A 72,089-nucleotide genomic window follows, 5' to 3' on the forward strand; every position below is an offset into this window, starting at 1 on the left:
GTCATTTAGAAATAGAAACGTCTAGAAGCTCGCACATTTATCGAGGATAAACAAACAAATGAATGCAATACTAAAACAGTGCGCATGGACATTGCGCTTCTGAAAACAGATTACAGCAGTCTAGCAAGTAATGCCACCACCGTCATTTAGCAATAGCAAAGTCGAAAAGCTCGTGCATTTATCGAGGATAAACAAACAAATGAATAAAAAACTAAAACAGTGCGCACGGACATTGCGCTTCTGAAAACAGATTACAGCAGTCTAGCAAGTAATGCCACCATCGTCATTTAGCAATAGCAACGTCGAGAAGCTCGCGCATTTATCGAGGATAAACAAACAAATGAATGAAATACTAAAACAGTGCGCACGGACTTTGCGCTTTTGAAAACAGATTACAGCAGTCTAGCAAGTAATGCCACCACAGTCATTTAGCAATAGCAATAGCAACGTCAAGAAGCTCGCGCATTTATCGAGGATAAACAAACAAATGAATTAGTAAAACAGTGCGCAAACACAGTGGGCGAGCACATTGCATTTTGGCTACAGCTGTATCGACGAAACTATTACTATAAACACATTTGGGTAAGGTAAATGTGGAAAATGTACTTACTTATCCAGTGCAGGGTCTTCTCCCTCAATGAAAGCGTCCTCGGCGACCGAGTCAACGCTATCGTTACTATCCACATCAGAGAGACGATCTAACTCCTCAAGCACAGCTTCAACTTCAACAAATACAGTTTTCTTTGGTTGTTTTCCCTTGCCTTTTCCTTTTGATGCCATCGTTTTTATGAAAAGTCAACACGGGATGCCCAAAAACTTCGTCAACACAGTGTTTGTTTAGGTACTCCACTAACTTGCTCTGTGTTTTCCAACCATCCCCCTTTGTGCGCACGGCGATTTCTCGGCTTCTGATTAGTCAATCTGGTCCAATCAGGTATCTCTGTAAAGGTCAGCGTCTCAGCTTTCAGCAGATCTGTATATTATGTGGCTAAATTGAGGTTTACGTGTTCTGCGGAATGTTTTACTATCCATACCTTTTATATTCTGTGCAAGTTTGATAACGCAAACAAGATACATAACTGTGGATTATTGACACAAACAAGCACATAGAGAGGTAGACATGGGCTCATTTTGAAGAAAATAACCTAACGAAAAAGAAGCTATATCATTTGTGGCAATTTGCGATGGCATGATGCAGATATGAGATCGGAAATGCGAGGTTTGTGTTTTTTCTTCAAACATATTATGTTCATACATTGTTGCTTTTTCGACGATTGTTCAGTCTGTGGCAATGTTTTACTAAAATAAATGGTGGGACCTTATTCTGGAGTATGAGAGTTTCATTTGACATATAACTTGCACATATTGTGTATACTTGAGCGTTATGGATAATAATTTTTTGGTGAACATGCGTGATCATAGCACAAATATAATTTTTTCATATGATTAATGACAGCCTAATTAAATGATTTTATGTAAAATAAATGCCAAAGTGGTGCACTTCTCCTGAAAGTAGACATTCTAAGCTTGCAAACGATACCACATATGACTTTATAGAGTGATGTGGACATTTAATAATTACACGAACATTTCGATGACGTCAATTTGGACCCGGTACCGGGTCCGCAGAGTTAAAGAAGCAGTGGGTGTCAAATACCTAAAATAACATTTACAGTAATACATTTGTAACGACTCGAGGTGGGATCCATATGCAACAATTATTCAGCACAAACACAGGAGGATTCAGTAAACAAGCAGTAAAAAGGGTAAAGCAGCACAAACTCACAAACCAGGTACGGGCAGTTGGTCGGGGCATGCAGATATCGTTTGTAAACGGTAAACAGTGCAGGGTCGAGGCAATCCAGTAAAAAGGCGATGGTCAAAAGGCAGGTGGCAATCGAACTCAATAAAACAATAAACAGGCAAAGGAACAACAAGAAAACAAACTCTGGTATACAGGGAAAATGCTCAGTAATGTGGCACTAGTCAAACAAGACTTCGGAAGGAAAGTGTGCATGAGTCCCAGGTTAAGTAGGCTAGCTGATGAGGAACAGGTCAAGCGTAATCAGCGGGTGAAATGCATTATGGGAAATAAAGTTTGTGTTAGAATTAGGTTGACTGAGTTAACTGAACACACGGGGTCTTTAGCGCTGACATCCGTAACAATATTTTATAGAGCAAAAAAATATTTCCTGTGATTACTATAGCAATACTATGGAGCTTCTGAGAGGACATTTGCAAAAAAATTAATTAATAAGACTTTTGCGTGCTCACAAGAAATCTTTTTTTTATCAATAATGTAAAATCAGGTGCTAGGTCCATTTAAATGTACAAACTTTCCACAAATTAATCCCAAGTCTAATATATTGTGCCTACAGTAATATATGTTACACTGCCACTAGATGAAACCAAATAGAGCAAGACACCAGGATGTCAATTATACAATTCTTTATATCAATATTTTAAAACACAGCATTATAGGCCATAAAAAATTATATATTATAAGGTTATCCCCATTTTTTTCATTTGGGCAAACCGCAGGTATAATAAGGGAGACGCTCAGTCAATGCCCAGTCCAGGAGCAAAGTCGGTCGTAATCACATTCCACAGTCAGCTCTATACAGCCGGAATAATAAATGCCAGCGAGATGCGCAGTTCCAGCCATGAAAAAGGATTGCGAGACAGGTCCTTGGCGGCTAAAATCTCAATGGTTTATTCACAAAGCCGCCGAGTCTTTCCATTCCTCACTCGATTAATATCGCGGTGAAAAGAATCAGGAGCTCTCCTACCAACAAACAATATCCCTCACTAACTAATACATTTTACCGTTAAACAGCTTGACATTTCCATTCATGAAATCAACAAGAAAAATCAAAACTTACCTGTAACTGTACAAATCGCGTTTCTGCCGCTGCGCCAATTACTTGAAGTAAACTTCGGCTATGTTCCTTGTGTTGCTTTAAATGCTCTTATTTATTTATATTCATAAAACGCATCAACAAAACATACTTTAAAATTAAGAAACAAATTGTATGAAACAAAATTCGTTTAAAAGAAGTAAACAAAACGTATTAAGTGGTCAAAGATTATGTCTGACCCTTGATCATATTATCCTTCAATCCATTACAACGCGCCATTTCACATTTAAAATTACTTCCTGTCTTTCTTAATTAGCAAATTTAATTGAAACAAATCATAAAAAACATTACAACAATATTCAAACTCAACAATACTCAAACATAAATATAAAACAAACATAATTTCTTTCAGAATCCATGTTTAAAACAAGCTAGTATAGCGTTTATAATCTGTGACAATAGTTGGTGGCACTTTTTTACTATTTTAAGAAAAACCTCCGTTGCAACCATCCATTTATATGAATGATGATAATAGAGCACACACGCCATATGGAACAACATATGGTAAATAAGATTCACAGTCACACCACTTGGTGTTTATAGAATAATTAGTGGGGGGATGATTTATTATTGTTTGCTAAACCCCAACTCAACCTTTGCACCCTAAATTTGAAGTGGATATTGTAAAGTTACCTAATTGAAATAAGATTGTGCCTTAAAATCCCTTAATGTCTCAAAAGGCAGTCAAAATGTTTATCCTTTATCCTATTTGGCAAAACATCTGTCACAGTCATAGCCTTGTTTTACACAGGCACGCACGAGAAGCGCGCACATATTTGTGCGTTCGTCTTGATGCAGACTGGGGTAAAAGAGAACTTGAAAACCTCCTGATCAAGCCCGGGCGCAGTGCTGGTGGTCTAACTGACTGCGATTAGCGGCACTTAATTATATTAACGCATTTATGGTTAATGAACTCAAACGCGTTAACGTATCAATGCTGACAGCCCTAACTAAAGGTAAAATACATGAATCTAATGCTGGTTATGCGCTCTCAGTGGGTTTATAACCAGAATTTGCTGATTCTTGAGGGTCAAGCACTCTAACCACAAGACCAGTTGCCACTGTTTAAATATGCCCCCCCTTGTAATTTTTATAATATTAGCTTCCATTACACCATCAACCTTTAAATTTGGGTTTCATTAAAGAAATCGTTTCTGTTACAGCATTCGGACATACATAAAATCACTGAGCAATATTTAAAATGCATTTTAAAGTCTAGAAGTCTGTTTTACCAAAGTGACTACTCAAGTAGAGTCTAAAAAGCATGTAACCTCCAAATATAGACAAGAAATGTTGTTTTATCTTTATATTTCCAACTGTAGGCCTATATATCTTGAATTGTATCTACACGCTCAAAGAAAACATTTAACACATTGCCATCTAGAGGCTGTTTTATAAATAGCAGGCAAAATGCACTAACGCGTGCACACGAGAAAGGTTTCTCGTGAGCACGCAAAAATCATATTTTTTTGCAAATGTCCCCTCAGAAGCTCCGTACAATACAAAATAGATAGAGCAGCAGCACAAAATTCTTGTCAGTAATTAAAACTGAGCGAAATATTTCGAACAATTGTACAATATTGTGGTACTAACCCAAAGAATGAAATGACAGCCTTCCTCTGGGTTTCTATGTCCTGTATGTAGTTTCTGTGTAACAACAGTTTTCTTTACATTACATATGTGACCTGTTAAGGAAACCAGAGACACAAGTCGGCAGCACAAGTTTCGAGAAAATGAGAAACTTTTTTTTTTCAAAATTTGTGGTTTTTGTTTTATTGCAGAATCTGTTAGTTGAGATCACGAAGAAGCCTCTCCATGTTTGAGATAGCAGTTTTTGTACTTTTAAAAGCGTACATTTTGCGGTTGAAATTGGCTTGTTTTTCCGGAGATTCTAGCGTGCAGCGGGGGGCGTCATTGTCTGTGTGTATATTTACATACTGAATAAGCCTTACATACTGCGCCGCGCGAGGGTGGTTTTTTGTTGCGCCGAGCAAAGCGCGAGCGCAGCGGAGCTCTGTGACAATTACCCGTGCGGCCAATAGAAACGGGGCATCCAAACAAGCAAAATGGACGAAAGCTTAAACTCGGGATTCTCAGAGCTTTATAATACAGGTTTATGCTCCTACAGAGACATCGGAAGGAAAGCCGTGTCATGGAAACACGTAGCAATTCAAGTTGGCATGTTAGGTGTGGTTTAAGTCAAGCAGCTTGTTGTAGGTATGCTTAAAGTTACGTGAAATGGAGATGAGCAACATCAGTCTCTGTATTCCTCGTCGACTATTCAAATATAAACACTAGCAATTTATTGAAAACCCCACCTACTTTGGTCTGGCCATCAGAGCACAAATCGCTTGGCTGCGCCAAACCCAGCGTCGAGCGCAGCGCACACCGCATTCTATGTGAAAGCCGCTTTTTCCCTTATGTCGTTCTAAACTCCAAAAACCTCAGTTCATCTTCGGAACACAGTTTAAGATGTTTTAATGTTAGATTTAGTCCGAGAGATTTCTGTCCCCTTCATTGAAAATCTATGTACGGTTTCCATGTCCAGAAAGGTAATAAAAACATCATCAAAGTAGTCCATGTGACATCAGTGGGTCAGCTTGAATGTGTTGAAGTTGAATGTGCTGATGATTCACACATCTGAAACAGATTCGACTTGTGATCCCAACAAAGGTGAAAGACCTGTTTATTTTTGCATGTTGTCTTCTTTCACAAAATACTACATATAATGCTAGAACATATGTATCTCAAAACGGCTTTACAGGGGGTATGGCTTAGCTAAATGAGATGTAAATGAGCCCTATTGTCTCTCCAGGCAGGGAAAAGTGTTAACTTTTTTCTTCCTCAAATTTCTCAGTATTCTCTTTCTTGAATGTGTTATATTCAAATGGCCATAACTTCTCCAAATCTTATCAGATTTCCATGTGTTACACATCGTTGGAAAGCTTAGAAACTGCACTTTCAGAATCTGTGAATAACTCAAAATGTCCCAGATCCGACTTGTGTCACTACTTTCCGTGACTGGGCATACAAATGCTTAGACAGGTTAATCATCACGTTGTCAGCAGTTGAAAGACACTTGTCGTGTGGGCATAGTGTGCATTTCACACGAATATTTTTGTCCTTTCGAGCAATAAGCTGAAAGTAATGTAAATATCGCCCCAGTGGCCGAAACCCTCAGTCTTCATTTCCCGCTCCCCTTTGCACCAGCATCTATGTCAAAATCAATCTCTATGGCAACGGCACACGTACAGGCACACGCATGCACGCACCACTTAAACAGCCAGAACTTTACACCCAGGCAAACACTGCTTGGGTAACGCAGGAAAGCGCATTCCTATAGTCTAGTAAAGTAGTGTAGTTACCAATATTATTAGTGTAATGCGTTACTTTACTTCGTTACCCAAAAAAGTAATATAGTTACTGTAATCCGTTACTTTGTAACTCGTTACCCCCAACACTGTTTATGAAACTGAGATGGTGATTGTATACAATAAGTTTATTTTTATTTTATATATACAAAATATACAAAGCGTAAGTAGAACATACAGTATAGTTCTATTGTGAACAACATAGTGTGCAAAAGTATTAGGCCACCATGTCACCATAAGATTTGTTGTTTTATCAATTATATAATGATTGATATAATATAATGATGTATTTGTATGCGGTGTTTTCTAATTTAAAGAGGGCTAACACAAAATACTCACTTTTTTAATAAAGATATGGATAATAAGTAGGGATGTCCCGATCCCACTTTTTCACTTCCGATGCCACAGTTTGGCTATTTGCTGATTCCGATATCAATACGATATTTTTATTTTGTTCTTGATCTAATACTTCTAATTGAACTAATATAACTAAATGGAAACACTTTGCTCAATTAGCCACCTAAAATCATCTCACTCAAATGGAGAACAAATACTTCTCCAGAATATAGCCCTCAACAACAGTTGATTATGAAAGACTGCCACGTTTTATTCCAACACTACAAAAATAAATAAACATAAATAAATAAACTACTTCAGTACTTAAAGTTAAAACAATTTAAACAGCAGCATTCATTATTAAAAACAAAAATAAAAACAAAACTATCCCTCACAGTACAGCTATGTGCTTTCAACTAGTGATGTAGTACTCGAGACCGATTTCTGCTTTCTCGGACTCGCTCCTTCAAAAGACTCGGTCTTGACTCAGTCTTGGACCACCGTGAGAGGAGAAGGACTCGTAATTTCAGACCGAGTCCTTGAGACCAACGTATTTTTTATGTTTATATAAAAAACCACACAACACATAACAATAATAATAATAAAATGCAATGTTGACGGGCATTATTTGAAAATGACATCCCATAGTGCAACGCAAAGATACTGCCATCAGAGCCGATTATTTATCTCTAGAAAAATAGGCAGAAGATGATGCATGTGGTAGGAATTTTTTAATGATAGTAAAAGCATAGTCCATATTAAGACGTTAAGACTGCTCCTTTAAACAATTCCCAATCTAGCTTAGTCTGTAGGGCTAACTGTTGATTATTAACCAGGTTGATATTAAATCATGAAAATGAAAATTGACATGTTTTAATGGTCTTGGTCTTGACTCTGTCTCGACTCCTAAAGGACTCGGTCTCAACTAGGGTTGCCACCCTTGTCTGATAAAAACGATATCGATGACCCGACCAATTGGTTTGCTCACAAGACCCCTACACCCCCCCACCCCCCATAGCATAATATTTCTATAGACCTATGCAATTATTGGCAACACTTTACAATTCTTATTTGTTAACATTAGTTAATGTATAAACTAACATGAACTAACCGTAAGCTGTACATTTGTTACTGTATTTGTCCATCTTTGTTAACATTACTTACCAAAAATACAGCTATTCATGTTTTTTTTTACACACAATTGATTGGTTGATTTACCGAAACAGGCCAATCAGGACGCTCTATGTCTTACATGCGCTTATTGAGGCACACACAGACGCAAGGTCTCCCTCTCTGCCGTGCGCACGCTTAATTACATATTTACATAGCTTTCGAAAACCGGGACATTCTGTGTCCCGGGACAGGTTAGTAAAAAGAAGGACAATCCCTGTAAAACTGGGACAGGTGGCAACCCTAGTCTCGACTTGGACTTGCTTCCTCAAAGACTCGGCCTTGACTCGGACTTAGCAAAGGCAGTCTCGTCCCCATCACTACTATCAACAGATGGCCATAGATATGTATAAAGGCTGGATGTGTTACGGCGGAGTCTCTAATGTCATCACCTGGCAGCCATCTTACCAGCGGGCAGCTCGCTCACTCGTAGTATTGAGTTTAATGGTGCAGGTCCGTTTTTATTTGACTAAAACTGGATGCTCTGCCCCATGGTAAAATCATGGTACTTTTTCGTAAGTGCTCAATTATAAATGATGCTCATTTACAAATCAGAAGTAACGTTAGCGGATCTTGCGGTCAAGTGCACGTTATGAAACGGAGCCCGCGAGACCGTCAACTTCATAGGATAAAGCTAAATCATTATTTCAACTTTTCACATCCAACCCTGGCCAGTTTACCTTAGGGGGTCAGACGTCTGGACTCTCCATTAAAAAAGATGGTCAGAAACTGCGGGTGGAGGACGGAGATCACACAGGATTTTGAGGTTCCATCGATAGCAGACTCTTTTTACTGATAGGCCATACGACTTGTCAATCATCCCACTTTCTATGTGGTGGATGAGCGCTATGATTGGACATATTTTTATTTTTTCTGTTGCTTCTTTTGAGTACTTAGCGGCAAAGGCGTCATCAGGTTTTTGCGTAGTTTAGAGTGACAAATCGTACCACCGTACTTTGAGGTCAATGAGTTCCTGCTACGCAAAATGCGTACAGGTTGGCAGGTCTGAAATCCAATGCTACGAGTGAGCGAGCGCCTTGTGGTAAGATGGCCGCCAAATGTGGACGTTTCACTCAAATGGCCAACCGCGCGAGCGAGCCATCTAGCCTTTATACATATCTATGGCCGTGGCTGCTAGGGGAGGGCAGTCGAGGTTGGTTTACTTTACAGTAAAGCAAGGGATTGTCTGACCGTGGAATATTTGGCTCACCTTAGGTAGGGTCTCCACTTGTGGTTATCCTAGGAACAGGCAATACTTTGCTTTCCTCCAAGATTTCTTTAAAGATGCTGCCAAGGCTGCTGGTACTTGTGCCTAATGCCTCCATCTAGGCCTGGGGCGGTAACCGAATTACCGCCATACCGCGGTCACGTGACCCATGCCGCGGGTCTGAGCTCCTTACCGTCATAACCGCAAAAAAAAAAATACACTTGAAACATTGGCTTGCACTTGTGTGTATATGTGGGGAAGTTATACACGCAGCTTGTTAACAACCGCAGCTTGTTAACTGAACATTAACCTGATATGATTTTTAATATTAATTTGTCATTCAGCCGCAACAGATCAACAACAGAATCAGGTTTCATACATTATTAAATTGTCACGCAACATAGAGCACGCGGTCAGTCCGAGGATTGATATCCAAAGAGGTTAGATTGTCTCTTTTTCATCTAGCCTACCACAGTGGCCATTTCTAAAGCAGGACACATTTCAAAAAGTTTTGCTTTTGCGTCTTTCTCCGTTTGTGGAAAAAAGACAGATGTTTATGGTAGGACAGACGCGGACTGCCCGGGCGCGCGCGCGAGACAGACGCGGACTGCCCGGGCGCGCGCGCGAGACAGACGCGGACTGCCCGGGCGCGCGCGCGAGACAGACCGCGTCATCTTGCGCACACACACGCGTCTCCGTGCAGCTTCAAAGCTATACTCAGGCACGGACACATATGCAGTACAAATGATTTCTCATACAAATGGTTACTTTACCAGACCGTCAGGGCAGCAATAATTTGCGTCATTTACATGCCATTCATAAATTAAGGATAGAAAGGTGGGAAATGTGTTGTTGAATGTTGAAATTGAAGAAATGTGGAAGGAAATAATATTCACTTTACATGTTCCTTATGTAATTTGCACATGTTTTGTATTGAAGATAAATAAATCATGCATGTTATTTAACTATTTGTCTTGCCAATAAACCGCAAAACTGCGGGAATTTGTTGATTACCGACCGCGGTAAGAAAAAATCCAAACCGCCCCAGCCCTACCTCCATCCATGGAGTTTTGTCTGCTGTCTCAGAGGCTGCAGTTTCAGGTGTAGTATTCAACACTTCCTCCATCTCTCCTACCCAGCGGGCACCTTGACGTCAATTTGACATCAACAAATAGTCAAGATTTTGACCACCATGTATAACGTGCATGAATATGCATATTTTCATTATATTTTGTAATTATTTCCTTGTGGTTGTAAAGAGGCCCAACAAAGGTATCGATCTGACATGTTTTTTCTGGTCCCTATATCTCAGGTCAATATCATTGACATTAAATCGATGTTGATTTGATGTCAGGAAATAAGATGTCAAATTGATGTTAAATTTATGTCAAAACAATGTCTGTAAAAGTATATTTATAACTAATTGTAAATCAATGAGACTCATTTTTAACATCTTGAAAGTTGTAGGTCTATGTATTTTGCATGTGTTTTTTTTTTATTTATTTAAATCCTAGCATGTTTACAAGTAGTTCACATTTAAAATGACACTATAATTGCATATACTATAAAAGGTAAATTTAATCTGATATCGAAGCTTGATATTGAATGATCCAAGCCGTCATATGACCGACCTTCAACGTTGAAATTTGGTTGAAAAAGCTTAGTTGTTTGTTCAACGTTGAAACAACAGTTTGGAATGTTTGATCCTGAATAAAAAAGTAGCGAGGTAATCTCGCGAGATTACAGCCTCCCCATAGAGATTACACGAGAGTCCGAGACTGGAGAGTTTAACGGCTGTCTGCGTGATCATCGAGAAAGTGCATCGAGGTAAGGAAATATCAAGTCAATAAGTCAATGTTTAAAACACGTAACATTATTTTATTCACACATAAAATGTTTTATGTTTAATATGCATCGTGCTTTTTCTGTTATTTGTGAACGTATCCGTTATAATGGTTGATTCGCTATTCCACGGCATGTTCCCGCCGAAATTGGACTACGGTTACATTAATATGATTGTAATATGAATATTAATCAATTAATATGATATCTGGTCTTATCAACTTAACCACTTGGTTGTTTATTGCTTCAGAAAAGCACTTAAATGTAAGGGCTTTTTGGACAACTGTTCGGTAGAAAAGCGTTGATATCGTAGTTCAGTCAGTGAATATCTGATAGGTCTTACAGGCGCCACAGACACCTCTGTCAGTCATTTGTAAAGAGGAGCAGCACGGCAATTGGATGAGTGCGGTCAGTTAATTAATGCTGCTTGCTTAATTTCATGTTACTGATTAAGTGTTTATACTTAACGTTAGATGAGATGTTGGTGTTTTATTGCTCGCGAATTTGCAATAACTGCATTTATCAGGCATCACACGTTACGTCACACGCTTATGCTTGTATCTGCGGTCCCTCGCGCTGTATCCATGATTTAAAGCGGAATAAAACTCTTAACTCCTTTGTAAGGAAAAAGTCAAACAGTGTAAGTTGTTGGCATGTGCTATTTGAATTGAAATGAAGTGTAATGGTATTATTTTGCTTACTTCTCTTGATGAATAATTAGCAAGTTTAATGGAACTTGAAAATATTAGTTATCCAGACAAATGTGCTCTTGTTTTCAGTGTATTTTTATAACTCTTTTGTAATGTCTTTGTTATCAGAGCCCTTCAAATTAAAAATAGTGATGGTGATCTTGTCAATGCTGAGATTTTAATGCATCAACAGCCATTACATCTGTCTGGATCAGGTAATGTTGTGACATGTTAACCCTGATATTTCACAGTATATACTTAAATGCATTATGCAAGTGTATGCATTACATTCTGATAAAGGTCATCATTTATAGAATTCTCTTTTACTATTGCACTAATTTTACTTTTTTTATATGTTGTCAGGATTGAAGAAGAATCAGACAGCAAGGGTTGTCAGATCAGAAACGTAATAACACAAACATAAGAAACTTCACAGGTAAGCTTTTTAAAACCACCTACTACTTGTTTCTCAGTACTGGTTTATCATTGTCATTAGGAAAATATAAGAAAATAATTCAGGATGCAATGGTCTCTGTTCAGCACAGCAATTAATTTCTTCTGTATGTCACTATTCCCTCTATATTATATACATGTTTCACACCCTTTGTTTTCAATAGACAGAGCCAGAATTTAATTCATAGTTCAGAGCAGATGTTGATGGAAGTTTTGAAAAGGGTTCATATTGACAGACAAAATAGATCTTTGTGGTTGTGTACATAACAGCTTTCTTTCCTTCTTATCTTTATTAGGGCTGTGACAGTGACAGTATTTTACCACCGCGATGGTAATGCACCAATTCACCACTGTGGTGCGGTGGTTATAGAATGTGTTTGTGTGAGGGGGGAGGAATATATCTTTTATATATATATATATAATGCATACATATATTTTGAAATATAAAAATGTAAACAAAGATCAGATATGATGTTTCTTAACAACTGTGTATGTTCATAGGCGGCAATTTCTTTTTCCGCCGGTGGGTGCTCATCACAACCTCAAGCTTTACTTCGCAACGCCAGGTGCTCTAGAGTCTGGAGCGCTCAAAGGCTTTGAAGAGGTGGAAAGTGGCGCAGTCACGTTTTCGTGTGAATTGTGAAGTTAAAGGTAATGTTTTTCCTGTGTTTTTGATTGTGTTCATGTTTTGTGTGAAAAAACAGTATTTTTCACACAATTTACTGTATAGTGCTGTTTTCACTGTCCTCAAAACGGGCTGATGTCTTCCTTGTTCTATGAAGTCCCTCCTTCAGAAATATGTAACAAGTTCTGATTGTGTAGTTTGTTTAGTGTGTTTTGATTCAACAGCAGCTTAGCTTAGTCAGAGCTAGGGCTGCACGATTAATCAAACACGATTGTCACACACATCTCGTCAGTAAAGCTGGTTCCTTGATAAGTAATAAATCCCCATCAGCTGCTTTCAGATGGAGCACCATTTACTACACAGACCCGACAAAAGGAGAAATCATTGCCGATTGTGAATGCAATATTTTCCCTTTTGTCAGTGAACTACGGCTCTGTGTAGTAAATGGCGCTCCATCTGAAAGCAGCTGATGGTGATTTATTACTAATCAAGGAACCAGCTTTACTGACGAGATGTGCGTGACAATCATGTGTGATTAATTGTGCAGCCAGAGCCATTTGAGCTTAGCTGGCGACTGACGTGTTCCTCTGGGCGGAGGTTAGTCAATGCTCGTCATTCAACCAGAAATTAGAGGGCTATAGTACAAACTGGCCGTTCACTGTATGGTTTGAAAGGGGAATATATCGCTTGGCAGTAGGCTTGTTGCGATAGTCGGTGAAACGGTGATTACCGGTGCTTCAGCCTCTCACCGTTTAGATCACCACAGCGACACCGTATTTCACCGTCGTTTTGATATTTTCTTGTAATTAAATCATTTAGTTTCGTTAGAGAAAGCAAACACTTACAACTGAATGTGTCTGCTGTTTGAATTCAGCGGAGCTGAACGCGCATCATCACAGAGCAGCGGCTGCGGGTGTCAGATTTCATTTATTCCTGTCAGACTGCAGCGAGCAGATGATGGCAGAAGCCGCGTGCTTACTCGTTTTTGTTATAATATACATATATGATGTTTAATATAGGTCAGATTGTTTTGTTGTTGTGTTTTTCATTAAGAAGAATAATAAACCCATCATTCAAGCAGCGCTTTATGGAGGAATAGCCGGTTGCTCTGCTTGGGACTGGCGGGTTCTGTCAGAAGTACCTGCGCACGTTAACTCAAGCACTTAAACCAGCTGTTGTACTCGCATTTGCACGCAAATTCATACGCAATTTAACGCAGCGTGCGCAAGCGCTGGATTTAAACAACAGTTGCATCTAATTCAAAAGTGGAAGTAAAATGCCCCTATATAATGCATTTATAAGCCCCTTCCACCCGGTGAAACCGGTATCACCGGGTTTGTCACGCGCTGATTTACCGGTGGGAAAATTCTGTCACCGCAACAACCCTACTTGGCAGTGAACTTAGAGCATAAATAATACCTTAGCTCAAACAGCAACATTACACACATTACACACGAACTAAATTTGCGATCAGGAAAAACAGTACCTTTAATGTGAATAAACTGAACATATGTGCTTTGCCATTTCGCTGGGTGCTTGAGCCGAGCTTCTGAGCACCCACGATATTGGCGCCTATGTGTGTTTATTGTAGCACTTCAATCCATGAAACAAAAAGTGAGAAACCTTATTGGGGTTATAATGTTTCCAGCAGCACTAAAAACATGTTCTGATGGTGTACGGGTAGCGCAGTTTGATACTTTTTCGCAACCTTGAGTGACCAAGAAAGAATATTTTGCCTCTGTTCTGCTCCCAAGCCACCGTGTCATCACTGATATCAGTTGCAAATAGCGCTCTAACTCTGAATCTGCTGGCTGTTTGCGTTCACACAAACTTGAAGATATCTCGCTGGGGGAGATTGTACTTTATATTTTTTCATAGTTTGTGACGTGCACGCAACCGCAGGCCGCACTTTACCACCACGGTGGTTATGAGAACTGTCACAGCCCTAATCTTTATGTATTATGGCTCTAATCATCACTTTTAAAATGATGGCTATGCCCAAGAGTTATAAAATTCAAGTTATCACCAACCATTGTAATCCACCACCAAGCTACCATGTAGTAATGGAACCTTACAATATATTTTTTACTTGTTAGGGCCCGAGCACACCAGGGTGTGAGGACCCTATTGTTTTTGCTCCGTTTATTATTATTAGGGCCCGAGCACACCAGGGTGTGAGGACCCTATTGTTTTTGCTCCGTTTATTCTTCTTCTTCTTCTTCTTCTTCTTCTTCTTCTTCTCCGAAATGGATCGCATTTTTGAGGGCCTAAACATACCCGAAAACTCATGAAAATTTGCACACGCGTCAGAAGTGGCGAAAATTTACATGTAGTATAGGCGTCAGAAGTGGGCGTGTAAAAATGGCTCGATAGCGCCACCTGCAAAATTTCAAGAGAACAGCCCCCCCACTACGAAAAACTTACAGATACGAAATTTGGTAGGATCATCTATTACTCCAAGACCTACAAAAAAGTCTCTCGGAGCTAAGCTCTAAACCCCACAGGAAGTCAGCCATTTTGAATTTTCTCTGTCATTTTTTGACATTTCCAAGCGTCGTACTTTAACGAACTCCTCCTAGAGATTTAATCCGATCATCATCATATTTGGTCAGTATCATCTAAAGGCCTTTGCGATGCTAAATTGCGGAGCTTTTGACTTTTCATTGGAGGGCGTGTCCGTGGCGGCCTGGCAAAGTGTAATGTTTCGCCATGAAACAGGAAGCTGATGTAATTCAGGCATACATTGTCCGATCTGCCCCTGACTTCACTTGTTTGATAAGGGTCCAGGCCTGAACACATCAACATGGCATAATTCAGTAACAATCATAGCGCCACCTAGAGGCAGCAGGAAATACCATGTTTGACGCTGTGACTTACTGCTCTTAGGTATTTAACCATATCAACATCATATTTCACCAGTGTAATCTCAAGACCTTGTGTGATGATAAAAAGCAACGACCTTGACTTTTCATTAAAGGGCGTGTCCGTGGCGGCCTGGCAAAGTATCGCTAAATCGCATTTTGACAGGCTAAACAAGCTCAAAAAGTCATAAAACGTTGCACACACGTCAGAAGTGGCAAAAATTTACATGTAGCATAGGCGCCAGAAGTGGGCGTGCAGAAATGGCTCGATGGCGCCACCTGCAAAATTTCAAGAGAACAGCCCCGCCGCTACGAAAATCCTACAGAAACGAAATTTGGTAGGGTCATATATCACCCCAAGACCTACAAAAAAGTCTCTTGGAGCGAAGCTCTAAACCTCACAGGAAGTCAGCCATTTTGAATTTTTGCTGTGATTTCTGTGCAAATTTTGTCATTTCCAGGCTTCGTACTTTAACGAACTCCTCCTAGAGATTTTGTCAGATTGTCATCATATTTGGTCAATCTCATCTAAAGGCCTTTGCGATGTTAAATTGCGGAGCTTTTGACTTTTCGTTGGAAGGTGTGTCCGTGGCGGCCTGACAAAGTTCAGCGTTTTCGCCATGAAACCGGAAGTTGTTATAACTAAGGCATACAATGTCCAATCTACCCCACACTTCACATGTTTGATAAGAGTCTTGGCCTGAACACATTTCAATGCCAATATTCAGCTTCAGTCCTAGCGCCACCTAGAGGTAGCAGTAAATGCCTTGTTTTACGCTGTGATTCACTGTTCTCAGAGATTTAATCAAATCATTATCATATCAGGTGAGACTGATCTTAAGCCCTTTGCGATGATAAATTGCGAAGATCTTGACTTTTCGTTGAAGGGTGTGTCCGTGGCGGCCTCGCAAAGAGTGATGTTTCGCCATGAGAAAGCTGTTGTAACTCAGGCATGCAATGTCCGACCTGTCACAGACATCATACGTTTGACAAGGGTCCTGGCCTCAACACATCAATGTTACAACAATCAAATACAATCATAGCGCCACCTGCTGCACAAAGGAGGTGTGGCACTTCAAAGTTCCTTTGAATATCCGCCTATATTTACCCACTGAAATTTCAATCCCCCTGGTTCATTGCTTTACTAAGGCCATAGAGTGGCGGTGCACATGCGTGCGAGGGCCCTTCCATCACTGCTTGCAGTTTTAATTAGGGCCCGAGCACACCAGGGTGTGAGGACCCTATTGTTTTTGCTCCGTTTATTATTATTATTCTTCTTCTTCTTCTTCTTCTCCGAAATGGATCGCATTTTTGAGGGCCTAAACATACCCGAAAACTCATGAAAATTTGCACACGCGTCAGAAGTGGCGAAAATTTACATGTAGTATAGGCGTCAGAAGTGGGCGTGTAGAAATGGCTCAATAGCGCCACCTGCAAAATTTCAAGAGAACAGCCCCCCTACTACGAAAAACGTACAGACACGAAATTTGGTAGGGTCATCTATTACTCCAAGACCTACAAAAAAGTCTCTTGGAGCTAAGCTCTAAACCCCACAGGAAGTCAGCCATTTTGAATTTTCTCTGTCATTTTTTGACATTTCCAAGCGTCGTACTTTAACGAACTCCTCCTAGAGATTTAATCCGATCATCATCATATTTGGTCAGTATCATCTAAAGGCCTTTGCGATGCTAAATTGCGGAGCTTTTGACTTTTCATTGGAGGGCGTGTCCGTGGCGGCCTGGCAAAGTGTAATGTTTCGCCATGAAACAGGAAGCTGATGTAATTCAGGCATACATTGTCCGATCCGCCCCTGACTTCACACGTTTGATAAGGGTCCAGGCCTGAACACATCAACATGGCATAATTCAGTAACACTCATAGCGCCACCTAGAGGCAGCAGGAAATACCATGTTTGATGCTGTGACTTACTGCTCTTAGGTATTTAACCATATCAACATCATATTTCACCAGTGTAATCTCAAGACCTTGTGTGATGATAAAAAGCAACGACCTTGACTTTTCATTAAAGGGCGTGTCCGTGGCGGCCTGGCAAAGTATCGCTAAATGAATCGCATTTTGACAGGCTAAACAAGCTCAAAAAGTCATAAAACGTTGCACACACGTCAGAAGTGGCAAAAATTTACATGTGGCATAGGCGCCAGAAGTGGGCGTGCAGAAATGGCTCGATAGCGCCACCTGCAAAATTTCAAGAGAACAGCCCCGCCGCTACGAAAATCCTACAGATACGAAATTTGGTAGGGTCATATGTCACCCCAAGACCTACAAAAAAGTCTCTTGGAGCGAAGCTCTAAACCTCACAGGAAGTCAGCCATTTTTAATTTTTGCTGTGATTTCTGTGCAAATTTTGTCATTTCCAGGCTTCGTACTTTAACGAACTCCTCCTAGAGATTTTGTTAGATCGTCATCATATTTGGTCAATCTCATCTAAAGGCCTTTGCGATGTTAAATTGCGGAGCTTTTGACTCTTCGTTGGAAGGTGTGTCCGTGGCGGCCTGACAAAGTTCAGCGTTTTCGCCATGAAACAGGAAGTTGTTATAACTAAGGCATACAATGTCCAATCTGCCCCACACTTCACATGTTTGATAAGGGTCTTGGCCTAAACACATTTCAATGCCAATATTCAGCTTCAGTCCTAGCGCCACCTAGAGGTAGCAGGAAATGCCTTGTTTTACGCTGTGATTCACTGTTCTCAGAGATTTAATCAAATCATTATCATATCAAGTGAGACTGATCTTAAGCCCTTTGCGATGATAAATTGCGAAGATCTTGACTTTTCGTTGAAGGGCGTGTCCGTGGCGGCCTCGCAAAGAGTGATGTTTCGCCATGAGAAAGCTGTTGTAACTCAGGCATGCAATGTCCGACCTGTCACAGACATCATACGTTTGACAAGGGTCCTGGCCTTAACACATCAATGTTACAACAATCAATTACAATATAGCGCCACCTGCTGCACAAAGGAGGTGTGGCACATCAAAGTTCCTTTGAATACCCGCCTATATTTACCCACTGAAATTTCAATCCCCCTGGTTCATTGCTTTACTAAGGCCATAGAGTGGCGGTGCACATGCGTGCGAGGGCCCTTCCATCACTGCTTGCAGTTTTAATTATTATTCTTCTTCTTCTTCTTCTTCTTCTTCTTCTTCTTCTCCGAAATGGATCGCATTTTTGAGGGCCTAAACATACCCGAAAACTCATGAAAATTTGCACACGCGTCAGAAGTGGCGAAAATTTACATGTAGTATAGGCGTCAGAAGTGGGCGTGTAGAAATGGCTCAATAGCGCCACCTGCAAAATTTCAAGAGAACAGCCCCCCTACTACGAAAAACGTACAGACACGAAATTTGGTAGGGTCATCTATTACTCCAAGACCTACAAAAAAGTCTCTTGGAGCTAAGCTCTAAACCCCACAGGAAGTCAGCCATTTTGAATTTTCTCTGTCATTTTTTGACATTTCCAAGCGTCGTACTTTAACGAACTCCTCCTAGAGATTTAATCCGATCATCGTCATATTTGGTCAGTATCATCTAAAGGCCTTTGCGATGCTAAATTGCGGAGCTTTTGACTTTTCATTGGAGGGCGTGTCCGTGGCGGCCTGGCAAAGTGTAATGTTTCGCCATGAAACAGGAAGCTGATGTAATTCAGGCATACATTGTCCGATCCGCCCCTGACTTCACACATTTGATAAGGGTCCAGGCCTGAACACATCAACATGGCATAATTCAGTAAGACTCATAGCGCCACCTAGAGGCAGCAGGAAATACCATGTTTGATGCTGTGACTTACTGCTCTTAGGTATTTAACCATATCAACATCATATTTCACCAGTGTAATCTCAAGACCTTGTGTGATGATAAAAAGCAACGACCTTGACTTTTCATTAAAGGGCGTGTCCGTGGCGGCCTGGCAAAGTATCGCTAAATGAATCGCATTTTGACAGGCTAAACAAGCTCAAAAAGTCATAAAACGTTGCACACACGTCAGAAGTGGCAAAAATTTACATGTGGCATAGGCGCCAGAGGTGGGCGTGCAGAAATGGCTCAATAGCGCCACCTGCAAAATTTCAAGAGAACAGCCCCGCCGCTACGAAAATCCTACAGATACGAAATTTGGTAGGGTCATATGTCACCCCAAGACCTACAAATAAGTCTCTTGGAGCGAAGCTCTAAACCTCACAGGAAGTCAGCCATTTTGAATTTTTGCTGTGATTTCTGTGCAAATTTTGTCATTTCCAGGCTTCGTACTTTAACGAACTCCTCCTAGAGATTTTGTTAGATCGTCATCATATTTGGTCAATCTCATCTAAAGGCCTTTGCGATGTTAAATTGCGGAGCTTTTGACTTTTCGTTGGAAGGTGTGTCCGTGGCGGCCTGACAAAGTTCAGCGTTTTCGCCATGAAACAGGAAGTTGTTATAACTAAGGCATACAATGTCCAATCTGCCCCACACTTCACATGTTTGATAAGTGTCTTGGCCTAAACACATTTCAATGCCAATATTCAGCTTCAGTCCTAGCGCCACCTAGAGGTAGCAGGAAATGCCTTGTTTTACGCTGTGATTCACTGTTCTCAGAGATTTAATCAAATCATTATCATATCAAGTGAGACTGATCTTAAGCCCTTTGCGATGATAAATTGCGAAGATCTTGACTTTTCGTTGAAGGGCGTGTCCGTGGCGGCCTCGCAAAGAGTGATGTTTCGCCATGAGAAAGCTGTTGTAACTCAGGCATGCAATGTCCGACCTGTCACAGACATCATACGTTTGACAAGGGTCCTGGCCTCAACACATCAATGTTACAACAATCAATTACAATATAGCGCCACCTGCTGCACAAAGGAGGTGTGGCACATCAAAGTTCCTTTGAATACCCGCCTATATTTACCCACTGAAATTTCAATCCCCCTGGTTCATTGCTTTACTAAGGCCATAGAGTGGCGGTGCACATGCGTGCGAGGGCCCTTCCATCACTGCTTGCAGTTTTAATTATTATTTATTCTTCTTCTTCTCCAAAGTGAATCGCATTTTTGAGGGGCGAAACATGCTCGAAAACTCATGAAATTTTGCACACATGTCAGAAGTGGCGAAAATTTACATGTGGTATAGGCGCCAGAAGTGGGCGTGTAAAAATGGCTCGATAGCGCCACCTGCAAAATTTCAAGAGAACAGCCCCCCCGCTACGAAAAACGTACAGATACGAAATTTGGTAGGATCATCTATCACCCCAAGACCTACAAAAAAGTCTCTTGGAGCGAAGCTCTAAACCCAACAGGAAGTCAGCCATTTTGATTTTTTTGCCTTGATTTTTGTGCAAATTTGGTCATTTCCAGGCTTCATACTTTAACGAACTCCTACTACAGATTTAATCCGATCATCGTCATATTTGGTCAATCTCTTGTAAAGGCCTTTGCGATGTTAAATTGCGGAGATCTTGACTTTTCGTTGGAGGGTGTGTCCGTGGCGGCCTGACAAATTTCTGCATTTTCGCCATGAAACAGGAAGTGGCTCTAACTCAGGCATACAATGTCCAATCTGCCCCACGCTTCACATGTTTGATAAGAGTCTTGGCCTGAACACATTTCAATGCCAATATTCAACTTCACTCATAGCGCCACCTAGAGGTAGGAGGAAATACCATGTTTTACGCTGTGATTTACTGCTCTTAGAGATTTAATCAAATCATCATCATATTCGGTCTGACTGATGTTAAGCCCTTTGCGATGATAAATTGCGAAGATCTTGACTTTTTGTTGAAGGGCGTGTCCGTGGCGGCCTGGCAAAGTGTGATGTTTCACCATGAAACAGGAAGCTGTTGTAATTCAGACATACATAGTCCGATCTGCCCCCAACTTCACACGTTTCATAAGGGTCCCGGCCTGAACACATCAACATGGCATAATTCAGTATCAGTCATAGCGCCACCTAGAGGCAGCAGGAAATACCACCTTTTATGCTGTGACTTACTGCTCTTAGAGATTTAACCATATCAACATCATATTTCATCAGTCTAATCTCAAGACCTTGTGTGATGATAAATAGCAACGACCTTGACTTTTCGTTAAAGGGCGTGTCCGTCGCGGCCTCGCAAAATATCGCTAAATGAATCCCATTTTTGACAGCCTAAACGAGCTCAAAAAGTCATGAAACCTTGCACACGTGTCAAAAGTGGCGAATATTTTCATGTGATATAGGCTTCAGAACTTGGGGTGTTAAAATGGCTCTATAGCGCCACCTACAAAAATTCAATAGAGCAGCCCCCCCCGCTACGTTAATCGCACAGATACGAAATGCGGTAGGATCATGTATCACCCCAAGACCTACAAAAAAGTCTCTTGGAGCAAAGCTCTAAACCCCACAGGAAGTCAGCCATTTTGAATTTTCTCTGTAATTTGAGTGCAAATTTTGCCATTTCTGGCCTTCGTATTTTAACAAACTCCTCCTATAAATTTAATCAGATAATCATCATATTTGGTGAGTGTCATCTAAAGGGCTTTGCAATGCTAAATTGCGGAGATCTTGACATTTCAATTGAGGGTGTGTATGTGGCGGCTTGCCAAATTTCTGTTTCTCAATGAAACAGGAAGTTGTTCTAACTCAGGTTTAAAATGTCCAATCTGACCCACGCTTCACAAGTTTGATAATTGTCCTGTCCTGAACACATCAACATGGCAATATTCAGTAAAAGTTATAGCGCCACCTGCTGGAAGCAGGAAATGACATGTTTTACACTGTGATTTACTGCTCATTGAAATGTATTCAGATCATCATCATATTTGGTCAGTCTGAACTTAGGGACTTCACAATGATAAATTGTGAAGATCTTGACATTTCGTTAAAGGGGCGTGTCCGTTGTGGCCTATCAAAGTTTGATTTTTCGCCATGAGAAAGCTGTTGTAACTCAGACATGCAATGTCCGACCTGTCACAGACATCATACATTTGACAAGGGTCCTGGCCTCAACACATCAATGTTACAACAATCAATTACAATCATAGCGCCACCTGCTGCATAAAGAAGTAGTGGCACTTCAAAGTTCCTTTGAATATCCACCTATATTTATCCACGGAAATTTCAATCCCCCTGGTTTATTGCTTTACTAAGGCCATAGAGTGGCGGTGCACATGAGTGCGAGGGCCCTTCCATCACTGCTTGCAGTTTTAATTTTGGATTGTATTCCGATCAAATTCTAGTAATCCTAATAATTAAGATGCAGTGTTTTGTATTTCACAATTTATGTTTTCTTTTTAAAAGGGGCTATGACTTGTTTTTTTATTTTTTTATGTGTTTTATATTGTAGGCAGATCACCGTGCAACTTGGTGAAGTCATGTGTCTTTCCAGATGGCCAAATATGTACCCCTCTAAAAGTAAGGAAATAATAGTGTCCCATGACAAAAAATGGAAACATTCTTAATTTTTTTAATAGTTGTGCTTGGGCCACAGTTTTTTTTATGTTTTTGTACAAATGAAATATGTTTTTTTTTTCAGAACTTTATTAAATGCCATGATAGACAAGATGAGCCTTAAGAGGAGATTTGGGAAGATGCTGTTTCATAAGTCTTTGCTTTGCCAGATTATCTGTGGTAAGTTTGTAAAATCTATATTAAAAATAGGACAAGAATATCTCCTAATCAAAATTTTTTGATCAGGTTGGGGTGTCTGCCAACGTGATGCCTTGCTGGTCTGGTTTGAGTTTGAAGTCTCTCACAGACAGTCCAGAAGGTCTGGAGTCCATCTTAGCTTTCATTGGTAAGTGACTGCACAAGAGGCTGTTTGACCCACACGTAAGGTAAACAGTCAATGTTTGCTTTGTTTAGCATCTCAATTTGGGGGGGGGGGGATATAGAGTCAATATCACCCAAGTATTCAGACCCTTTACTCTGTATTTAGTTAACGCACCTTTTGAAGCAGCAGTTACAGCCTCAGGTCTTTTTGGGAAGGATGCAGCAAACCTTGCAACACCTGGATTTGTTTTTAAAAAAACAGTTAGAAGCACCATTCACTTCCATTGTATTCTTTTATCCTGCTATGGAAGTCAGTGGTGCTTCTGGTCAGTTTGGTTACAGACATTCCTCAAAATATCTTTGTGATCATCAGAACCCTTTAAGGTGTAGAAACATCAAGACCAATAGGAGACACCTGAGCTAAATTCCAGGTATTGTTGGAAAGGGTCTGAATATGTATAATGTAAAAAATTATACATCAGCAAACGTTTCAAAAAACGTTTGCAAATGTAAAAAAATGTATGAGGAAAAATGTAAACAATTGCAGTATCATGAAAGAACATAACAAAATTGAAAAGTGAAGAGGGTCTTAATACTTTCTGAATGCACTGTAGATTATCTTAATTGAAGCTCATTGTCACATTTGTAAACACAACAGCTTTCTTCCTTCATCAGCTATGCTATGTTTCTAGTCAGACCATTAAAGAACACACATCTTGCCTTCATGTGCAATAACTTTTTTTATACATGGCCTAAAAAACATAGCATTTTTGACAATGAAATAACATGCGGTTTGTTTTTCCTCTTTAGATGCTGTCATCATTTTTTAAGTGCATGAGCCAGAATGGACGGGTGGTGGTGGCCATAAGAAGACTGTCAACTAAACTAGGGTGACCATACGTGCCATTCTTCCCGGACCCGTCCTGTCCAGTCTTTTGGAACTCGTATTTGTCGACCGCATACGTCACAGCCCAGCAAACAGGGGACGTCCTCCGGACGTTGCGAACGTCCTCTTAGGTCCGCATAAGGTCCGCATTGTAACGTTCGCTGGCGGACCTTCCGGGGACGTCCGCATAAGGTCCGCATTGTAACGTTCGCTGGCGGACCTTCCGGGGACGTCCGCATATGGTCCGCTAAATAACGTTCGCTGGCGGACCTTCCGGGGACGTCCGCATATGGTCCGTTAAATAACGTTCGCTGGCGGACCTTCCGAGGACGTGAAACCACTCAGTTTTAATATAAACCCATACTACACATTTAACCATAAGGCAGGGTTACCCTTTCATGCAGACATCAAAGTAAAAATGCTGTTTTTGCTATTACTTTACTAATGAAAATCGTAGTTTATAGTATCTAATATTATTTTATAATTATTATTATTATTTTCTTAATTTTTAAACTAGTATGCTAAAACATGGCCTTTATATCAACCCTTTACTGATTTTATTACATAGATCCCATTAAAGCAACTTACAATTTTACAATAATTTTACATTTAATGTGAATAAAAAGATCTGGCACCATGTCTTTTTTAGTTAATGATTTTCCATACTATTCCTAAGACATAACTATTGTCAATAAATCGAAATCACAATGCACATATTCATGTAATAGTTAAAGAATCCACCATTGTGAAGTTACACATCACCCAATTAAATATAAATGAAGTGCAAGTACTTAATGTTTATTCTGATTAATATGATACGGTGTTGTGTGGTTCAAGTGTTGTCTTTCTCATATATGAAGCACTGCATGATAATTGTCACACAGCAAAAATCTATACAAATACATTATATCAAGGAAAAACAAACTTGAATCTACAACTACAGCTCAAATGTAAAACTTTTATTATTGCAAAGGATTCAAATGCAAGCAAAGCAATGCAAACAGAAATGCAGAATGACATTCACTCAATCTGTTGCAAGCAATGACTTTCAAACAGCAAGTGCTAAAGAGGCCAAACACGCGGAACACAAGTCCAACGCTGAAAATTCTGGAAAAGAACAATTGAAAAAAGATACAGGTAAGACATACATCCTCATATAAACTTGAACTATATCTCAAATTCTACACCCATCATTTAAACTGTCAGAAAGTGTTGATTAGACTGCAAAATAAGGTGTACTTTGTAATTTCATAATTTTCCTTTTTTTCTATTATTTTTCTTTTTTCTATACGGTTTCTTACTAAAATGTCTTTAGTGTTGCCAGCTCTCGTGAGACAAAAAAGCAACCGCAGCTTCAAAAACAAGCCCAATATTATTATATTGTTTACTGTCAACAAATGAGCTCAAAACATTTTAACCTTCAACCCCTCTGAAATTACACATTTTTAAGTTTAGTATTAAATTGCAAAGATAACACTTTACAATAAGCTTGTATTTGTTAGCATTTGCCACCATGAACTAACAATAAACAATACTTCTACAATATTTATTAATCTTAGTTCATGTTAATTTCAGCATTTGGTAAACCATATTTCAAAGTTATATCTGTTACAGGTGTATTATATTTTGTTGTGGCATCTAGCAGTGAAATTGCGAATAGCAATCAACCTAAATTTCGAAGCGCAATGTGATTCTATGGTAGCTGCCACAGGACAAAAGTGTCATTGTCACTCTGAAGCCCATGTTATAGTTGTGCGTAAGGTCTACACCGTAGGTTATCCATAGCCTGAGCGTAGCCTGATTTTTAACAGCGTGTCAGTTCTACGCGGACCACAAGCGCTGTTATTGGTTCACTAGAACCCCTCCCATCAGGTAAAAAACTGCGTCATAGCCATTTCCATTTGCGACGGTGAGAACAAAAATAGGCCAAGTTGAGGAATGACTTAACTCAAACTGCTGCAACGAGTCGCTGTTTATTTACTTCGATCACTGCTGGTCAGTGGCGCTCGTGACTCCTCATTCCAGGGGTGCTAATTCAAAATAAGTGTTCGGAGTATCATGTGTGTGGTCCCCTTTTCCAAAATATGTGTCCTGCGTGTCGAGAGATCCTATGTGCATCACATATTTTGTCAAAATAAGTGCCTGCTGCACATGCGTCAAAACCGTTTATGATAAGAGACGCTCACGTTCACAAAATACACACAAGACACTCCCTTAACACTAAACTCTGATTACACATGGGATTATGCGAGTATCTGGCAAAAGCGAGCGTCTCTTTTATCATAAACCCTTTAGACGCATCTGCAGCAGGCACTTACAGGATCTCTCATAGCGCAGAACACATATTTTGAAAAAAGGAACCACACACATGACAAGCTACATACATGTTGTGATGAACTTTGCATCGAGCGCCCTCAAAAAAAGAAGTCACCGGCCGCCACTGCTGCTGGTCTTCTCAAAACATACGCAACAATCTGCTGTTTCTTCATTTGTGAGTTAAACTGACCAAGCTGCTTCTGTGGTTACATGCGTGGATACTGCCTATCAGCGGTCTACATGTATGTTTGCTATATTGAGCCCTTGAGACAACGTATGGACGAAATACGCTCTGTAGAACAGTTTGTCCATTTAGGGCTACTGTAGAAACATGATGGTGACTTTCATGTATGCTGGCCCGCAGTGTATGGACATAAAAACGGCTCACTTAAATGTATGTCTTCATCTGTAAAAGATAAAAATCTCCATATCTCATTAAATGTGAATAAATATCAAGATCAAAATGCCGTGTTAATACTGCAAGAAAGAATTAAAACGTTTTAGGTTTTGGTGTATCAGATAAATTTGCTTACCTAAATCATTCAAGCCAGGAAGTAGGACACTTTTGGCGCTTTTCCATTGCATAGTATGACCCAGTTCAGCACAGCTCACTTTTGGGGAAGGGGTAATGGGTTTCGGATGCGAAGCCATGTGCAAAGTTACAAAAATGCAGAGCACACCACCGCGCCCATGTCTGGATGGCAGTTTTGTAACTTTGCGCATGGCTCCGCATTCAAAACGCACCAAAAGTATAGGCGTAAATGTTCTGTCAGCGGAGTACAGGTACTGATGACACGGGTGTTTGTATAGAACCTGTCATGTGAGAGAGGTAGTGGAAAATCTACTTGTGGCTGTCAATTTTGATTTTGTGGCTGCATTCCATTAATATGCTCTGTTGCTCCATGTTGTGTGTGTGTGTGTGTGTTTGTATCACATTTACGATGATGTTACGGCAGTAGAGAGGACGCAACTTTAACAATAAGGCTATAATCAGGGGTGCACATAACTTTTTTTGTCCTGGTTCTCAAAGAAGTACCTGGAGATGTTACTTGGTACTCACACTATTCATAGCACAGACATCCTACATGCTGACATCATCACTTTTCTCCTGACTACTCTCTTCGCCATATCGCTTTTGTTTAAACATGGTAGACAATGATGTACATAAAATAACCCTGGTTATTGTTTTTTACTTATCTAATCTTTATAAATAACTACTAGCCTAACTCATATAAATGTATACTTGTACTAGCAAGCTGTCTGAAGCATTGAGATGCGGATCACTGCTAACAACACACATTAATTATCTTACCACTGATGCACAAAGAAATCTCTTATGTCAAAGTAAATTAGCTAACTATGTAACAAAATTCCAGCAACGTTGGTACGCTAGTAATTTTTCTATTTGAGCATACGCAACAGTTATGTGCACCCCTGCCTATAATCTCACCCACTCTGAAGCGACACTAAACTGTACTGGAAAAGCAACGAAAGCGAGCTGAGCTGCATCGTGCCGAGCCAAGTTGTACCCTACACTGGAAAAGCGCCATATCATGACATCGGACCCTGGAACACAGAAAAGCATGAGACAGTAAAAAGCATCAGATGTTAGGTTGTGTTTGAATGCTTTCTATGAACAATTTCCCCCTGAACTATGCATGTAAATGAAATTAAACTACCTATTCTTTCTTTCCCCTTCTTAAACATCCTTTAAAACCATAGCCAAAAAACTCAAGATCTTAGCTTGTTATTAACAATATCCTTATTTGTTCCAACAAATATAACTATATAACTTGCTATACAAGTTAATTATACAAATATAACTCATTAATAATCTTATTAACAAATATTACCAAATTCAATTATTTTAGCCAGGAAAACTTAAATGTCACTACATTGAAATGTCATATATGGTTATAAAAGTATATATTTTGACTCACATCTCAATATGGTGGCCTCCAGGTCTTCATTCTTGATGGGATTCAGAAACTGTGAACTGTCTTCACAGACAAATAATACAAAGTCAGCCTAAGAGTGTGGAGTAAACAGCATCAAGCCTTTCTTTAATAAGGAACTCATCTACAAAAAACAAACAAATACTTTTTATACTTTTATGAATTGTCAAGTGGTACAACACACAGCAATTAAGATTAAGACAAACAAAAAAATCACTGATTTTATTAATTCCATTGTTGTGGCTAATATATAGAAACAACTTGTGTTGTAAAAGGAAAGATGACAGCCAGATGACGTCAAAGTATCGCGAGAGCGAGACGAAATTTGATTTCTTGAATCCTTCTCGCGGTACTCTGACGTCATCCGGCTGTCAGTCTTGCGGCGCCGCATGAAGTCAAAGCCTCCTGACTGCGTGCGAGAACATTTTGAATTATCTGGCACGAGGCATCACACGTCAAACTTCAACTGACACAACGGTCTCGGTGAAGGGAATAAGCAAAAGCTCCTTTAAATTTCGTCATTTTTTATACACATCCCGTTTATTTTGTAGTTAATTGTTAGATAAGTAAGTAATTTCGTCAAGTTTTCGTTACAAAGTAAGATTTCGTTATCATCGTTACCATATACAGTATTTATATTGGTTCAAGAGCGCAGTTTGATAACTCATTCAAGGTTTGTAGCCATATTTAAGTTACTCGCTTACTTTAAGTGTTAGAGTAAATGTATATGGTTTTAAAGTAGTATTAATATAAGTAACTGCGCCTCAATCCGAAGGCTAACCACTGGAAGTAGCATTTGTAGGCTGTATACCTTTTACGTCATCAAGACTGTCATATTTAAGAATATTAACAATTATAAAGTTAACTATTATTCTCAGTTAATCGTAAATTGTTGTAATATGCTTATGACTTGCGAATGTAATGTTTATTTAACTGAAATAAACCAGGCTTGATGACGTATGCAGCCTGCATATTCGACCTCCGGAGGATGTAGCCTTCCGTTTGAGAACAAGTTGAGCGTGCGCGAGATTCTGCCGAATTGATTCTTCAATAATGGCAAAGCAAAAAGTAACTGTCGTGATGATAACCCACATTTTAAGGTTTAAATTAAAACTCCTACCTTACCTTTCCAGGGGGTTCTGTTCCTGCAGTCTTCCAGCAATACTGGCGCGTATGACGATGCGGACACGAACTGCACAGTAGTATACCGCCGCCTACTGTACTGTAGTAAAATAACGTGTAGGATTGAATACTGTGGCAAACGCATTAAAAAAAGCCATTTAATTCATTGTAAAAACAATGGGCATGCCAGTTTAAGTAACTTGTGGGCTAAATCACCAAAATAAGTTTGTAGATGTGGTTCAATTATTTTTTAAATGTGTAGCATAATGGACCAGCCTGAATGTATGTAGCCTATAAATATATTGTTTAGACTTTATTTTTAAACCTTTATTTGGTGGTATATGGTTAAACCTTTTTAATGGTAGCAATAGGCTTTATACCCAGCTGCACTACTTCCTGAACTTCAGCCAGCTCCTTGTTTCCTGTCTGCCATTATTGGACAAACTGATTAATCCAGGTGTGCCTGACCTCAGTAGTCACAACAACAATAATCAGACAGACCTGGATTTATCAGTTTGTGCAATAATGGCAGACAGGAAACAATGGGCTGGCTGAAGTTCAGGAAGTAGTGCAGCTGGGCATAAAGCCTATTAAATAAAAATCTTAAATTGAATCAAAACTCTTATAATAATACATAAAAGCTCTGGGAGGGTTGGGGGTACATCTGGGTAACATTTTAACATTTAATATATTTTGATGTGTGTGTATATATATTAACTTTCTTTATTTTGTTTTCTCAGCCTTTAAACATCTAAACATGTCCTCCAAAAAGGTAAGTTCAGCAGATCAGCTTATCTTATTCTGTAATATTGATACTGGTTTGAGAAAAACTAAGATTAAACAACGTACATGTTTCCAGGAAAAAGGGAAAAACACTGGAAAACAATTTCAGCCTAAGGTTTGAGATGGCTAACTGTGTACATTGCCTTTGTGTACTGCAAGCTGAACTTACAGATTTATATGGACTTTACTTACAGGTTTCCTGTGCTGTTTTGCTTCATTTTACAGAACAAAATAAGGCTGAGGTATCACCATCCTTGTGGTTAGAGTGAAAGAATGTGGTAAGATTTGGTTAATGTTTTATAAAATACAAATGATAAACATGAAGGTCAGCTACATATAAAAAATAATCAAACATGCTTGTTTCCATCTGAAGGGTATTGAGACCAAAATAAATAATGTGCCATTCTGGACAAACAGCTGTGGACAATATAAGCAGTCAGAGTAGCCCATTTTCTCACACAGGTAAAGTATGCAAAGTAATACCAAACTTCTTTTTAACCTTAACAAATACTGGCAATCCAAATATACAATGTTTATGTGAGGTACTGTGCAAATGTCTTAGGCCACCATGCTACCATTAGATTTGTTATTTTTGCAATTGTATAGTGATCATATATAATTATTTCTCAGTCTCTTTATTAGAATACAACCAGAAAATACAGGAAATGTGTATGTAGTATTAAAAACAATATACCGGTAAACGTATAAGCTGAGGTGTCAAGTGTTTAGGGTAAACTCTCCTTCCACTTGAGCAATAGCAGGCAACTGCAGGATCTCTTAAACCTAAATGAAATTAAATCCTAATTTCTAATTCTAATCGAATGACTTCAGGACTTCAGTCTCCTCAAAAAAGCTCAAGATGTGTTTAGTGCCAAGAGAGGTCACACAAAATACTGACTGATGTCTGAAGAAGACATTTAGTTCTGAAAATGGATTTGTTTTTAATTTTGTGTACATTTTTCCTGTATTTACAGTTGGTATCTTAATAAAAAGAGTGAAAAATAAATATGGATGGACATTAAAACTTTGCTAAAACAACAAAGCTGGTGATAGTGTCCCAAGACTTTTGCACAGTAATGTATATTGACCAAGAGTTGTAATGATCAAAACAAATGCATGTCGTCTATTATTTTCTTTAAATGCACATTTATTCACAGTTCAGTAGGACAGAAAATTATCTGAAAGTGAAATCATTATTGAAGGTGATATCATTGTCACTGCATTCATTGTTACATGATTTTAAACAGTGGGAATCATTGTGTAAGTTTCTTAATAATATCAAATACTACTTTTTTGTCTTGTTGTTTCTAGACCTGAGGATAAGATTTCCAGTTTGAAAGTGAAGAAAATGAATCATTATTAACAGCAATTAGTAGTTTTTCAGCTGAGAAGCCAGGTGAAACTATAATGACACTATGATTTACTTTCATATTATCATTCTTTTATAGATGAGGAGCAACCAGTAAGAAAAAGCAAAAAGATGTTTTGATGTTGCCTGAGGCACCTTATTGTGAGTACATTTTAATGCCATGTACAGTATTTGTAGTATAATGATGATTACTTGATTTATATTTATTAATTTAGCATATGCCTTGAGTGACTTACAAATGATAGAGCATTCAACATTTTACAACAGTTACTACAATACTTACATCATTAATTTTTAAATCTAATTAATTGTTTTTTATCACAAATGCAGCACATCAGTCAATTTCTTCCAATAATGAATCAAGGTACAGTATTTTGTTATTTTTTATCTTAAATTATTGATATTGATAGGCATTTTCTTCCACACAGACTTATTGTTCATTTATTTTACTGGTGTAGTTAGTAATGTTATTAATGTTTCAAAACTCATTCTTGAAAGAAATCCTGGAGTGGGGAATCATTCTGAAAGTAGACCAAATACAGGACAACACCACAGCAGTGGTTGGAAAAATGCAGCAGACAATGAGCAAACCAAGCTGACTTTCAAAAGATGGTATGTGCCATAACACATGCAACATTACTAGTCACTGCTGACGTTTTACCCATGTTTATTACGGATTGTTTTTGTTTGTAGATTCGTTATCTGTTTCTTCAAAGGGGAGGCAGTTTGGGAGATGGGAAATAGGAGGATGCTACAGCTACACAGGGCGAATTTCAGCAGCTCAGTTTCACACTTGCAACTAACAATGAATTATAGTGAGTCTGTGTGAATCCCAAACATTTCAAAATTATTTTTGTATATATATTGTATGTAAATTGTAATGTTGTAAATAAGAATGTACATTGTAAATGTTAATAGCACATAAACATTAATAGCAATTAATAGTCTATTTTTAAAACAAAAATAATGTTTGATGCTTTGGATACATATAGTATCATATACTCTACATAGTATACTTCTAGATGCCTTTAACACAAAAACCTACAATAATATCAAAGATCAATGTATAAGACAACTTACATTATTTTATGTCATAGTAAACTATTTTTATACTCTGTGTGACCTATGCTCTCTCTGAGATGTGTATGTTCATTTTGTAGCTGGTCAGGGTAGAAGCATGCTACCATTAGATTAGTTGTTTTTGCAATTGTGTAGTGATCATATATAATTATTTCTCAGTGTCTTTATTAGAATACAACCAGCAAATACAGGAAATGTGTATGTGGTATTAAAAACAGTATAAAGTATAAGCTGAGGTGTCAAGTATTTAGGGTAAACTCCCCTTAAACTTGAGCAATAGCAGGCAACTGCAGGATCTCTTAAACCTAAATAAAATGAAATTCTAATTCTAATCATCAAATGACTTAAGGCTTTTTTGAGGAGAATGAAGTCCTGAAGATGTGTTTCGTGCCAAGAGAGGTCACACTAAATACTGACTGATGCCTGAAAAAGACATTTACTTCTGAAAATTGTTTTGTTTTTAATTGTGTGTAAATTTTTCCTGTATTTTCTGTTTGTATCTTAAAAAAAGAGTGAAAAATAAATATGGATGGACATTAAAACTTTGCTAAAACAACAAAGCTAATGATGGTGGCCTTAGACTTTTGCACAGTAATGTTTGTTACCCATTTTATGTGTAAATGCAAATCAATATGAATATGAATTCTCCCAGTATGGTTTCCGCTGGTCAGGCTGGTGTAGCAGGATTGTTTTAGAGGGACTTTTGCACAGTACTGTATGTCCACATTTACCCACCTTTACTTTGAGTGAACTGTAACAGCAACAATAATGCCATAAGCATAAAATACTAGGTAAAAGTGAGTTGTGCATGCTTTCTAGTTTTAGCACAGAATTCTGTCTCCCTTATCTTTTAAATGTTTGCTACAGATATTTTGCAAGACATTTTAAACCAGGGCTCTGAACCGGTTCAAGGAACGAAAACGAAAACCGGAAACGAACGAAATTTTAACAGGAACAAAAACGAAAACGAAAACAAAATCAATTTTAATCGTTCTGAACAGAAACGTTTATTTAAAATAACCATTAACCGGTTAATAACGTTATTTTATCGTTTTCTTTAATATTGTACTTATCAGTGACCAATCATGATTTGAACAGTACAACATGTGACTTTGACGCATCAAGCGTGAGTGACTTTGACACATCGTGAGTGAAATGCCCGCGCAGCAGTCATCGAGCCTCCGGCCCGATAGCATTTGTCTTAAATAACCACAAAGCTACCCATCAAATGATCAGAGGTATGTTTAAGTTAAAACTTGCTTGGAAATATGAAGATGCAAACTGTAACTCAAAAAAGCCAGGGGACTTATACCACTGTCAATAACTTTTTAGATGGGTCGCCACCAAGAAATTCCTTTTCGTTATTATTTTTCTTACGACAAGCTGTCTTAACAAGTCTGTCTGCAATATTGAAGGATGTGGGGGAGAAGAACAGTAGCCGGGAATCACTGAGGTAACTTACAGAGGCACATTTAACATAAACATCCAGCAGAGTATGCTGCGGGTTTAACCAGAAAAAGACATGGTTGAAAACGGGTCGTTTTTCAGCTGTTTATACTTAAAATGAATGCAGGTATTTCTTTTGTGGTTTTAACAATTAATGAAATGTTGAAGTTTAGTTATATCATGTGTTATGTTATTATTTTTGTGTGAAAATTAGTCTGTATGCATGCATTTGTTAAAGTATAGCCTGAATTAAAATAACGTTATTAACCGGTATTTTTTCTAAGTAAACCGTTTTCGGAACGTAAATGTTCAATGAGGAACGCAAAAACGGAAACGTTAAAATATCGATTCTGCTCGGAGTGAAACGATTGATAATTTTTTTCGTTTTTAAGCCCTGTTTTAAACATGTCGGGCGGTTTCCCAGACAGGGAAATCTTAAATACATCAGTGCCCTTTGTTTAACATCATAATGCACACAAGTAATGTTTTTAGTAAGGCATGTTTGTTAAAACTAGTTATATTTCATAATTAAACTGAGGCATAGTCCTGGTTTAAGCTAATCCTTGTCTGGGAAACCACCCCAATAAATAATAACTACTTATCTTTTAAATGTGTTCATTTCGTTGTTTTAGGTTAGAAGACAACGGAAATATTTGACATGGGAGTCCAGCAGACAGCCAGAGACACGCACACACACGGAGCTGAAGCGCGTTTGACTGACGCGTACGGGAGATCAGGCACGCGCACGGGAGCTCGCTCGCGCACGCACACACAAACACGGAGCACATGAAAATTACAACTGTTCAATTAAAATAAAAGAACTTTGTGGTAAACAATGTTTAGCGTGTCTGATTTCATTGGTTGTAATGAAATAAAACGATGTGCTGAGGACTTTAGGCGAACGTCCCCTAAAAGTCCCGAAAGTCCGCTGACCGTCCTGCAAACGTCCTTGTGAAAGTCCGGAGGACGTCTTCGCGGACGTCCGCTCGACGTAACAGGGGACCCTACACGATAACGTCCAGGGGACGTTCGCAGAGGACATTTAGGGGACGTCCAGGGGACCTTTTTTTGTTAGCTGGGAGAGGATTATTATTATTATTACAGAAAAGCAACCGTTACATTTTAAGGTAAGAAGAATGAAACTACGATTGTATATCTTATGTTTTTAACTGAATGGCGTATGCGGTCAACAAATACGACTTCCGGAAGACGCACCGAAATCCTGGACGGGATGCGTCCGGGAAGAATGGCACGTATGGTCACCCTAACTAAACCAACAACAAAATTCATATTTGCAGTTATAAATAAAATGACTTTTAAACATGATTTTGTTTTCTTATTTTATGATTTTATTCTATATTTGGAATATTCCATTTTTGCACTACTAACTGGAAACTGTTTGAAAGAATGTGTTTTTATTAAAAGACAAATTTCAAAGGTGAATTATATGCCGGCTGGGATATCAAAATAGCATTAAAATGACATCAACATCATAACATCCTGATATCAAATAGATGTAGAATTGACATCTGCGCTGTAATGGCGCTGTAATGGCGACAGGTAGCACCAGTGGAGTGAATACGTGGTTGTGTGTGCGTATGTCCTAACTTCTGTCTTGCATCGTTTAACTTACATTTCATTTTTTTTGTTTTTGATCTGATTGATTTATATACGGTTGCAAACAATGGCTTACCGGGGTGTGACAATCCTGCTGCTTTTTATGCTTTTTTTGCACTTTTTGAGCGGACTTGGTGAATGCAGTTGGCCTCTCCAGTATGGAAGGGAGTTTCTCCTGCTTCTGCGGAACAGTGCTGCGGGCGCCGTGGATCCCTCAGCTTCCTTCCCCGCTGAGATTATTTCTCATGGGTTTCCCGCAGAAGACTTTTGCGGTGCATACAGGTCGTCGGGGGTAAGGAAGAGAGGGAGACGGGGCGGCGTGCGCCAGAGGCTTAAGAGGCGAGGTCTCCGTCGGATACCTCTACCTACGGTCATCCTAGCCAATGTCCAGTCACTCCGCAACAAAATCGACGAGCTCCAGGCAAATGTCAAGTTCGTGGCGGAGTATAAAAATGCATGCATTCTTGCTTTAACGGAGACATGGCTCAAAGAGCAAGATCTTCAGTCCGATCTGGAATTAGATGGCTTCGGGCAGCCCCTTCGTCTGGATAGAGACCCCCATGTGACAGGCAAATCACTTGGGGGCGGCGTATGTTTATATGTCAACAGTAACTGGTGCAATACAGTGATTGTCAGGGAGACACTGTGCACCTCGGACATTGAACTATTAGCCGTGTCTCTTCGACCCTTTTATTTACCTCGGGAATTTCCGCAGTTATTCATAATACTTGTTTATATTCACCCAAGGGCTAATGCCGAGGCAGCTACCCGGGATCTAGCCAAATCGGTGCAGCGGCTGCAGGGGATGTCCCCTGATGCACCGATCCTAGTTATGGGGGATTTCAACCACTGTCAACCAGGAAAGACATTGTGCAATTTTTCGCAATATGTGACTTGCCCGACCCGGAATGGTAAATGTCTGGATCTCTGTTTTGGCTCAGTAAAGGGTGGTTATAAATCGGTTTGTCGAGCTCCACTCGGTTGGTCGGATCATAACACTGTTTATCTTTTTCCTTCCTACAAACCGGTCCTGAAGAAACAAAAGCCGTTGCGACGTTTGGTTCCGGTTTGGTCAGAGGAGGCTATTCACTGTTTGCAGGACTGTTTCAGTTGCACGGACTGGGATTTATTTAAGGAAGCTTGTAGCGACCTAGACGATCTCACAGAGTCAGTTTCAGGGTACATTTCTTTCTGTGAGGATTTGGTCATCCCCCGTAAACTTATCTCTATCTATCCCAATAATAAACCTTGGGTGTCTAAATCACTCAAAAACACAATAAACCAGCGTAATATCTGTTATAATCAAGGCAATATTATTAGGTATAGAGAGCTACAGAAACAAGTTAAGAAGGAACTTAAGCTTGCTAAATGTAGCTACAAAGAGAAAGTGCAGTCAATGCTTTGTTCTAATAACTCCTGTACAGCATGGGATGGGGTTAAAAAAATGATGGGAATTCAGTCCAGGAGGACCCCAATCTCCCTGGGCAAAAAGTCTGACCATGAACTTTCTAATGAATTAAATAGTTTTTATAATCGTTTTAATATTCATGATTTTAGTAAAGAACAGGCTTTTTTCAAAGTTGAGACATCGGAGCAGAGCACTATAAACATTGACGAGATCATGGTTCAGAGGGTTTTCAGGGCCACAAAGGATAGGAAAAGCCCTGGCCCCGATGGCATTGGTGGTCGCATCCTTAAGAACTGTGCCAGTCAGTTGGCAGAGATTTTCTCTTTTATTTTTAATTGTTCACTTAATCTCCACAAGGTCCCGTGCCTATGGAAAGAATCCATAATTGTACCAGTACCAAAGGTAAATGCTCCCAAACAGTTAAATGACTATAGACCTGTTGCACTTACTTCGCTAGTTATGAAGTCTTTTGAAAGGATTATGAAAAACGCTCTGTTAAATACTGTAAAAGCAGATCTGGACCCACTCCAGTTTGCGTATACGTCAGGCAGAGAGGTTGATGATGCACTATGCACTTTATTAAATATGGTATATGCCCATTTAGAGGGGGCTAAGACGTTTGTACGTCTTGTTTTTATTGACTTCTCTTCTGCTTTTAATTGTATCCAGCCACACATCTTAGCGGAAAGGTTAAAAGAAACACATAACATTGACCCGGGAATTTTATGTTGGTTGATGGACTTTTTAACACTCTGGGGTCGGCTGCGGCGCGGGCGCCGCAAACTCTTTATTTTTCGATTACTCCCCAAAGAGACTTAGATAACTCTGCTGATTTTTGACATACAGATATGATTTATACATCATTTAAAACGTAAAATTGTCTAGTTTTTTTCTGTCCACTCCCAATAAAAACAGCACGTTGTGCTTTTCGCAAAATTAAGAAAATAAACATGATGCGCGTTTTGTTCTCTCTCCCTCAGTGAAGTCCTTTCAGAAACACGTCAGAAAAATTAACTGTAACTTAACGAATATTTGTCATATAAACAAAAGATAAATGTCTACATAATGCTTGGAATGTCTGCTTTTGGAAGATGTAAGTGAAATCGAAAACAAATATTGTAATTCGTTGTTAACTGTATTAGAAGAGAGAGATGTACCGTCTTTCTTCTGTTGCTTCATTATCTATAATGAGCCACGCCCCGCTCCATTGAAGAAAAGAGCAGAGATCATCCATATTCATTAGTCAACCCCACAGTCAATGGACATTCCATTCCGTCTCTGCAGCCAGCCATTCACTGCTGTGTTGAGTTTTAATCCGAGTGCTGGAAACATGACATCTACTTGTTTACTCGTGACTGTAACTAAAGTTATCTCCAGACGCGAGTGTGACTCGATCGACGTCCAAACGCACACACAAACACACAATACCTCATATTTGAAGCGCTTTGTTGTATCATTATAAAAGATGCGCTTGCACACATCACATACTTGTTTACTCTGCGCCTAAATCTCCAGACAGACGCGAGTGTGTGTGCTTCGTCAGTGTGACGGGATCGATGTCCGACATATAAATCCTTATTTACTTGCGGATGTGTGTCAGTATCTCCAGACGCGAGTGTTTTCTTTGTCTTCCGTCAAACAGCTGAGGCGACGGGAACGCACATACACAAACACGCGAGTCAGGAAACTCGACGCGCTTTTTGGTATTCTTATAAAATCCGCGATTGCAAACAGTACAATCCTTATTTATTTGCGTCATATCTCCGCACAGCAAGTTTATTAAACACAGGATCACTCGCATGTGCACACATTCACTGCTTTCATGATCAACACGTGAGGTAATGGCGGCGGCTGTAAACAAACATTGATAAGTTTATCACGCGTGTCCCTGGTTGTGTTTCTACTATAATGATTACAAAAACACAAATAGGAGTCCAGACAACGATAGGCAGTTGTTCTTTTGAGCTTTTTACTGCACAAAAGTAAACCTCTCGCTGGCCAACCAAACACTAACCCTGTCTTGAAGTGTGTTCATTTTACGATGGCCAAACAGTATCTTTACCAGGATTAGGCTAACATGGATTTTAAAAGGTAACTTATACTTGTGAAATGAATAGAAAATATTTCAATAGAAATATATATATATATATATATAAATATATATATATATATATATATATATATATATAATGTGTGTGTGTATTTACATTATATTGAAAAGTAAACCTTATCATGGTTTTACTACAGAGGTAGTTACATTCCTGTTGAACATCCCCACAAGGCTCATTATTCAATTCTTTTGTCTCTCAGCTGTCAATCACTGATTATTCAGGAGCTATCCCGCCTCCACGCATACAGCCTCTCTCAAGCAAAAGTGTCTTAGAAATTGTAAATCAATATCTTGCTTTATGTGATTGAGTAGGCCATATGATTTTCACATCATTTTGAAGAAAAAACTCTAGACTACTAGATCCAGTTTGGAAAGTCTTGGGAAACATGTTAAGAATGAGTTTTGTGGAGTTATATCAGTGACTTAAAAATTTTGCTTTTTCAAAAACCACGCATAAACATTTTTCTCTCAAAAATACAAACATGTACATACATGTTGATTATATAATATTGTAGCCCAGTTTGTGATGAACACAGTGTTATGAGACTTTTGCCATTAATATGTTTTTAAGCAACTGAAAAAAGCACAAATGTCAGTGCATGTCAAAACTTCCCCAGGGCCCTAAAAACCCCTTAGACCCCAGAGGGTTAACTGTCAGATCCCAACGTGTAAAGGTCAATGATGTTTTATCTGATGCTCTTATTTCTTCCACTGGCTCACCACAGGGCTGTGTCCTTTCACCTCTTTTATTTGTTTTATATACAAATATGTGCCAAAGTAAACATCCAAGACGACATGTGGTAAAGTTTGCTGACGACTCCGTCATTGTGTCTCTTTTAAATTCAGATGATCAGGACCACGGCCCTGTGGTGTCAGATTTTATTAGCTGGTGCAATTCATCTTTTTTAGATATCAATGTTGGTAAGACCAAAGAGATGATTATTGATTTTAGGAAGGGACATGATGTTATTTCCCCTGTTTTTATAAATGGTCAGGCTGTGGAGACTGTTCAGAATTACAAATATCTTGGGAATGTAATTGACAACAAACTTACATTTGAGCTTCAGGTTGATAATGTGTGTAAGAAAGCCCACCAACGTATGTATTTTTTTCGTAAACTTAGACATTTTAATGTGGACAGCACTTTTATGAAGATGTTTTATAGTTGTTTTATTGAATCTGTTGTTACTTTTTCTTTTATTTGCTGGTATGGGTCTTTATCTCTGAAGAACAAAAACCGTCTCCAACGCATAGTTAATCAATGCAGTAAGATTGCTGGGGCTACTCTAGCTAACATTCCTTCCCTGCACAGGAATAGAGCAATTAAAAAAGCCCAGACGATCCTAGATGATTCTAGTCATCCTTTGTATTCAGAGTTTGCACTGCTTCCATCTGGCCGTAGATTTGTGTCCAAGAGATGTAAGACAAATAGATACAAGAACTCTTTTATACCTGTTGTAGTCAGTTTTTTAAACACTTCTACTTGAATGTATGATTGACTTACTATTATTGTTTGGTGTGTTTTTATGGTGTTTGTTATGTCTATGTATTGTTTTTTTACTCTATCTGCTGGCTGCATAAAAAATTGCCCCTCGGGGATAATAAAGAATACCTTGACCTTGACCTTGATCAAAATGACATCAGCAGGGGTCAAAATCTTTACATCAAATTGACATCAACACTTTGACGTCAAAATGACTTTCATTTTTGACCTATTCTGTGACGTAATTTTGACGTCAATGTTTGATGTCAAATTGATGTTAAATTGACATCAAATGCCCGCTGGGTACCACCACCATTAATGCTTCCTTTCCAAGTCTCAAAGTGTCTGCATTTGTGAAGTACCTGGTATGATAAAATATATCAAATATTAATTAATACTTTATTATTTCATTTCCCTAGTTTTTTGTCTTCTATGAAGACTTATACTTGACATGTGATTTGTGAAAATAATGAAATGGTAGTGCAAATTCTATACAGAGGTATTTGCTCACACGCACACACACACACACAAATCAGATTGGCTAAAAAAGTTTACAGAAATTCCCTTGCCTGTCTTTGTAACGTGGATCCAGCAGAATAGCAACCGAATATAACGGCTAAGATTCCACGTCATTAAAACGTCTGTTGACTGTGTCAAGGAGGGTACTTTTCATTGTCTTTTTCCCCTGATTAGCCTCGTTTTCCCGACTGAGAACACAATTCAGGACACACACAATCGGGGTGACATCAGCTACAGATGCGGAGGAAGCACTCACCTCCCTTGTCATCTGCTCAAAAGGGGCCAGAACCGTGGAAGCCTTCTCCAACAGCCCCCACTGGTTTGCTGTCAGTGTGGCTGGCAGGTCGTATTCAGCTGCATATGCGGATAGTGGCCGTTTTTGCGCAATAAGGCTTTCAATCATGTACTGGGTGCTGTTCCATCTAGTTTGGACGTCCTGCTGCAGATGCTTAGGCGGCATATTTAGCTCCACTTGAATGTCTTCTAAATGTGAATAGGCAAGCGGTGAGTGTTTAAAGTGGCCTACAGTTTTTCTCGTATTGGTCAATGCATCACTTAAACTGCGTTGTCCCTTGTGTACAATTAGCTGCAGTGTGTGCACGAAGCATCCTAAACTTGCCAAGTTAATCCATGGCTTTCTTAATGTTTGTTGCATTGTCCCTTAAAACTACATTTCCCATTCACGCAACATCTCCTCAAATGCTGCCGTAATAGAATCCCCTGTGTGCTAGCCACGTAACTCTCGGGTATGCAACACAGCTTTTTTTTCCAACTAAAATCAGAGTCTATCCATTGCGCTGTCAGACTTAACAAGCACATTGGACTCACGTCTAAACTCCAGATGTCTGTTGTGAGACTAATCGCACCTACATTGTCTAAGAGTTTGGAGAGGAAATCGTAAAACTTCGTTGTGCTTTTGATGGATTACCTTTTCCATTATATAATGACAACTTGACAAACTGTTGCAAGGCTCTAGATGCTCAATTAAGGGTCAAAATCCCACATTTTCTACCACGGAAAGGGGTTGGTTGTTCAAGACAACAAACTGAGCTGGTTTCTCCATATCAATTTCGCCTTGTTGCTGCATGGGGGGAGTTTCTCTCGACTTTTTATTGATTCCAGCAATGTCTGCTGTTGGAGTGTGTGCTCTTCTTTGCAGCAGCTGCTTGCAGAAATTCCTGATGTTGTTCCGTGTGGTTTTTCCAATTGCTTAATTAAGTTTGTGGTGTTAAACAAACCAACAGCAGTGCCACCCCTCGAAACATTTGCGTTGCCTTCAGCCATTGGACTTTTTTCCTCTTTAACTCTTTCACCGCCAGCATTTTTCATGATTTTCACAAAAGTTTAATGCCTGCCAGAAAATGCTCCTTTTCAAATATATAAACATAAAATATATGAAATAAAAGAACAGACCCTCTGCTTTCAAACAAAAAAAACTGTTTCATCCTACCTTCATGTGTTCTGTTTTTATCACCTCTCAAATATGTGTAGGTTTCATCAAAAACACCAAATTTTGAGCAAAAAGCTGAGATAATTCCATTTTTGTGAAGGACTTTTGATAGAGATCAGATGCAGAGCGATCTTTAAAACATACACGGACATACAGCTGTTTGCCCTAGGGCAATACTTCCGGTTTTTATAAGTTGCAGAAGAGTGGATAATAGCGGTATTGCAGATTGACGAGATATCTCGTCAATGGCGGGGAAAGAGTTAAGGTTAAAATACTTCCACACCGCTGACATTGCTATTCTGTAAGTTAAGAGTAGGCGTGCCATCCGCATGACGTCATTTTTTCGTCATCAGGAGGGTCCCGTCTGCGTGCTTTACTGGATGTCGCAGTTAGGAAACTGCTAATATTCAAGCATTTAGTCGATGGTTAAACTAGATTTTTGTATCGGATAGGTATCGGATCATATTTTCCCCCTCCGATCTAGTGTTCTGGGCCAGAATTGGCACGATACCGATGACGTGGATTGGATCGGGACATCCCTTATAATAAGTAGTACAGTACTTTGCTTTAACAACATAGAGTGATGGCTTTTGCAAAGTATTATACATTGCATAAAATAAGAAAACTCAACTTACCTCTAGCTTTTTTGAGTTTCACAAGCATTTTGTGGGTAGACATCCTTACAAAGAAGCTCCTCAAGCCTATTTATTATGTCAGTGATTGATCCACTTGCTGACACTCCAATATAACTACAGGCTTTTGTCAGATCTTTCTTTTTAGGCTGATAAAAACATGTTGGTAGATTAATAACTAGCATTATGTTACCTTTTACTGTAAAATAAGGTGAGAAATCTAACTAAACCTTTTTTGAATCTAACACTTGCATGATGTGGTCCTCATCTATGAGTTTTACGGAACGGATTGTTCGGTCGCTCACCCTGACACTGCAAAACAATCGTTTGAAAACTTCTGTTTTTGGTAGGGTATCACTGGTTCGTGTACATTTCCCCATCCATGGAGCAAATGCAGAATATGATAGGTTGCTCCTGAATGAATTGCTGGATGCTCTAATTTATAGCATTTTAATTAGGATGGTCATACATATGAACTAAAAGTACATAAATACTACATGAATACTACATGACTTTATACATGAATTGTAAAATTGTACAAACACTTTAAATAATTATATGAAGTAAATATATTGATCTTAAATTACTATTTTAATTAAAATAAATATTAAATCCATAATTCAAATAAAATTCCTTGTCTCATACAGTATATGTTGCTTACCATCACAGAATCCAGTGGCAATAATCTCCTTATCCAGGTTTTCCCACCTCGCTGTCACATTAATCTCAGTTTCCTGGGAACTTTTGTTATGACTCTCTGGGCATCTTAACAGATGAACTAATATTTGTATTGAAAAGGTATACATTAATTGGTGCCATTACAAAGATAATGGGATAAAAATAATGTTTTGGGGAATATTGATATGCAACACTAATCTGGCAAATCAAAGGCAATTTTCCAGTTGGTGTCAGCAATTACAACCGATGGGTGGTGTCCACAGCGGAAACAGAAATACCTGTAGCTGTACTCCCTAAGGGCGCAAAAGTGGTAGTGTGCTTTTCTCAGGGAGTTGTGTGGCAGTGTGCTTCCAGCATGGGACGCCACTGTGCGCAACATTCGTCCAACAGTAATGTGATTTTAAATAAAAAATGATTTCCATGTTTTGTTAATATTCTATAAGTTGTTAATTTTGTAGAAATAAATGTTAAACATTTACAACCAGTTTGATATACTTACAGGCATACCTGTTGTCAGAAATTACCAGAATGGTATTAAAAGAAAGATTCTGCCATTATAATTATGAAAGCCAGAATTGTAGTCCTGAAAACGAACTACATTTCTGCAAACTGGGCACTCTTTTCCATAAACAGAAATACCTAGATGAAAATACAACAACAGAATAACATATTAGAACATATTGTTAATATTATTAGTTTATCCAAATTTCTTGTGTGTAACTACTGCAAAGTCTTCATCCTACCTTTATTCTGTTAAATATTCCATAAATTGTTGCATGTGTATAACGAATGCATTTCCAAGATCAGGAGGACAGGGTCTAGGACAGTAAGGACAAATAAGTTTGGATGGCTCAAACTTATCTGGAATGGGCCTCCCCGTTTTTGTAAATTCGAGTGGCAGTTCCTCTGGAATTCTCTTGGAATTCCACAAGTAGTTTGTCATGGCGATCACATTACTTTGTGTATATTCCGGATGATGTTGTGTACCCACATTTCCACTAATGTTCTCCTCAATATCCTCTCCCATAGCATTTTTGACCAAATGACGGCGCTCCTGAAAATCAACCACATAGATATGCATCTATGGACACAGCTGCTTCTGATTTTGGCAACTATGCACTGGCAGTGCCATTTTCTGAGTTTTGTGTCAAATGTTGACATTGTCCTTCCGAATTTGCACCAGTTGTCTTTCTCGCCAGTGTTCACTGAGAAGTAGATATGTATCTGTCAGAGAGACTGTGTTCTCCCAGAAAATTGGAAACAAACAGTCTACTTCTTCCGATTGAGCATGCTGGAACAATGAAATACATTCTTCTCTGCTAGAACTAGAAGCAATTGCTTTGTCAACCATCTTATTTATTGACTCATTGCATAGCACAGCTGTGGAAGTGCATTCTTTGTCGAAGGCACTCTTTTCCAGGGTTTCCACTTTGGTCAGTTATGCTGATGAAGTCCCTGCATTGTCCCTGCCCCCACCACTACACAGTCATACAGCTGTGCTGGTAAACACTTCTGTACATGCATGGGAAGTCTCACACCATGAGAATGTTTTGTTGTAATGTACAGACCATTTGTTTGGTCAATACACAACATAGTTTCTGGTCCAGCATGCTGCTCTCTTTCCAACCTGATCTCACGAATTTCCGTGGCATAGACATGGAATTTTTTGCTAATTTTTCCATGGCATTCTCATGGAACTCTGCATATTTCCGTGGCCCTGCCACGAACTTTCTTTTCTGTGGCATTCTCACAGATTGGTTACTCAACTGTTTTGTCCTATTTTCTTACCACTGTCGCTTCGGTTTAGGGTTAGTTTTCATAAAATGACATCCCAAACCCAACTCTAACCCCAACGCCAGGCAACAATTGATTAAAGTTTAGAAAATATAAAAGAAGACATCAGAAAAAATAGTATAAACCAGTACTTAAAGTGACATACTAAAGCAAACACCAAATCTAACCCTAAACCGAAGCGACAATGGTTTGAAAATTGGAAAAAGCAGTTGAGTAACCAATCCGTGAGAATGCCACGGAAAAGAAAGTCTGTGGCAGGGCCACAGAAATATGCGGAGATCCGTGAGAATGCCACAGAAATATTAGCAAAAAATTCAGTGACTATCCCACGGAACTTTGTGAGATCATGTTGCTCTTTCATGTCTTCTGAAGTTTGAGATGGTGCTAAAGTGAGTCCCACATTTATGACACTATATATTTCCATCTTCATCCAAGTCAACTTCTACAGTCTGCTTATGAGATTCGGCCACATCTGAGAAACATATGTAAAAATACACTTTTTAATATTAACTCTTTCCCCGCCATTGACGAGATATCTCGTCAATTAAGAGAAAACGCTTCCCCGCCAATGACGAGATTTTCCGTCTTTCCGCAATACCGCTATTATCCGCAACTTTTAACTCATTCACCGCCATTGACGAGTTATCTCGTCAATGATGAGTTAATATTTAACTAATAATTATGCCTTTCTGGACGAATTTCAAAGTGAAAGTGTAATACCGCTTTTATCCACTAGATGGCGCCAAACCGAATTTATCAAAAACGGAAGTTAAAAAGATTTAATGATTTATTTTAACTGCCTTTATATTTGATAGTCATTCTGAGTCTGATCTCTAACATAAATTCCTTTACAAAAACGCAATTTTTAAGCTTTTTGCTCAAAATGTTGTATTTTTAGTGAGAAATATCCATGTTTCAGTGGTTAAATTAAGTGGAAAAAGTAAATATATAATTAAACGTTTTTTCCCCATTTTGTTTGTTTGTTTGTTTGTTTATTGTTTGTTTGAAAGCAGAAGGTGTGTTCTTTATTTGGATATAATTTGTATGTTTATATATTTATAGAAGATAATTTTTCCTGCAAGGAATTTTGTGAAACTTTTGTTAAAATCACAAAAATGCAGGTGGGCAACTTTTCTCAAAAAGGCAGGCGGTGAATGAGTTAAAACCGGAAGTATTGCTCTATGGCAAGCTGCTGCATGTCCGTGTCTGTTTTAAAGATCACTCTGAATGGGATCTCTATGAAAAGTCCGTCATAAAAATGGAATTATCTCTGCTTTTTGCTCAAAATATGGTGTTTTTGCAAAAACCTACCCATATTCAAAAGCTGATTGCAAAAGAACCACTAAAGGTAGGATGAAACGGGTTTTTTTTTTGTTTGAAAGCAGAGGGTCTGCTCTTTCATTTGGTATATTGTATGTTTATATATTTAAAGAAGAACATTTTCTGGAAGGCATTAAACTTTGGTGAAAATCATGAAAAACGCTGGCGCTGGCTGGCAACTTTTTTTTTAAAAACGCTGGCGGTGAAAGAGTTAATACATAGGGGTGGTTTCCTAAACAGGGATTAGACTAATCCTAGACTAAAATAAATGTAAAAGCTGTCCAAATTGAAAACATCTTGCACTGACAAACCTTAAAATGCACCAGTGCCCTTTGTTTTGCCTTAAAATGCAAGTAATGTCTTTAGTAAGGCATGTTTGTTAAAACTAGTTATATTTCCTAATTAAACTAAGGTCTAGTCCTGGTTTAAGATAATCCCTGTCCAGGAAATCACCATGTAATGAATTCATTTTTAATCTCTACATTAGTAGAGTAAAAACTGTCGGTATACTCATGTAACCTTGATGTAACCTTCAAACTTGTCATTGCAAAAAATAAAGAGTATAGTCCATGTAAAAATACTGATTATAGGTGAAGCTGAAGATTTTTTTTCCGGGTCGATCATCAAGACTATTGGTCATCCCAGTTGTCAATCATTCTGGTGATTTGTTGACGTAAGGCTGTCATATGTGCATGTCCCTAGGTTCGCTTTCTGCACATGCGCACTTTCTGGTGTATATGTTGGGTGAGCTACGGTTTCAACCATTCATTGAAGCTTGTGTTCTCACCATGTTATTTCAAAATGTCTGAGGGTCGCATGAGAAAGTGTCTATGAATTGTATGACGAGAAGAGAAAGGCCTCTGAAGAAAGAAACAAGACCAGAGTGTTTTTGGGAGAATATTTCACACGCTGGCGTGCGCTAAAAGCACAGGTTGGGCTTCCCACGCAAAGTTTCTACTCGACAGTTAAAGTTTGGCATGCTATTTGGAGAAATCTATTTAAAATCACTGCTAGTAAAAGTTGATGTAAGATATGATTAGCGATACTAACGCTGGCACAACTCACGAACCGCGCAGACACGGTAAACATGCCGACAGCAACTTGTAAACAGAGTGAAGAGAAGAACTAGGTCTTCTAGGCATGATCTCTCTCTTGTGCACGCATTTAATAGGCGTTCCCTCTCTGGAGCAGGTAGGGTGTTGCGCATGTGCATTTTTTAAAAAAGTGGAGGGGCGGATCTTTTAAAAAATCTGGGAAAATCTAATGCTATACCTTCAAGTTATAAAAAATCAGAAACAAGAATAGTACTTTAAACGGTTTACAATTTCCTACCATGCTTTTATAAGTGGGGTTTGAAATCTGCAGATCTATTTAATATTTTGCCACACTTAGGGCAATGCCAGTGACTTCTTTTACCACACTTTTGATCAGGGCTGTATCATGGTATGGTAAACCTATAATACATTTTTTTGCAGATTTAATTATAATAAAACATTTAGTTTAAAAGTATTTTTGAAAAATTTAAAGGTAGGGTAACAGATTTGATCCTGAAACATTTTTACTTATGCTGGTTAAAAGTCTCCTCACATCCTGATAGCAATCACTGTGTTAAGTTGTTTAAATGTATTTGTAGAAATTGATGTCATCTGTGAAAGGCGTAGGACCGAAAAATGTTCAACAAATCATAGATTTTGGTCCGAACGGACGTTTCCTTTTTTGTCCCTCATACGTAAGCGTAATTTGAATGCCCACCTCGCAGCGAGTCCACGCAGACACCATACGTCATCGGCGCGTTCACGTGCGCTCACCTCCTGTCTGTAGAGCGAGAATGGCAAACTTTTCTGCTGAATTGACAACCTACACAGGAGCCACAAAACTAAAGGCATCTTTTATAACAACAACAGCAAAAACTGCCTGGATCAGCAAGAGCAAAAACTCAAATTAACATCAGTAAATTTACTGCTTTACCACGAGATGAAACAGCTGCAGGAGGCAAAGGGTTTTGAAAGGGTCGTTGCACTGTTTATTTTGATAAGGTAGGTACGCGATATGTTTGTATTGAGATGGATTCAGATATTCTACTTTGATGAAACATTGTGTTGCTTATGAAATTTGTGTTCGTTTATGGATTAGCATAACGATATAGTTACTACGTCTACACAACCGACCGTGTGCTTAAACTAATTCTGATGTAAACCAGTTGTTTATGTTGGTTATTTTGGAAGTGTTATTCACTTTGTACTGCAAAGTTTTCTCACTGCTGAATGAGACATGAGATGTGACCGTCTGGTCTGTGCGTGTTCATGTGTTATGAAAGAGGCGTGACTTTGGATGGCGATTTGACTTGAGGGTGGGATCGGGATTTCATTGCTAGGCGGCTACCGTTAGCATTTTTCAAAATGTGTTACCCTACCTTTAATCAAGAGTTTAAATAGATATTTGCTTGTGCTGCCATCTTCAAAGTGTACAGCAAATCTCAGATGCAGAAATGAAAAATCTTCTGAGGCTGCCCCTGATGTAGAGCAGTAACAACAGTCATGATCACCTCCAAGTTTCAAAAACTCCTCTTTGCTGAGAAACTGAAACCATCTTTCTGTTAAATATATAACATAGACAGTCAAAATATTAGTAACATTTAGAGGTTTTAATGCCCACAAAAGCAGAATTCAAATTTACTTTATACAATACACTGTACACTAAAAAAAATTATATGCTGGATTTACACACAAAAAAATTAAATAAAGAACATCAACTTTGCATCCACTTTTTTTAATTTTACATGGAATTTTAAGAAATTTAAGTATTTGCAATTTTTTAAAATAAGTTTTACATGGAATTTTAAGCAAGTTGAGCTTAATTTAAGCAATTGCTTAAATTCCATGTGAAACTTACTTAAATAGTGGATGCAACATTATGCACACAGAAATAGAAAAGAATAGGCTGATTCTATAGAGGCCTTTAGGACCCTTCATTTGGCATCACGAAACCTTGCATTGAGGCAAAAATTCAAATTTAGATGATGTCCACAATGAGCATTTTCTTGGCACTTTAGAGTTGTTGGCATATTATGATCCCATTTTACATGAGCACTTGGAAAAAGTAAGGGAAAAGAAGAAAGAGGGGTAAAGGTTAACACACTATCTGAGTCCTGAGATGCAGAATGAATTAATTGAGCTCTGTGGCAAAAGAGTGTTGAACAATATCCTGGCAGAAAGAGAAGCTGCAATTTACTTTTCAGTGATATTTGACTCAACACCAGACATCTCTCACACTGAACAGAATGTGCTATTGTTGAGATATGTACATCAAGATGTTGAAAGTGATGTATGAAAGATATTCGAGAGATTCTGTCTATTTGAAAACTTTTATAAAAGACAGGCAGGGAAATCTCTGAAATGATTCAGGCAGTATTGCAAGACAGGGGCATAACATTAGAGGACTGTAGGGGACAGGGTTATGACAATGGAGCCAACATGTCAGGGAAAGTAAAAGGCATGCAAGCTCAGATTTGAAAACAAAATACACTTGCTACATAATCCCCTTGTGCTTCCCATACCCTCAATTTGGTGGGTGTACATGCAGCTCAGTCATGCCCCGAGGCCCAACAATGTTTGGCAATGTTAATCGCCTATACAATTTCTTTAGCGCTAGTCCAGAGTGATGGGCAATCTTGAATGAAAAAACGTCTCGGTTACGGATGTAACCCTCGTTCCCTGAAGGAGGGAACGGAGACGTCACGTCGTGACCGACGAATTGGGAACTCGCTTAGAGAGACCAATCTGCTTCGTATACTACTAAAACGCCAATGAACTTGGCATTGAGATATTTGCATAATGCTGGCACCGCCCCGCCAGGTGCCTTTATAAGCAGCAGGTGCAAATAGGGAAATTAGCTTCTTTTCGCTGAGAAAGCCGGGAAAATGAGACCGGCCGATAAACAGCAGGTGGCAGCACCTGTGGCGACGGGACGTGACGTCTCCGTTCCCTCCTTCAGGGAACGAGGGTTACATCCGTAACCGAGACGTTCCCTTTCAGTCGGTCACTACGACGTCACGTTGTGACCGACGAATTGGGAATCCCTACCAAAACGCCACTAGGGGCTGACCTCTTCCAGTGTCTGCGTAAAGCCCTCCGGTTCCACTTAAGGAGGAGGAGATAGGTTTTAAGGCAGAAGGCCGGGCACTAGATGTTCCTTTAACCCCACAGAAGTGCCAGCGACTGGGAAGCGCCCTACCTGAGCGGGATAGGAACGCTGCGGAAGCCACCGCCCGTCTTAAGGGCTAATGGTGGGCGAAGTCAACCGTAGTTGAGGAATAAAGACAGCCGTGACTGTGTAAGCAAAGCAGTGCTCTGCTAAGGGAAACGTGGGCTGGTAGGATTAACCCCACGGAAAATACTCACAAAGGAACCCGGTGGGACACAATGTGGAGCCCGAGCCAGACACGTAGGTTCGCGAGGATACAGCTAGTGAAAGGCTGACAGCCAATGCTCCGCAACAAAGGCTGCCAAGGCAGCGGAGGAAGAACAATTCAAACCATTACGCATTTTTGTTCTGAAGGCCTTCCATACTGACACAGTTATGAAGCATCAGTTGGAGGCTGCAAGCCGACGTGCGAGACTGCTCTCCGTGCTCCCCCTGATGAGGAAAGAACACGAGAGGATACAGGCTCGATACGAACACTGTAAAATCTAGTGAACGTATTAGGTGTCGCCCAACCAGCAGCTCTACAGATGTCTGTTAGCGAGGAACCACGAGCTAAAGCCCAAGATGAGGCAACACTCCGTGTGGAGTGCGCTCTCAAATTAAAGGGGCAAGGAATACCCTGAAGATTATAAGCCAGGGCGATAGTATCAACTATCCAATGAGACATCCTCTGCTTAGTGACAGCTTTCCCTTTCTGCTGGCCACCATAACAAACAAAGAGCTGGTCTGAGGTCCTGAGGCTTTGCGTGCGATCCACGTAGAGTCGCAGTGCGCGTACGGGGCACAACAAAGCCATGGTTGGGTCTGCGTCCTCCGGGGGCAGCGCTTGCAAGCTCACCACCTTATCTCTGAAGGGAGTGGTGGGAACTTTGGGCACGTAGCCTGGTCTGGGTCTCAGTGAGACAGCAGGACCAAACTAAAAGCACGAATCGTCAACAGAGAATGCATGTAAATCCCCTACTCTCTTCATGGAGGCCAATGCTATCAGGGTCAGAGTTTTCATTGATAAAAACATCAGACTCGTAGACTGCAAAGGCTCAAAAGGGAGACCTGAAGGCTTCAGCACCATGGACAGGTCTCAGGAGGAAAGAGGGAGGGCGCGAGGGGTTTAGCCTGCGAGCGCCTCTTAAAATGAAATAATTAAATCATGCCGGCCAACTGATCTGCCGTTTATAAGAGAGTGATGAGCAGAAATAGCGGCGATATCAACTTAAATGGCGGAGGGACAGCCTACCATCTAACCTATGTTAAAGATATAAAAGCACAATGTTAATGGGCATTCTCTGGGGTCCTCGCGTTGCGAAGAGCACCGGGTGACGAAAAAGGTTTCTTTAAACGCGTAAGCCCGTCTTGTGGACGGTGCTCGAACCGCGTCGATGGTGTTAGATACCGCTTGCGATAAATCACCTAAACCTTGCGCGCGCGCGCTCAACGACCATACATGGAAATCCCACAGGTCGGGGCGCGGGTGCCATAATGTGCCCCTTCCTAAAGAAAGAAAGTCTTTCCTCAGGGGAAATCGTCAGGGAGGGGCTGTCGCGAGGAGCATTAACTCTGAAAACCAATCCAGTACGGGGCGACTAATAAAAGGCTCTCCTCGTCCTGCCTGACTTTGCACAGTGTCTGCGCAATAAAGCTCACTGGAAGGAATGCGTATTTACGCACCCCCCGCGGCCAGCTGTGTGCCAACGCATCCACGCCGAGGCTGCCCTCGGTTAGTGAATAAAATAGGCGACAGTGGGTATCGTCCGGCGACGCAAACAGATCTATCTACGCACAACCGAACTTCTTCCAAATTAGCTGGACCGTCTGGAGGTGGAGTCGCCATTCGCCGGGGGCGCAGCTCGGGAAGCGCGTCTGCCGCTGTATTAAGCGAACCCGGGATGTAAATGGCACGAAGGGACCTCAGATGCTTCTGACTCCAAAGGAGGAGATGACGAGCGAGATGCGACAGGTGACGAGAGCGCAAAACCGCCTTAACGGTAAATAACGCAACAGTCGCAATGTTATTGGTGTCGGCTAATACATCCTTCCCTCGCATCTCCATAGCGGAGCGTACAAGTCCCAGATATACAGCGCACCGCTCGCGGCAGTTGGGGTGCTACGCACACCCCTGAGACTGCAAGCCCGTCATACGTGGCTGATCATCCCGTGCTGAGGGCATTGCAATATACAGAATGCCAGGAGACCCCTCAGGGGCATATCTTCTATCGGAAATGCCGGGTCTACCACAGGGAAAAATTTAAATGACACGCAGGTGCAATGTTTACACGGTGTATGTCGGTGTGCCACGCTCTCCTCGAGACTCGATCGTAAGCCAAAGCTGAAGCGGTCTCATATGAAGCAGCTCGGGCGGCGTCACAACCGCAGCATGCTGTCATATGTCCAGGAGCTTCTGAAATTGTTTCAGAGGGACCGCGTACTTCCCTCGAATTAAACCGAGGCAAGTCAGAACTGACTGGTTGCGCGCTCTTGTTAAACACGTCAATTAGTCGACCGAGTCTTATTTCCATACTGAGAAAAAGGATCCTCTGCACGGGGCAAAGTTGCTCTTTCCCAGTGGACCTGAAGACTTAAACGAGCGAGATGCCAAAGCATTAACTCTGTGTTCTCGCACGTCTGCCAAGAACGGGCTATTATAAGTCGACGTAGAAAAAAGCAGAATGCGAACAACGCTCTCTCTCTGACATTTTAATGCCGTGACTAGCACATGGAGACACGGAGAGAGAGAGACAGCTCGAATGGTGTACTTCGTATTAATATGCCCACCCCACGACGCAGAGCGAAAAACGGTCTAAAGCGAGGGGAGATGGACACATAAAGTACACGTCTACAGGTCTAAGGCTGCAAACCGATCTGAATATTGAAATACGAGCCTCGGCGTTATCATCCAAAAAGAACACCTTCGTAGAGCCGGTGCGTGAATCAAATCGATCGTAACCCGCCGCGTATTTTGGGTACTATGAGATAAAGGCTGGAAAAACCCTATCATCATCATCTCGGTAAGAGGGACCGGCTCGAACATCCTTCGCCAACAGGATATCGACTTTTGCACGCAGTACATGTGCATCGGACGCTTTCACTACAGTGAAACGAAAGCCCGAATTTTGGGGTGTGCTGGATTCGTAACCGAGGCGGATCGTGCGTAAAACCCAACGAAACGGGCTGGGAACTGAAGCCAAGCACCCAGGCACCGTACGAGGAGAAATAACGACACTACCGAAGTACCCGCGGTGGGGCAGCGAAGCGAGACAGGTGGGACTGCCGGTGCGTCTGCTGTGACAGCATAAACATCTACAGTATGTGTGTGTGACACTGACCTGAGCCCGCTGAGGGTGACGGTCGTCTGGTCTCCTCTGCGGAGAGCGCAGACTCCGATAAGGGTGCTGGTGGTCCGGTCTCCTCAGCGGAGAGCTCGGACTCCTCAGGTCACCCGCTGGCGATAGAGGAGAGGTAGGGTGAGCTGGTGTGTGCCCGCTCACGGCTCTCTCTATCCTCTGGAGACCTGGAGAGGGAAGAGGAATGCACTCTATGTGTGGTTAGTGGGTACCGGCTAAACAGCCGGTGGAACATATGCAAACCAAGGATTTTCCACCCGACCCTCTATCGGGGAAAGGAGCTCCATCTCCTGAAGAGTGATCCTCTGCCAATCCGGGTCGCCCTTCACTGGCCACTTAAACTCCCGATTTTCACGGGAAGCGGCTAAGCGGGCGGGGCGAGCTGCTGACGACCGGTTCCCCTGCGCTGCCGAGATGGGGTCCGAGGAGGGGAACGGAGGTGGTCGCCGCAGGACGCCGACGGCGAGAGGCAGACTGAGGAGCCGGCGTGGTGGACCAAGGGCAGCTCTGTTCCGCCGGGGCATGACCTAGGAGATCGCCTCAGTCTGTGCAGCGGAGCTGTACGACTCCCCTGGCTCGCCGAAGAGGCCGGTCTGTGAGACAGGAGCATTCAAGTTGTTCTCGTCTGCGTCCGTCATGTCAGCCAGACACAGCCAAAGGTGGCGATCTTGAACCACTGAGGTGGACATCGCACGACTGAAGGTCGCGGCCTCCCTGGTAAATCCTTTGTGAGCCTGCAGCAACGTTATTACGTGCAGGGCTGAAGCCGCCTCTCCGGCATGCCTGATGGGCAGCGTCCGTAACCGGACGACTGTCTACAAACACGGGAGGGAAGGGTTGGGTGGTCCCTCCAGGAACGCATCCCGCTCCACTGAAGGGGTCCCCGCCCTTAGCGGCTCCGTTGGTGAGGGAGGTGAGGGGTGAAAGCTGAACGGCCGGACGGCCGCAAATCACGTCAGCTCTTCGTGCCGTCGGGGAAGAAAGGCACAGGAGGAGAGGACCGAGAGGCCCGAGCAGCTCCGAAGTACCAATCATGTGGGCGGGACGGTTCGGGCGGAGAGGGGTTAACCTTTCCAACTCTACCGTCTCCGCCGCTCGCGGGCACGGCCGCCATCTCCGGAACGACTCTGCCTCGGAGGAAAAATGGACACCCCTCTGATGCTGCAGAAGTGACGGGACCAGAAGGAGGTCCAATGGATTCGGCAGACATCGTAGAACACGACTCTGCAGTCTCCACCGGAGCCTCAACCGGCTGAGGATGAGAAGGCCGGTAGGTGGAGGACGCATCCTCCGTCCTACTCAGCGTAGTGACGCGAAGGGCGCCCTGCGAGCGCTTGACAGCCGCACCATGGCGGCGTCAGCACTGCAAAGGCGCGGACAGCGTTCCCGTAGAAACGACAGTCGTCTCCGCAATCCAAGAGGGTTATGCTCTCACAGAGAGAACAGAAACTCTCCACGAACGCAGCCCCGGAGTGCTCGATGCCTGAGCACGAAGACAGCGCTCGTGACCGTCACTGGAACCCTTATACTTCTCGCATCCAAGATCGCACGGGCGAAAAGCTATCCTGAAAAGGACGCTGATCCCCGCATATACGAGAGAGTGGCTGCCTTTAACAAGGCACAAAGCTCTCTCGTATCACTCTTTTAGGGAAATTCACTCAGATGCTCAGCTGATGATGCGCACAGGAAGGCAACGCACACACTAAACTCAAAACAATAAACAGATGTAGAGCCGTGGAATAAGCGAAGCGTCCGCTGTGATACTGCTAGTTCAACCAACTTCAGCAATCAAATCCCAACAGAGTAAAGTAGCTTCTCAGTAGCAGATAAAGCCGGATTTCGAAGCGAAAAAGCTTATTTCCCTATTTGCACCTGCTGCTTATAAAGGCACCTGGCGGGGCGGCGCCAGCATTATGCAAATATCTCAATGCCAAGTTCATTGGCGTTTTAGTAGTATACGAAGCAGATTGGTCTCTCTAAGCGAGTTCCCAATTCGTCGGTCACGACGTGACGTCGTAGTGACCGACTGAAAGGGAACTGGATGCTCTCTTCACCGTCTCTCCGACACTCGATGGGGTGCCTCGGATTGCTGCGGTACGAGTCGTGGCAACTCACCTACCCTCTATTCTGGTAGCAATACAATGTGTATTACACACATGCAGCCTTACAAATTACACCAAGTCTGAGGCAAAAGGTCTACAAAAATATTTCAACACATTTGATGCAGTTGTTTTACTCACTGTGTGGGTAAAGGTACTACAGTGTAGGGTTGTAACGGTATGAAATTTTCACGGTATGATAATCGACTCAGAAACTATCATGGTGTTCGTAGTTTCATGGTATATGTTATACATAAAAAAACATTCTAAAATTTTACATTTCACAAATCATGTTAGTGACCGCACCAGAGCAAGCACACTTTTGCGGTTCCTCTGGAAGTGCATTTTCTAGTTATTATTATTATAATCAGCTATAATGACCCTTAAATGAATGAAAACAGATATGGATTTTGGTTGAACATTTGGTTTATTATATCAAACTTTTTAGAAAAAAAAGACAAAATAAAGCTGCATCACTCATTTACACAAAATAAGAAACAAGTTATTTCTCTTTAGATATCGCCTATGCATAATCAACTTAAAATTGACTTGTAATATAAATCACTTAAATGTGCTTTAGTGTTTTGAGAGAACGAGACGGAGAGTGTTGGACTTTAAGGCGTCCATTTGCATGTTCATAATTTAGAGGAAAGGCACAAGATACGAATATCTAAGTTCAAATATTTATTGATCAGATTGAAAAAGTTTAACAGCGCTGGGTCCTCTCAAGTAGCGAACAACCAGCTCAGGAAGTAACATGCTTATTTATAAACTATGTGACGTCGATCTTTCTTCAGAAAATCTCCACCCACAAAGGCCGTTCCCCTCGTCCATCTGACTCCATCACCACACCCAATTTTAGCCTGTAGGCAAAGATGGACACACATAGACAAAGAAAAAACAATCTGTTCTCCTCTCATCCCTGGGAGCCCTGCAGTTCTTCTCCAGTACTCCTCCACTTTGAATAGCATGTTATAATGCTTTCTTAGAAACAAATCATTAATAAAACATTCATTTATAAAAAACATAAGCTGTAAGATGAAAGTGATTATTATGTAAAACATATTTCAATATCATGACATCATTTCATTATTTGTAAAATTGGTTATATGAATAAGGCACACATTAACTTCTTTAGATAGATAAACACATATTAAATCTTTTACTGCAATACTACTTCTAAGCAAACACTTTAATCATTATTAAAAACCATATGTTAGGAAAGAAAACACACACACACACACACACATACACACACACACACACACACACACACACACAGGAAATTCTGTTTCTTCAAGGTTGAGCTGCCCTGCCCCCATTAAGTTATTCTGTATGCAACCTTCATTTCATTGGTTAATACACATTTATCAAAGACAACATCTTATATTTACTACATCAATTATTCAATGATTAATACTGATTAAGTAAGAAATACATTGCATATTTTATCCTGTGAACATTAAGGCATTAGTTAATGACATAGTCGCCTGTTTGCTTTCCCCCTCAGGCCTCTCTCTTATCTTGATCAATGCCAGGCGTAAATTCCTAAATTCCTCCTTGCAGCACACACACAAAAGCTGGTAACTCTCCACTCTCAAACATAAACATCTCATTTCTACATAATAGCTCAGTGCATATATAAAACACACAATGTTTATAGAATAAAATGATCAATTAAAGAAATATAACATGAAACAAAATCAATTTCCACAGTCCTTATTTGGACATCTTTGTAACTTTAACACTTTTAGCAATCAGCATGAAATGTAGGCAGTAAATATGTAAAACATAATTATTCAACAACACAACAGTACTCCATTGTTCATGAATTGGTTAAATGCATTCATTAGTTAAACATACTAATTTTCACTTTCTCTAAATATAACATAGTTATAAAGCAAACAACTTGTTTATTGAAACCAACTGTTCTGTGTGTTTTCTCTTTAGGGCTTTGTTCCTACCCCCAACTGGAACAGCCCTTCAACTTCACACACAGACATTCACTCACACATCTCAGCACAGAAAGCACAACGGCACACATCAACTACAACATGACATACCGACCAACAAAACAACATAAAAATCCCACAAGAGCGAGAGGATTTCCAGCGTTCACATGTAAACAAAACAGACATGTGCTCTTATAAATAGCGCTTTATTAGGCATTATACTGAGATTAAACAACAAGAAAATGCAATCAAGACTTTTCTCAACACAATTCACTTCAGAGGTGCATTTATATAACAGCTTTGTGTCCAAAAACAGATCGGCCGAAAATTAAACACACATCCGTTTCCATTTTATGGCCAATTTTCATGACTGGATTTCGGGATTCCCTCTGCATCACGGAAATGTGTTTGCGAATATGGTAGCACATGTTCAACGTATTTCCTCCTTTTGCAGCTCATTTTTGGGATACCCAAAGTATTCCCATAATGCAGATTTTAACTTTTTCTCAGCGGGGAATAGAGGTTAGATTTTGTGTTCTCTGGCTCTGAAATTGTATCTGCTGTACATAAATGAGTGGTGTCTAGCAGTCATGTGAAATGAAGTAGCATATGCGCAGTAGCACAGGTGAGATCTCCTTTATTATAATTTTTTCCAAAACCGGTAATAAGCAAATGTTTACGGTATGATAAGCGTGCATGTTAATATCATGGTATACCGTCATACCGGTATACCGTTACAACCCTACTACAGTGTATATAAAAAACTTGGTTCTTCAGGCAGGAAATATTTCTTTAGACATTGAGGCTGCAAACATCAAGGCACTACAAGAGGAAATGCAGGATCTTCGTTGTGAATCGGACTCCCTGCTTGCCGAGGCCTGCTCAGTAGCCCAAGTCATGGAGATCCCTGCTCAGTTTCAGGGTGAAGAGAAGCGGAAAAGGAAATGTATGCCAGATGAGAGTCAAGAAGATGAAACTGAAGAGAATGCTGCAACTGTATTCAGAAACCAGGCCTTTTTCTTGCAATAGACAGCATAATCAGTAATTTAGGGGCAAGGTTCCAGACCACAGCCACCATATGCGAAACAATTGCACAGATTAGCAGATATGTCAGAAGAGGAGATAAAAGTAACATGCCGGGCTCTGAAAAGAATATTCCACAAAGACCTCAGCTGAATTTGATGATGAAATGCTGCACCTGAAAGCAATACATAAGTCCACATTTTCTTATAATCAGTCACCTCTTCAGCTCTATGACATATACAAGCTCCAGCTACACAGCATTTTTGGACAAATCTGTATTGCTCTGAGGATTTTCTGCATCCTACCTGTCACTGTTGCTAATGGGGTTTCAGCAAATTAAAATTAGTTAAAAACTACTTGAGGTCAACAATGTGCCAGGAAAGGCTCAACAGTCTTGCTCTCTCTCCACTGAAAGCCAATTGGCAACAAATTTGGACTTTCAGGACCTCAATGACTTTGCCAGCAAAAATGCCAGTGGGCATTTACTAGGGAATAAACTTCAGTATAAGCTATACATTTGAGGCAGCTATAGCATGTAAGCAATAGCATTTGTTTCGCAGTTTTTTTTTTCAGATAAAAATGACTAGCGACACAAGTTTTGTTTCTCTTTTATTATGAATGGAGATTTTTGTTAATGTACAAAACTAAAATGACATATTTAAGATTTAATTTATGCCTTAAATTATTAGAGCAAAATAAAAATAAATGTTCTAGTAATGTAAAAATGTAATGTCTTGTTCATTCAGAAAAATAAAATAGGACTAAATCAAGTCTTGTTTGGTTATCATACAGTTTGTTCATGTAGTGATTAGAAAACTAAAATGGAAAAATGGGGGGCCCATCAACACTGCCTATGCATAGGGCCCGGGGCCTTGTGCTACGCCTGTTACTGAAGGTTGAAGGTTAAAATTAGGGTGACCACCCGTCCCGCGTAGTGCGTGCGCGCACAGCATTTGAAGCACAATTCATACGTCCCACAAATTAAGACCGTGTCGTGTCATGCATAATCAATGCTTGCTAAAAAAAAAAAAATGGTCACACCCACCTCTCAGTTGAACTGCTGACTAGGTTGTTGTCAACTTTTTCGTTGTTGTCATGACAGCGCAGTGCGCACGCAACCACGCATGTGCATACTTAACTTTTAGATGCATGCTTTTCAAATCGAAAAATGAAGAATGAGTCTGACTCTGAGGCACCACCCCCATCAATTAAAAAGAGAATGTGTTGGTACAAGAAAGACTGGGAAAATGAATATTTGGTATACAAGTGTTGAGGGGGATACTGAGAGGGCTTTTTGTGACCTTTGCAAAATTTCCTTCTCAATCGAACATGGATGGGAATACAATGTCAAACTACACACAGACTCACAAGAAACCTGTCTACACTCTAAAAAAATGGTTCTTCAAAGGTTCTTAAACACTGACAAAGGTTCTATATAGAACCATGTCTTTCCAAAGAACCCCTTTGAGCTGAAATGGTTCTTTGGATTGAGAAAGGGTTCTTTATTCCCGCCTTCCCGCTTCAAATGTAATACTTTATTTAGAAGTAGCCTTCTGATTGGCTGTCAAAGCCCTGACTGAACTACATCGGCTGAGCTGCTCTGATTCAGACGACACGAACAGGTAAGCTTCATGTTTTTAATGATATAATTTGTTAACTATTTTAAGATAATTTATGGAAAACTAACAGTGTGGGTATTTGTAAATAACGTTAAGCATATAACGTTGAATTACCATATTTTAGGTTAAATATTTTGATGTTATGTGAGGCTTGCTCGTGTTTAAGGGAGTGAACAGACAATGTGAACTGAAAAGATGGACATTTCACTAAAAAATAATCAAAAAGTTCAGTTTAAAGAACACCGTAAGTTACTGAAGATGTTAAATGTAAGTTTGGTGTGTTTGTTTGTCTCCGCGCTGATATGTACATAAAGTCTGACAAAGGCTTAATGTTAGTCCACACACGGATATTCAGAAGCTTGCAAAATGTGACCTGCATAGTATTGCATTCTGACACTGTTTTGTAATATGATGGGAGAACTGTACATGTATCTGCATACATGTTATAAGCTCTGTCAGCACAGTTAATAGAAGCAATATTTTGGCTACGTTTGCCGTTGCACAGACTCGCCTCATGTAAACAAAGGAGGCAGCGAAACACAATCTGACGTAAAACCAAAGAAATAACGGTGCGATCTCCAGCATCAAAAGCCAAAGTCTCCAATTTCACCAGCAACACAGCAGCACTGCCACTGGAGTTTCTGCAAATCTTTACGCTGGTACGAGTTTTTAAAAAGGTTTAGTTTCAGGGACCTGATACTGCATCTGCGTGTGGACGAACAGCCAAACCGCAGTCTCAATAAACTTTCAACATGTGAAATATCTACGCAGACCTCTGCGTATGATGGTACAGTTAACTTTCCGCATCAAAAACTGCGTTGAAACCGCGATGCCTTCTCCATTGCAAAGCAACCATGAGCCACACTATCCATAGACTCAGTACGTTTTCATGCATTATTTTGTGTATTTTTGTCAAAATAATAGCGGCTTGACAGATCATACAGCTCTGGGTTTTCCTGTACAGCTATGATCAGCTGTTCCTCCATCTTAACTTAATACATAATGATACATTGTTTACACGATGCAATTTAACTTGGTTTATGTGTTTTTTAATGGTAAGTTAATGTATAAATGTTCCTTTCAAAGTTTACACTATTGGCACATAAAACTTTTGCTTTTTAAAAATATTGTTAACTAAAGTTGAGTGTTCTTATAAAACATAGATTACATGGACAAAGTACTCAGTTTAATTACTTTCTTTTTATCTCTGTTGTAGGTGGATCATGAGCAAAGATCTCAAAAATTTGACTATTGTCCAGGTCTGCCATTGGCTTCAAACCAATGATTTAGGCGAATTTTTTTATACATTCAACGGTAAGACATGGAAAGTTACGGATGCACTTTTTGCCCTATAAAGAATGTGTCAATATCGAAGTATTTAAGACACCTGCAATGTTTTCATGAAAGTAAACCAAATTTCTCTGTGAAATGCATATTTGGTTGCCCAAACGTATACAAGAAATTAAGCTCTTACCGGGTGCACATATTTCGTAAACACAATAAAAGGACTTTACACTGCACAAGAAATGATTTGGACCATGCACCAGAAGAACACAACTATGAAGAGGACTGTGATGAAACTGTTTCTGTTGACTCCTTTTCAGAACAATTTACTCAAAATATACGGAGACATTTTTATGAGGGTAAAATAACGTAAAAAAAAAGATTTGCATGCGCAGGATCATATTTGTGAGAGTGTATGTGACATTGCAAGCAAAAAATAAATTTGCGTGCGCAAAACCAATTTTGTGAAGGTGTAAATCAAGTTGCAAGCGTAAGAAAACAAGTTTTGCATCATTGTACTGTTAATCGTAAGTGTAATTCATGTCTTGTAAAACTGAAACTTCATATTTACACTAAATAAGTATGAACTGTATGCATCTGACGTCAGTTTTTCCATGCTTACACTTTTGGCACGGTTTTTGCGCTGAAATACTGCCAAAAGCATTGCAAGTCTGCAAACAGTGGTGTGCAATGAAAAACACACGTTTATGAACGGCAAATAAGAATTAATCGCACAGAATCTTTCCCTCTGTGTGTAAAATAAACCAGTTGTAAATGACTTGTTGCATACGGAGGAAAACTATTTCCTGAAATAACCCGATATCTACTGGTCCCTCTGCGCTTGCAGTTTTGTCACGATTCTCTCACTGATTTGAGTTTGCAAGCGCATGTGTGAAGGCGGGGCTATGAAATGAGGCACCTGATGACTCATTGTTTTCTCTATTCTGATTGGTTCAATATAACGGCAGTTTTCTTCTCAACCCTTGCTTTGTCTTGCTTACTAGGAGACTAGTTGCTAGTTTTTACTTAAAACTTTTGTTTATACATTACAGTAAAACTGCTCACATTAATATGGCTTCATTCATAACCGTAGCGTTGGCTAATATGGCTTCATTCATAACTTTTCCTCCTATGCCTGATTGTAGAATTTTATAGTATAAGCCATTGTGCCATATCGAGTCGAATGCTTTTTTAAAGTCAACAAAACATGCATAAACTTTGCCTTTGTTTTTATGATGAACGTGTTGATTGACTAGCGTCTGTAGTGTATAAATGTGGTCAGTGGTGCGGTGGTTTGGTAAAAATCCAATCTGACTTTTACTTAAAACGTTGTGTTTGGTAAGGAAGGCCTGAATCCGAGCATTTAATATACAACAGAACGTCTTCCCTAGATTACTATTTACACAAATGCGTCTGTAGTTATTGGGGTCAAATTTGTCTCCACTCTTATATAGCGGGTGTATTAAACCTGTACTCCAGGTTTCAGGAAAGTGTCAAGTTTGTAGGATTAAATTAAACATTTTTAAAAGTGCCTCTTGCATTGCTGCAGGACTGTGTTTCAACATTTCTGTTCTGATGTTGTCTAAACCACATGCATTTCTGGGTTTTAATTTCTTTAGTGCTTCTTTTAGTTCTTCTAAGCTAATCGGGTAATCTAAGGGGTTTTGGTTGTTTTTAATGATGGATTCCAATTGTTTTAGTCTGGTTTATAAATTTTTTTGATCAGGTGTAAGACTATCTGAGGAGATTTCCCTGAATAGGTTTTTAAAATAGTCTTTCCATAATTCTCCATTTTGTATGGGTATGTCCTGGTTTTTCGGTTCAATTTGGTCAAATTGCAGGGCTTTTGTTCGCTTCTATGAGTTTGTTGTGTTCTCTTTATTTATTTGACAGTGGTCTGATAAGGTAGACTGTGGTCTTACTGTAAATGCTCGTAATAGGGAACGGTCTAGGTCTGTAATGGCATAGTCAACAACACTAGCACCAAGAGATGAGCAGTATGTGAATCGACCTAAAGAGTCACCTCGAATCCTACCATTAAGCATATATAAAACCAAATCTCGAAAGAGACACACCAACTCCCTACCATTTTTGTTAACTGTATTGTCAGGCTTGTTTCGTGTTCCAGTAGTGGGAATGAGATGCATGTTTGTTTTCAGTATATGATTATTCCCATGAGTGTCTATAATGTCTGGTTCTGAGCCTGTTCGGGTATTAAAGTCTCCACATAACAGCACATTTCCTTCAGCCTGAAAATGGCTGGTTTCCATCTGAAGCTGATCAATGAGATTGTCCTTGTAGTATGGTGATTCTGATGGAGGTATGTAGGCTGCACAGATATAAAGGTCCTTAACGCAGTCTATGATGCCTCTTTTGAGTTTAAGCCAGGTGTGTGTTGAATCCTTTTTCTGTACAAATGAGTCATTTTTGAAAGTCTATTTGTACCAAACGATAATGCCACCAGAATCTCTTCCACGTTTCACGTTGCAGTTCTTAAGTGATGACAATATAATTTCTATGTATCCCGAAGGGCAGCGAGTGTCAGTGTCCAATCTGCACCATGTTTCTTGTAGAATAATGATGTCCTGATTATTAATGTTTTTTAGGAACTCTGTTTTTAGAGTTTTGGCCCCTAAGGTTGAGGAGTAGAGGCCTTGGATATTCCAAGAGCTTATAGTAAAGGATGCCATTGTGAGGTAGAAATAGGTGTTTTGGTAGTCCAGTTGCCTTACGCTAGCATTTTACAGATGAGGTGTAGGAGATTTCTCACTTCTGTAATGTCTGAGGAGCCAGTGTGTTGTTTGCCCTTTGTAATTTCAGCATATGTGGACTGCTGTGATGGTGAGATGGGCTGTGTTGCTCTGTTGTTAGCTTCTGACTGATAGGTAGAAGTGTCCATATTTGTAGAATGACTGAGGTTGAGCGGAGAAGTACTTGGTTGGACTTCAGTCTGTTTTGATGTTGTTTGCTCTGCTCTGATGGGAGAGATATTTGTTTGTAGATACCTTTTTGAGGTCTCTCTCTCCCTCTCCCTCCCACTCGAATTCAAATAAACTTTATTGGCATGACTTACAGTACAGTATTGCCAAAGCTTTAGTAACATAGACAATTAAGAAATAATAATACATACATAGTAAAATAAATCAGTAAACAACAATTTAAAAAAACAACAACAAATAAACAAGTAAATAAGTAAATAAATAAATACAAAATAAATATATTACAATGTGTTTTCTTTTATTCACTGGCTGTCTCTCTGTTTATGGCAGGCTGTTATATATTTTGCTGCTACTGTGATTAAAGTGGGCTTCTCTCCTAAAATATATCTTATTTTTTTCTGAATTTGTTAGTGTGATAAAATTTGGCTCTATGTTCTGAAATTGTGTGAAGTATTGCGAGTGGATGTTGTCATAATGTTGACAGTGTAGAAGGAAGTGTTATTCTGTTTCAACATCTCTCTGAGAACACAATAAACACAATCTCTCTTCTCTTGGCTTATATCTCTGTCTGTGTCGTCCTCTTTCTATAGCCAAACAGTGATCACTTAATCTGTATTTACTTAATGTTTTCTCACTTTATGATCTTTAACACAGCTCAGATGTTCTGCTGGTTTGTAGTCTCTTTTTAGTTGTAAATAGAGTTCCATCTTCTTCAATGTTTTACTGATATCATTCCAATGGGTAATGTAGTTTTGTTTTTGTAATCTGATAATTTGATTGGGCCAAATTGTGTTGTGCTGGTTTGGATGTAGTTTTGTATGAGTTGTAAAAGTGCACTTTTGTTGGGGTTCTGCTGGTGGTACTGAAGGGCTTGAGCTTGATATAATCTTGGGTCACTGCTTTTTAGATGTTTCTAGAATTTCAGGGCTCTTTTCTGGATGCTGATTATTAAAGGGTATTGTCCTAATTCAGCTCTGCATGAGTTGTTTGGGGTGGATCTGTTCACCTTTAGGATGTTCTTACAGATTTGTGTATGCATAGTTTCAATTTAATCTTTTTCCCATTTAGAGAAGTCTTGTGATTTTAGTGGCCCCCATACCTCACTGCCATATCACGCAATGGGTTCAATAACTGCTTTTAGGATTTTTAACCATGTTTGTATTGGGATTTCATATCGCATTGTGTTTTTAATCATGTAGTAAACTCTCATTGCTTTTGCTTTCAAATCATTAACAGCCAGATTAAAGTTTCCTGTTGAACTTAATTTTAATCCCAGATAGGTGTAATCATAAGTGTGCTTGAGCACTTGATGTCCTACTCTGAAAGTGTATCTTTTTTCCCTACACCTGGATCTGTTCTGAAAAATCATGATTTTGGCTTTTGTTTGGTTAATTTTGAGAGCCCAGGTTTGACTGAAAGTATCTACGATGTCGAGGAGCTGTTGAAATCCCTCTTTTGTTTTTGACAGAATGACTAGATCATCTGCGAAGAGGAGACATTTGATTTCAAAATCAGTTAGGGTTGGTGCCGGGAGCGGTCGAATTATTTAATGCTTTGGCCAGTTCATTTATATAAATGTTAAATAATGTGGGGCTCAGTGGGCAACCTTGTCTGACTTCTCGACACTGCGAGAAAAATTCTGTTTGTCTATTCCCTATTTTGACAGCACACGTGTTGTTTTTATACATGCTGCTGATTAAATCAAATGTTTTTCCCCCAATCCCGTTTTCCAGGAGTTTTAGGAAAAGTCCTTCATGCCAGATTGATTCAAAAGCCTTCTCAAAATCAATGAAGTAAGCGAAGACTTTACTTTTCTCTTGGTGTAGATGTTTGTCAATGATTGTGTGGAGGGTGTAAATGTGGTCTGATGTTCTGTGTTTGGGCTGAAAACCTATTTGACTTTTTTCTAGGATTTAATTTGTTTTAAAAAAATTTTGGAGTCTTTGATTAATAATGGAACAGAAGATTTTCCCCAGGTTGCTGTTGACACAAATGCCTCTGTAATTGTTCGGGTCATATTTGCCACCTTGTTTATAGATGGGCGTAATGAGGCCATGATTCCAGGCGTCCGGAAAATATCCTACACTCAGTACAGTGTTAAATAATAAGATTATTGCAGTCTTAAATTTGTTATTGGTGTACTTAATCATTTCATTCAATATTCCATCAATGCCACTTGCTTTGTTTGGTTTTACTGCATGTAATCTATCGGTTAGCTCAGGGATTCCCAAAGTGTGGTACGCTGCCACCAGGGGGTGCGCGAGAGGAAAAATGTAATGGTGGTCATTTTTCTAAAGTGGAATTTTACCATACAATAAAATGAATAAAAAACATGAACAGTAAACATTTCCTTTGTAATCGCCTTTATTAAAAAATAAAAATAATAATTTATTAGTTTTTGATAGAAACAGCCGTCTTCTTCTACGCACTGCTCTTCTGTTTCACACAACGCTGTTCTACTGCAGCCGCTATATGCGCGCCAATTCATTTCATATATATATTATAAATATGCTTAACTGGCTGAAATCAGGGAAACTGTCAAGCGGGAAGTCTTCTGATAAACGTGTTAGTCACGAAGGAGGAGAGGGACCAATACAGAGTGGGGATTTGGAGGCAACAGAGACGGAGAGAATAGAAAAAGAAAATGAGCGGGAGTCAGAAGATACGCCGGTGGAAACCGAAGAGGAGGGAAGGAGATTGCAAAAAAAAGGTGATGAAGGTGAACACCAGAAGGGGAAAAAAGTAAGGAAATATGATGACAATTATCTGGGTCTGGGCTTCACTTGGATCGGCGATACAGATTGCCCGAAGCCTCAGTGCGTGTTGTGCAGTGAAGTTCTAGCAAACAGCTGTCTAAAGCCGTCTTTTCTCTGTCGGCACTTACACACGAAACATGGCAATTTAAGTGAAAAGCCCCTTACATTTTTTAAAGCAAAGTTAGAGGAGTTGCAGAAAAACAAAAAAATAATGCAGTTTCATTCATGCGTTGGGTCTACGAAAGACGCATTACGGAAAGACGCATATCTGCGCAGTTACAGAGTAGGGAGAAAGGGGCTGCCGCACACAATTGCCGAAGACGTGTGTTTGCCAGCGGCCAAAGAGATGGTGGCATGTATGATTGGAGAGAAAGAGGCAAAAAAGTTGGACATGATTCCCGTGTCCAATAACACTGTCTCGCGCCGCATTGATGCCATGTCTGAAGACATCCTGGCTACACTAATCAGCCATGTGAAGAAAAGTGAGTTTTACTCTCTGCAAGTAGACGAGTCTACAGATGTTGCAAATTTGGCCAATCTTCTTCTGTATGTCCGTTACCTTTTTGAACGCACGGTACAAGAAGATTTTTTGTTCTGTCGGCCCCTTGCTACCCGAACAACAGGACAGGAAATCTTCAATTTAATTGATGCTTTTATGAGGACCAATGGGATCGACTGGGAGCGCTGTGTGGGAATTTGCACAGACGGGGCAAAATCAATGACAGGGAAACACACAGGGCTTATAGCTCATATTAGGAGAGTTTGCCCATCCATCAGCTGGTTACACTGCAGTATTCACAGAGAGTCCCTCGCAGCCAAAAACATGCCATCTGATTTACTTGCAGTGCTGAACGACGCAGTCAAACTGGTGAACTTCATTAAAGCTCGTCCGCTTAATTCACGAATATTCACAGTGTTATGTAATGAGATGGGCAGCGAACACAAATCACTGCTGCTGCACACAGAGGTGCGTTGGCTGTCACGCGGCAAAGTGCTGACACGGCTTTTTGAACTTCGGCACGAATTGCAGCAGTTTTTTGAGGAGAATCCGTTTCATTTGGCCTCCAGTATGCATGACGAAGATTTTCTGAAAAGGCTCGCCTATCTAGCGGACATCTTCTCAGCTCTGAATGAACTCAATCTAAGTTTGCAGGGAGTCAGTGTAACTGTGTTTAACACACAAGACAGGATTGAGGCAATGATAAAGAAGCTACGGTTCTGGGAGAGTTGTGTGAGTGGGAACACATACCTGTGCTTTCCTACGCTTCACGAGTTCTTGGGGGAAAATGACGTGGACCTGGGTGAGCATGTAAAAACTCTCATAATTGAACACCTGAACGAACTCGCCGAGCAGCTACGGAAACAATTCCCACCTATTGACACATCTCGTGCTTGGATTCGCAATCCATTTGAAGTTTTCCTGCCCGTCCCACAGCTGTCATTTCATGAGCAGGAGCAGCTGATCGAGCTGTCATCTGATGGAGCACTGCAGTTACAGTTTAAACGAAAGCCACTGGTGGATTTTTGGTCCGAGTCCCTGACATCATACACAGTCTTGTCAAAGCAAGCCTTGAGAGTTTTGATGCCCTTCGCCACAACTTATCTCTGCGAGACTGGTTTCTCTGCTATGGCAGCAATTAAAACTAAACATCGGCAAAGACTGGATGCTGTTGAGAAGGAATTGAGGCTTAAACTGTCTTCCATTGCGCCAAACTTCGGAGAGCTTTGTGCCAAGATGCAAGCCCACCCGTCGCATTAATATGGGTAAGTATTTGATATTATTGCTCCACATTTAGGCCTACTGGGAATACTAAAACATCCTCCTCCCCATCTCCCTCCCTCTCTCTCTTTCTCTCTCTCTCTCGTTGCAGGCTGAGCGACTTTTGCGCTGCACTTGAAAAGTTCCAGATGTCAAGTCAAGTCAAGTTTATTTTATATAGCCCTTTAAAACAGCATAAATGCTGACCAAAGTGCTGTACAACATGCAAAATACAACATTTACATAAAAATACCACTAATTAGAAACAAGTAATAAAATGAAGACAGAAAGACGTCATACAATGTAAAACAATATTTAAGACCAAAATTAATATCAAAATTACCCATAAGCCTGAGAGAAAAAATATGTTTTAAGAGAAGATTTAAATGTAAAAAGAGTAGGAGAAAGTCTAATAGACAGAGGTAGGGAATTCCAGAGCTTAGGACCAAGAACTGAGAAAGCCCTATCACCTTTGGATTTAAGTCTAGATTTTGGAACGTTAAGTATCATCTGGGTGGAAGATCTGAGCGTTCTCACTGGAGAATGCAAGTGGAGAAGGTCTGAAATATATGAGGGGGCAAGACCATGGAGTGATTTAAAAACAAACATTAAAACCTTAAAATCAACTCTAAACCGAACAGGTAGCCAATGAAGTGATGACAGAATAGGAGTATTGTGTTCTCTTTTTTTAGTCCCTGTCAAAAATCGAGCCGCAGCATTTTGTACCAGTTGCAATCGTGAAAGTGAGGACTGATTTATTCCAGCATATAAAGCATTGCAGTAGTCCAGCCTGGTTGAAATGAACGCATGAATAACAGTCTCCAAATCACTAAAACTCAGAATGTTTTTTAGCTTACGGAGTCCCCTAAGCTGCAGAAAACTGGCTCTAACTACAGAGTTAATTTGTTTGTCAAATTTTAACTCTGGGTCAAAAGTAACTCCCAGATTTTTTGCTTTGTCACGAATGTTATCTTGGAGGGGGCCTAGGGTAGAGCTGATATTATTTAAAAGGTGTGAAGGACCAAACATCATTACATCAGTCTTTTTCTGATTCAATTGAAGGAAATTTTTGTCCATCCAAGCCTTTATGTCTTCCAAACAAGCGAGCAGGGAGGAAACTGAATCAGTACCAGATTTTAACGGTAAATAAAGCTGAGTGTCATCAGCATAAATGTGATATGACACTTTATGAGTCTCAAAAATGAAACAAAGAGGTAGTAAGTATAAGCTAAATAAAATGGGACCTAAAATTGAGCCCTGGGGTACCCCACAAGTGACGGGAACTGGACTTGAAGAAAATTTACCAATTTCAACCAGAAAACTCCTGTTTGCAAGATATGATGCAAACCAATTGATGATGCGAATGCCAATTTCAAGATCCAATCTCTTTAACAAAATACGGTGATCCACGGTATCAAAAGCTGCGCTTAAGTCCAATAATAGAAGAATAGTACAATTTCCAGCATCTGCAGATAGTAAGAGATCATTTACTACCCTCAGAAGTGCAGATTCTGTACTATGTTTAGCTCTGAAACCAGACTGGAAGGGATCCAAAATGTTATTAGAGGTTAAATAGGGTGAAATTTGATTTAGTACACACTTTTCCAGAACTTTATGCAAAAATGGAAGTTTCGAAATGGGCCTATAGTTTTGCAAATCAGAAAGATCGAGATTAGCTTTTTTGAGTAAAGGATGGACTACAGCCTGTTTAAGGTAGAATGGTACAGTGCCCGTCTGTAGAGAGCTATTGATGATAGAAAGTAGACTTGGTAACACAGAGGGCAGAACATCCTTTAGTAATTTTGTGGGAATGGCATCAAAAGAGCAAGTAGTTGGATTCATGTTAGAGATAATGTTCGACAATTCTGAAAGTGAAATAGTCTGAAAATTTGAAAAAACGGAGGGACAAAAATTTGCATATTGATCATCCATAGTTAAATT

The 72,089-nt window shown here is 40.0% G+C and overlaps 3 long non-coding RNA genes across 10 annotated transcripts; all 3 read left to right on the top strand.

Annotated features, from left to right (window-relative positions):
* The first annotated feature begins 10,732 nt into the window (after window positions 1–10,732).
* Window positions 10,733–12,380, top strand: LOC135746486 (uncharacterized). Its single transcript, XR_010531580.2, has 4 exons — window positions 10,733–10,829; window positions 11,663–11,748; window positions 11,897–11,969; window positions 12,283–12,380. It is a non-coding gene; the product is annotated as an uncharacterized lncRNA (long non-coding RNA).
* A 111-nt stretch (window positions 12,381–12,491) lies between these two features.
* LOC135746482 (uncharacterized) lies at window positions 12,492–24,198 on the top strand. Its single transcript, XR_010531579.2, has 5 exons — window positions 12,492–12,637; window positions 22,784–22,851; window positions 22,973–23,067; window positions 23,134–23,233; window positions 24,019–24,198. It is a non-coding gene; the product is annotated as an uncharacterized lncRNA (long non-coding RNA).
* A 4,809-nt stretch (window positions 24,199–29,007) lies between these two features.
* Window positions 29,008–35,236, top strand: LOC135746434 (uncharacterized). Of its 8 annotated transcripts, none has more exons than XR_010531559.2 (9): window positions 29,008–29,038; window positions 30,228–30,259; window positions 30,465–30,548; window positions 30,644–30,732; window positions 31,719–31,780; window positions 31,970–32,003; window positions 32,138–32,251; window positions 32,333–32,454; window positions 34,798–35,236. It is a non-coding gene; the product is annotated as an uncharacterized lncRNA (long non-coding RNA). The 8 variants fall into 8 exon arrangements; XR_012337325.1 differs by having other exon boundaries at window positions 29,020–29,038; window positions 30,347–30,548; XR_010531554.2 differs by lacking the exon at window positions 29,008–29,038 and adding an exon at window positions 30,347–30,385 and having other exon boundaries at window positions 30,027–30,259; window positions 30,496–30,548.
* Window positions 35,237–72,089: the final 36,853 nt, after the last annotated feature.

Source organism: Paramisgurnus dabryanus, chromosome 9 (assembly GCF_030506205.2).
Source record: "Paramisgurnus dabryanus chromosome 9, PD_genome_1.1, whole genome shotgun sequence".
NCBI lineage: Eukaryota > Metazoa > Chordata > Actinopteri > Cypriniformes > Cobitidae > Paramisgurnus > Paramisgurnus dabryanus.